Here is a 72,089-nt window from a genome sequence, read left to right on the forward strand (position 1 = left end):
CCATTCGTTCTATAAACACACATTGTGGAGCAAAACAAATTACAGGGAAAGTAAAACATAACTTGTTAATAATAATACCTTCTTAAGTTGCTTACATTCCAGGGATGGAGATGGTTTCTCATCTAAATCTTCTAAATAGTAAGCCCCTATCCCCTCAACAGATGTAATACGGTATGGCCCTCCCAATTGGGTCCCAACTTTCCCCAAGCTGGGTTTTTGGTATTTCCCAGACCTTCCTTAACACTAAGTCACCCGGAGATAACGGCCTTAGTTTAACTTTTGCGTCATAACCCTGCTTCAACTTGTGCTGGTAGTATGCTAGCTGAACCATAGCTTTTTCTCGTCGCTCATCTATTAAGTCGGACTTTTTTTAACAGCTCATCATTCCCGTCCGGTGAAATTACTGGTTTTCAATGTTGGAAAACCAGTTTCGATAGGTATCACCGCCTCAGCCCCATACGTCATCGAAATGGGGTCTCTCCGGTTGATCGCGAGGCGTTGTCCTATACGACCAGAGAACATGCGAGTTCTTCTACCCATTTCTCCTTTGCCTCATCCAACCTTTTCTAGTCACCCACTATGACTTTGTTGACAGTCGGCCAGTCCATTTCCCTGTAGATAGCTGGGGTAGAATACCTGTTTTTTATCCCCAAGTCGGAACAGTATCTTCTAAAAGCCNTCAATGTTTTCTTTCTCCACAACCTCTGTGTGGTTTCCTCTCCCCACTTTTGTGTGGGTCCTTTTCATTCCCAAAACTCAGACCTCATACCCATATCTCAGAATTCATACCCATCAATTTTTCCCATCAATCCTTCCCAACTTCCTTGTCCCAAATCTGAGAAGTCATACCCACTTATGATTCCGAAGGCTCACGAGTTTGATCAGGGAGGAGACTTGCTCTGCACCTCAGTGGGTCTGGTTGGAAGTCTCTGTTCAGCGGTCCTATGCAGTTCGTGGGGGTTGATTGTTGAAATCGCCCAATTTCATCGGCTATTGAGTGGATCAACGCCCTTATTGGTAAGATTCATATTTCCCCTTCCTTTTGCTGTGATTGTGCTGGGTCGTAATCCTTTGGTTGTTCTAGGCTGGTTGAGTTGTCAAGCTGTGTTTTATTTCAATCTCAGAATGCATTTGTTAGCCTGGAATTGTAGAGGAATAGGTAGAGATTCAAAAGTAAGAGCTTTTAAGGAGCTAATACGAGCATCAAACCCAGATTTGGTGTTCTTATCTGAAACAAAAATCCAGTCACCTAGAATTAATAGAATCAAAACCCATTTGAACTTCTTTGAATGTTTTTATGTGGAAGCCAATGGACGGGCTGGGGGTTTAGCATTGTTTTGGAGAATGGGTGTTGATTTGGAGGTAGTCTATTCAGACAGCAATGTAATTGCTTCACTAATCTATTCTGACCTAGGAAGATCTCCATGGATGTTGTTCTGTGTATATGGTCCCCCCAGGAGAGCCAAAAGGAAAAAATTTTGGGCAAAGATTGAAGAATTGGCAAAATCCTTTTCAAGGCCGTGGGCAGTAATGGGTGACTTCAATAGCATTAAGGGCTCAAAGGAGAAAAAAGGAGGAAGGCATGTAGAGGAAAGCTCAATTAACAGTCTCAGGGATTTTATAAATAATACGGGTGCCATTGATCTAGATTTCATTGGTCCATCCTTTACCTGGTCCAATAGACGTGAAGGTCTAGCAAATATTAGGCAGAGGTTAGATCATTGTATATGTGATCAAGAATGGCAGACTCTCTTCCCTAAGGCAGGCATTCGACATCTTGTTATGGCGTGTTCTGATCACAACCCAATCCTTTTAGATACCCATATGGAAAAGACAAATCTTGCAAGGCCTTTTCGTTTTGAGGCTATGTGGACTAGGGAAGAATCAAGCAAAGAAGTAGTAGAAAGTGCTTGGCAAATGAGAGTAGATGGCCCACAAAGTCTTAAACTGGCCAAAAAACTGGATGCAACTAGGAGAGATCTTAAGAGATGGAATAAGAGCAGTTTTGGAAGTTCAAGAGAAAGAATTAAAGAGCTGGAGCAGAAAATAGCACAAACTCAGAGTTTAGAGGCCACAAAAGAAAATTTGGAGCTCGATGCTTCGTTGAGCTTAGAATTGGATGAATGGTTGGCAAGAGAGGATCTAAAATGGAAACAAAAATCTAGAGAGATTTGGATTAGAGAGGGTGATCGGAATACTCATTTCTTCCATCTCTCAACTTCGATTAGAAGAAGGAGAAATTGTATTCAAGAAATCAAATTGGAGGATGGATCTTGGATAAATGGTGGGGAAGATATTCAAAAGTATTTTATTGAGAATTTTAAGGCTCTTTATCAAACTGGTTCTCCTAATATTCCGGAAAACTTGGAAAACTTAATAGAGCCATGCATCACAAGTATTGAAAACGATGAACTATGTAGGGTACCAACGAGAGATGAAATACAGAAAGTTATATTTGAGATGAAGTCTCTTAAAGCCCTGGGGCCAGACGGTTTTCCAGCTGTTTTTTACAAACATTATTGGGAGACAGTAGGGGATCAAATTGTGTCAGCCACTCAGAGTTTTTTCAGAGACGAAAGGTTGCTTAAAGAGTTTAACCAGACCTTCATCTCTCTAATTCCAAAGAAAAAAGGAGCATGTAATTTTAACCAATTTCGGCCTATTAGTCTGTGCAATATGTGTTATAAGGTGATCTCCAAAATCATTGTTAACAAGCTTAAACCCCTCCTATCAAAAATGGTGGATCCAGCTCAAGTAGCTTTCGTGCCAAATCGCTGGATAACAGAGAATATGGCTCTCGCTCAAGAAGTTGTGCATAGTTTTTAAAAAAAAACAAAAAAAGAAAGGTTTTCTGGGGGTTAAGCTAGATTTTCAAAAAGCGTATGACCATTTGGAATGGAATTTTTTAATCATTGTGCTCAAAGCATTTGGGTTTTGCGATAAATTCACTAGTTTGATCCATCAGTGCCTCTCTACTATCCATTTCTCAATTATGCTCAATGGTGGCCAATGCCCAAGCTTCACACCATCACGGGGGATCAAACAGGGGGATCCCATATCCCCATATCTTTTCATCTTTGGTAGTGAAGTGCTAATAAGGCTAATAAACAGAGAAATCTCTCTTGGGCGACTGTCTGCTGTTAAAGTCTCAAGTAATGGCCCTCCTATTTCCAAACTTTGTTATGCTGATGATTTAATCATATTCTGTAAAGCTAAAATGTTTGAGCTTAACGTTCTAAAAAATTGTTTGGAGAAATATTGTGACTGGTCGGGACAGGTCATCAATGTGGAAAAGTCTAGGGTATTTCCTTCCAAGGGAGTCAGCCAACAATTTTTAAATCAACTTAAAAGTTGCTGGGGTATAAATAAACTTCCCCCAAACTCAAAATACCTAGGTGTGCCTCTGTTCTTCTTGGCAAGTAGATCCAGAGATCTAAACCCAATCAAAGAGAAGTTAGAAAATAAACTTTCAGGTTGGATGAGTAAAAAGTTATCCTGGCAAGGTAGAGCAACCCTCATCAAATCAGTTGCACAGGCCATTTCGGCCTATTCAATGACAGCCATTCAATTTCCTAGAGAGCTTTGCAAGAGCCTGGATGCTATTGTTAGACGGTTCTGGTGGAACCCAAAATCAAATTCTGGCTCGTTCATGTCTCCCATTGCTTGGTCATCTTTATGTTGGCTTCTAAAGGAAGGAGGTTTGGGCTTTAGAAAATTCTGGGACTTTAATCAAGCTCTACTTTCCAAGCTAGCCTGGTGGATTCTTTCAGAGAAAGATTGTTTGTGTGTTAAAGTGCTCAGAGCAAAATACAAAGTTAGGGGCAACTGGCTCAACCATAAGACTGTGGGGTCTCCCTCCAAGACATGGAGAAGCGTAGAAGGGACGAAATCTCTGCTTGCTCGCAATGCCTGCTTACTGATAGGAAATGGTAACATGGTCAGAATTTAGGAGGACCCTTGGATTCCAGATCTTCCTAATTTCATTCCAAGTCCAAGGGAGGGGACCAGTCCAGAAATGGAACTTATTGTTTCACAACTAATCAACCAAGAAGGTTGGGATCTTACCAAAATAAGAAATATTTTTTATGAGACTACATCCCAGCTTATCCAAAAAATCCCCCTCTCTCGGCTTACTCCAAATGATTGTTGGATTTGGATCTCCAATATTTCAGGGGAGTTTTCGTTCAAGTCTGCTTATTGGTTAAGTAGAAACTTTAGCCATCCCATTAACCAAGACACGATTCGCGGCCTCATATGGAAGTCAAAAATTCATGAAAGGCTCAAAATGCACTTGTGGCGTATTGCGGCAAATTACTTACCAACTAAAGATTGTTTAGATAGATTCTGTGATTTTGATGATATCCTTTGCCCTCTCTGCAAGGATGCTGATGAATCTAGCCTCTATCTATTTGTCTCTTGCCCCTTTACAAAAGCCGTGTGGTTTAATTCCCAGTGGGGACTAAGGTTAGAAAATCTGAACTTAAATTCTCCTTCTCATCTTATTGGGGTCCTCCTTAATCCTCCCGCTGAAGCGAACATTGTGGGAGTTAAAAAGGGTGAATTCTTATTGTTTGGGTCTGTTATTTGTGAAGCTATTTGGAGGGCTAGAAATCTAGCTATCTTTGAAGGTAAAGAAACTAATCCAATTGAGCTATGCCAAAAAGTTGATAAGTCCTTTGTTGAGCACAAAATGTCCTTAGCAACCCATTCGGGCTTCCAATTGCCGAAACCAATTCAAAGATGGAAGAAACCACCTAGAGATGCAATCAAGATTAATGTTGATGCTGCTTTCAAAGATGATAAATCCTTCATTGCAACGGTTGCTAGAGATTGGAGAGGTGAAGTGGTTTTTGCTTGTGCTAAAAGAGTATATTCCAACCTCCCTCTTTAGGAGAAGCAGAAGCCATTAAATGGGCTTTAAGTTTAGCTAGAAGTGTTAATGTAACTACTATGAATGTGGAGAGCGACTCCAAAGACTGTGTAGATGCTCTAACTCCATATGGTAAGCAAGCTCCCTGGAGAATTAGAGATATGTGCAATGAAATTCTCAACTTGTTGTCTCTTATTCCTGGATGTCAGATCGCCTAGATCCTAGAGGGGCAAATAAAGCAGCCCATTCTCTAGCTAAGTGGTCTTTTGTAAATAATGTTTTTGGTTCTTTCGATGTTGGTTTCGACCCTTCTTGTTTTGAGCTTATCATTAAGGAAGAGGCTCTTGTTCCCTCTTTGTAGTTCTTTTGTCTTGTGAATAAATTTCTTGCTCATCAAAAAAAAAAAAAAAAAAGACAACCCAAAAGATTACAATCATGAATCACTCATCTCTCATGTCTCACTCTTGTATGTTTTCCTTTTCCTTTTTTTTTTTTTTTTTCACTTCACCCTCTCTTTTTTCTAATCCCCTTCTTTAAGGCATGAGGTGGGTATTTGCACCCATCCTTGACCATCTCCCTAGAAATGGATGATGTGCCAATGGGTTTGAGTCCCATCACTTGTCCTTCCATCAGCATGGAAAGAATAGGTCTGCAGTAGGCTATTCCATTGTTTAGAAGGTCATTCAGCATTTAATGCTGAGAGACTGTTAGTATGTGAGTGTAATTAATGTAGAGATAATGGTTGTCCCCTTTTCTTGCCTTCTTTCAGCATGGACGAGCTCCATTGTTTGGACAATCTTCACTCTTTTTCTTCTTTATCTCCTTATAGGTTGAGTCGAGGAACTCCCTCTAGTAGAAACTCACAAAACATTGTCCCTAGGTCGATGTGGGTTCCTTAACTAGGCTCTAGATAGAAGTTTCCTTAATCATTCCAATAGGGCTTTTTCTGACCGGCCTATGAATTGGCCTGTACAGGATTGGGCTCTTGTCCAACCCCCCACAAAATTGAAATCAATGTGTGTTTTTTGGTGATATAATACATAGGTTATACTATGTAGGGTTCATATATTATTTGGAGAGGGAGAGAGTATTGAAATGAAATATTTTTCATACACATTTCTTCAAAAGAGATCAAGATCGAGCTGGGTAATTGGGTTCAACCACTTTTGTTGGGTCTAATAATAAAAAATTGGGCTTTCGGTCAATTTTTTAGGCTCATTATTCAATAAATAATTGCAATTTTGCAATTTTCACAATTGAGCCTAATATTCCAACTTCATTAGAAGTTAAAATTAAGTCTTAAAATACTGGCATAAAAAAAGTCATAAAATATCAAAATAAATCAAACTAGCAAATTTAAACTAAGTTTCAAAATAAATAAATAAATAATATTAATTATTACAAATTTTACCCATTTGGTGTGAGATTTCCATTTTACCCCGAAGTTAAATTAGGGTTACAAAATGCAATATCTACACTTCCGCCCCTAATGAAATTTTCTAATTATTTACAAGAAAATAATATATGCAATATATCAGGTTAAAGACATACTATAAGTATATAGTATTGTATATATGTTATCAAAAACGAATATATTATATATATTTTTGATGAATACGAATATATCATATATACTTGTGTATTGTTTTTTTTTTTTAGAATGAAACTTGTGTAATTTTATTAAGGTAAAAGAACTACATCTGAATGTAAAAATGAAACAATATGTGATGGGACATCTTCCATCCAAACTTGAAAATCTGGTATGCGTATTGCATGTTTCGCCAGATTATGAGCTACACTATTTCTGTTTCTCTTAATGTGAGAATACGATAAACTTACAAAATTATTTGCAACCAACTTGACATCCTCTACCAATAAACCCAGTGGGGACAGATTATGTTCTTCTGCCTTCAGAGCTTTAATGAGACCAAGCGAATCCCCTTCGAGTATGACTTTTTGGAAGCCCAGGTCGTATGCAAACTGTATTGCTTTGAGTGCTGCCAGTGCTTCTATCTCCTCTGCCTTGTAAGCTTGGTTTAATTTTTCTGCATAAGAGGCCATAACAGCTCCATCATGGTTCCATATTACAGCTCCAACACCCGATGAGTTTGAATGACAGAACACAGCGCCGTCGAAATTAATCTTGACAAAACCAGCTTGCGGAGGTCTCCACCTTGTTCCTCTGATGCCACTGCTCCCAATCTGCAATTCTGCAGTCCGTGTGGTCACCTGGTATTGTGTAAACATGGTTCTTGCTTGTTCTGCCACCTGCTGAAGCGGACTGGACTGAAGGTTCAAACGGGCTTTATTCCGCTGACTCCAAACACTCCAAGCAGTAAATGCAAACAGCTCTAGGGGCATTCCTCTCTCAACCATCTATGACAGCAACTCCTTCACTCCTGAGAAACCAACGTCATGCCTGAAACTCCATGGTACCTGATTCACCCACACCACATCCAATTCTGGACATGACCACAAAGCATGCTCTGCATCTTCCACATCCAACTTACATCTTTCACAAATTGGGTCAGCAACTACCTTCCTCCTCATCAGAGCTTGTTTGGTTGGCAATACATTTCGACAAGCTCGCCAAATAAAATTTTTTATCTTCGGTAGGACTTGCATCTTCCATATCGCTTTCCAAACCTTCTTATCATAGATTGGTGGGGCTTGTGGATGAGCTAGCAACTCTAATTCCTCTTTAAGGAATCTATAACCAGGCCTACACGTGTAGTGGCCGGAGGTGGAAAAAGGCCAATAAAGGGTGTCTTCCGCTACACTTCGACTAAGGGGGATTTTCTTAATCATCTCTGCATCCTCAACCCCAAATAAACCATCTACCAACTCCTCATTCCAACTTCTTGTGACCGGATCAATAAGTGAATCCACAGTGTGCTTCTCAAAACTTTCTATAGGACAATTTGGCAGCCATGGAGGGTGTTTTCTTGGCAGCCATCGTTTCTGCCAAATGTTAATCTTTTCTCCACTTCCAATCCTCCATATTGCTCCCCTTTGAATAATGTCTCTCCCTTTAAGGATACTTTTCCATGCATAAGACCCCATCCTTGAATCGGTAGCCTCCATAAGTGAAGAATTTGGAAAGAAACGTGCTTTAAAAACTTTATAGAGGAGTGAGGATGTATTATGCAAAAGTCGCCATGCTTGCTTTGCTAGAAGAGCATCGTTGAACATAGCAAGATCTCTAAAACCCATACCTCCAATAGTCTTGGATTTTGTCATCTCCTCCCATTTAACCCAATGGATTTTCCTACGGTCACCCCTTTGCCCCCACCAAAACTTCTTAATTAGGGACTCAATCTCATTACACAAGCTTACCGGCAATTTGAAACATCCCATAGTGTAAGTTGGGATAGCTTGTATAACTGCCTTTAAGAGCACTTCCCTTCCGGCTTGAGAAAGTAATTTGGCTTCCCATCCTTGAAGTTTTCGCCATACCTTCTCCTTTATGGAATTGAAGCTTTCTTTTTTCCTTTTGCCCACAAGAGAGGGCAGCCCAAGATACTTCTCATATTGCATAATTTCTGGAACACCAAGGGTCACCTTAATTCCATGCTTCACATCTTCCGGTATAGACTTGCTAAAGAACAAGGAGGTTTTACTTCTATTTATCTTTTGTCCCGATGCTTCTTCATACACTTTAAGTATGTCCATCACCTTATTGCACTCCTCCAAAGTTGCCCTGCAAAAAATAAGACTATCATCTGCAAAAAACAGATGCGTTAGTTTTGGGCCTCTCCTACAAAGGGAGTAACCATGGATGTCACCTTGTAAATCTGCTTTTTTAATTAAACCATTCAATCCTTCCGTACAAAGGAGGAATAGGAAAGGGGAAAGTGGATCTCCCTGCCTAATCCCCCTTGTAGGGAAAATCATCCTACATGGTTCTCCGTTTACCAAAACAGAATATGAAACTGTTTTCACACAACTCATTACAAGAGTTATCCACCTCTCTCTAAAACCCATCTTCCTCATTATCTCCTCTAAATAATACCACTCCACCCGGTCATACACCTTACTCATATCCAATTTTAAAGCCATATATCCACAGGAACCTCTCTTATAATTCTACATACTATGTAAGGTCTCGAAAGCCACCAAAATGTTGTCTGAAATTAATCTATCCTTAGTGAAGGCAGATTGGTGTTCTATGATAATGGAAGGGAGTAATTTTTTAAGGCGGTTTGCAAGGACTTTGGAATATATTTTGTAAAGCACATTACATAGGCTAATGGGGCGAAATTGGCGAGCATATTCAGGAGAGTTTGTTTTTGGGACAAGTGTAATAAAAGTATGATTTAGGGGAGTTGGTATGCTACCTGAGTTTAACCAAGACAAAATGGAGGAAGTGACATCATGATTTACCGTGCTCCAAAAATGTTGATAAAAGAGCGGCGGCATACCATCCGATCCAGGTGCTTTGAGGGGTGCCATTTGTTGCAAGGCAGTGGCTACTTCACATGCTTCAAACTCACGGCATAGACTTGCATTCATCTCCTCATCTATCATTGTAGGCACACAATCTAACATGTTTGTGGAAACATTACCCTCCGTTGAGGCAAAGAGAGTTTTGTAATAGTTAACCATAACTTCACCCATCTCCTCTTGACTAGTTCTCCACACCCCCTCCTCATCTCTAATTCCTTCAATTGAATTTTTCCTTAATCTCTTTGAGGCACAACTATGGAAATATTTAGTATTTTTGTCACCTTTATTTGCCCATAGAACTCTCGATCGTTGAGCCCACATTGTTGCTTCCCTTTCCTGCATCACCTCTATCTCTTTTTTAATCTGTCTTACCCGAATATTGTTTCCACTAACCATGGCTACCCTCTCTTCTCTAGCTAAGGCTTTTTTTAAACGATTCATCTCCATCCTTACATTACCAAAAACATTTTTTTCCCAATTACCCAACTCTTTCCCACACTTCTCCACCTTACTCAAAATATTACCCTCATTCCCAACACCACTCCTACTATCCCAAGCCGCACAAACCACCTCCTCACAACCCGGGTTTGATAGCCACATTTGTTCGAAACGAAAAAGTTTTTTCCAAATAGGTGGAATCAAACCCGAAAGAGAGATGAGGATTGGAACATGATCAGATGATGTGCAATTCAAATGGTACACTTTTGAACCCCCAAACTTCATGAACCAACTATTAGTGACCAAGCATCTATCAAGCCTCTCCCAAATTGAATTTCCGTTTTCAAAGTGCTTGCTCCAAGTGTATTTTGGACCTTCAAATCCCATGTCCATAAAACCACATTCATCAATCACCTCCCTAAATTGTTGCATCTAATTATAAGGCCTCCTTGAACCCCCTAGTTTCTCATCTTGTCTGATAATTTCATTAAAATCCCCATAACAAAGCCACGGCTTCTCTGGCTGCAAGTTTAAAGCCCTAAGCTTATCCTATGCTTCATGTCTCCTAGCTGTATCGGGTTCCCCATAAAAACCAATTAATCTCCATTCATTCTCCAAATTTTTATCGATCACTGCATCACTATAGTATTTATTTGAATCTTCCACTGTTAAGTTTATTGAATCTTTCCAATAAAGAACTAATCCACCACTCCTTCCCACTCTTGGAACGACCCATCTATGATCAAAACCAATACTTCTTTGAGTAACCTCTAGCCTTGCATCATCTGTAAGTGTCTCGGCTAAAAACACTACAGCGGGATCTTTTGCCCGTATGATTTCGACGAGCTCTCTCCCTGTCCGTAGGTTCCCAAGCCCACGACAGTTCCAAACAACTCATTGCTCCTGGCGGGGCTGACCCTCAGCTCCCGCCACTGCACAAGGTGTGTTGTCTTCACTGCAATCCATCTGAAACCTTTTTGCTGACAAACCAAAGTTGTCCACTGCTGAATCTGCTTCTCTCTTTTTTCCATGGAGTTGAAAATTCTTTGTCGTTTTGTCCTTGTGCTGGTGTCTATCTCTGCGAGTCCAGGTAGGGATTGCACGGCTTGCTGGTTTTTTTTTTGCGCCCTATCCTCAGTAGTAGCACGTGATTTGTTTGGTTGTGGTTTACCACTTAACTTGTCACGTGCTTTAGGGTTTTTGGGAGCTGTCAAACTTGATCCCACTATTTTAGCCGCCCCAAATAATTGAGCCAGGCAAATCTCGTCATTATTAGCTTCCAAAGGAGTTTCAGTTTCACTAGGAAACTTTATTTCCTTAGTTATTGTCCCGTTAGGATTCCTATTGTCAACCGTATCTTCCCTAATAACTCCCTCACCATCATTATGGTTTAAAGAGGAATTATGCCTGACATTAATGCTCTCTTCATTGCTATCCGTTACTTCCTTTGACAGCTCCGGTGTTCTTCCTCCGCCAGAAACTGGGTTCCAGCCTGAATCTCCACCTTCCGATACTCCTGAACTCACTTTCTTTTTTGCAGCATAGAAACCAGGAACCACAATTGAGCTTTTCCTTGCAACAACGAACGGTGGAGCTCTCAAGTATGGTCCCAACTCATGTTGCTCTGGAGTAAGTGTGCCCTCACTGTCAATCCATAACTCACAATCTCTGTCATCGTGTGTAAGTCGTCCGCACCAGTAGCATAGGTTTGGCAACCTCTCATATTTAAAGGAGACCCACACCTGCTTTCCACCTTCCCCAATAGATATCAATCTTCCACGGCACAAAGGCATAGAAAGATTAATTGAAGCCTGAATACGAATGAAGTGAACACCATCAAAAAACTTTGGGTCAGACGGCACAAAAACCTCCCCCAATACACTACCAATTTTCTTCGCCGCTTCAATTGTCATATATTTAATTGGGAGTCCATGAATCTGAACCCATAGCTTAGTTTTCTCAAACTTTATATCTTGCAACGGTGACACATTCTCATATCGACTCATTACCACCAGGTGTTTGTCAAAACTCCATGGTTCTCCATCTAAAATTCTTTCGACATCTTCCTTCTTCTCAAAAGTGAAAAGAACTTTGTGGTCTCCGAAACTCTGCATCTTGAAACCGTCTTTGACTCTCCACAGTGGAGTAAAAGTCTTAGCAATAACATCTACGCCAATGGCTCGCTTAGTCAGAAACTTTGCAGCAATGGAGAAAGTCTCACAGCTATCTCCATCAAGTAAATAGCAACCCGGTCCCTCTTTAACTGAAAGAGTAAGCTGATTCCATGATTGAGCCAGATCATCCATCCTCACACCCACTCAGAACTGTTTCCCAAACCCCCGAAAAGAACCCAACAAACCTAAGAATAACAGTGTTATTCCTAGGAACCTAATGCACCTTCGTTGAAGGGACACACTAATTCTACTGTGTAAAGAAGTCAGAGATGAATCCCACTTCTAGGCACAGAGAAACCTTAACATTTTGGTGTTTTTAGCTATAACCTCCTGATTATACAGGATTACCACTTTTCTGTATGAATAATTACTTCTCATTCTTATACTTTTTGTGTATTGTTAATTTGATTGAATTAAAAAATTATTGATAAATATAGTTTTGTACCCCTTGAATATCTTTTTTGCTCCACCACTAACCACACTTTACTGATAGATTTTTTATCGATTGGTACATGTTATATCCATAGCAACATCACGTTCAAGAAAAAGTGACACAACTTCTTCCACCGATACACACATTTTCAATACGTGGGCAATGAATATTGCCCCTAGGTTCGATCTATCATTCAATTAAATAAATAAATATAAATATAAATAAAGTTTAACTCTAAACTAGTTTGCATGGTTCTCAGAACCGGACCGGACTGGGAGGTCAGACCGTGAGAACCGAGAACCGAGATGAAAACTGGTTTTTTAAGCCTAAAGAACCGAAATTTTTTGTTAATTCCGTGAACCCCTAAAACCGGGGTTGGACCGTACAAACCGGTGAGAACTGTGCGGTCCAACCCTTAGCAATTTTTTTTTTTTTTTTTTTAAAAACAACTTTACACAATTTTATTCTACTTAATTAAATTATCCATCTCTTACAAAGAATAAAAAAAATTATAATTAAAATCCTTCAAAGATATTCAACTTTACTTCAAAAATTAATCATAAATTTTAATGTTTTCATGGTTATTATTTTATTTTGTTAACTTTCTTATTTAATTATTAAATATATGCTCGAAAATCATTAAATTTCCCTTACATATATAGATATATTAGTCAATTTTGCTAGTTTTATAAATTTTATATCTATATTTAGGCTTTAAATAATTATTAAATTAATTATGACGTCATCACGGTTCGACCCCGGCTGACCTCGGTTCGACCTCAAAAACCTTGAACCTCTCCTTTTTACGGTTCAATGAATGATCTGAGTCTGCAAACCTTGCTAGTTTGAAGTTATCTTCTTTAATCTACAACATGACAATTTATAAGACAATACATATGTATTATTTAAACAAATTACATGATTTACTAAAAATATCCTACAATTAAAATTGCACATGAATAACTTGTTCAATCAGCACATAATGGACTTGAGAAAGATAACTCTAAAGTGGTTGGAACTAAGCTTTTTCCAAAAATAAAAAATATTGCCCCTTAGGAAATGGCCTTTTCTTCAAGCAAGAATAACTCTCTTTTGTGACATGGTGGGTTAAATATCAAGAGTGAGAATTTAGATAAAACTTATCTTTTTTTTTTTGGTAAACAGATAAAACTTATCAATCATTTAAGAAGAGAGTATTACTTCTCTAGGAAATAAGAAATTCAGTATTTTAAAGCTTTGGAATCAATAGGATTTTGTTTTTTTTTTTTTTTTTAAAGAAAAGAATCAATAGGAATTAACAGTGACATATCAAAACCAAAGATTCTTTTTTTCCTATAAATTATGTATGGGATATTGCACTCCAAACATGTGCTCAAGTTCACCCATTCTGGCATTCTCTCAGGCCTAACCAATTTCTTTCATTGCATCTTTTTTGTAAAAATCAAAAATGATACTCTTTCAACTCATCTGGCTACAAAAAATAAAAAATAAAGATAAAATTGAGTTACAAACTTGATTCGCGGCTTAGGCATTGACTCACGATAGCAAAATGATAAGTGTTTATGTTACGTGCATTGCACATGACCTACTTAACCATACTTAAAAGATTGTATACAATGATTTTAAGTGGGTTATTATGTACATTGCATATGACAGGAACACTAGTCATCTTTTTTTCTTTTCTTTTTTTTTTCTTTTTTTTGATAAGAACACTAGTCATCTTTTGATTGTGGGTTGAAGCCTAAATTTGTAATCAAATTTTATTTCAAAATAAGAATAAGGATTATCATATACTCATTATTGTACACTCCTTTAAAATAGTATTTTAAAAACATAACAAAATTTGATAAACAAAATTTAAATAAAAAGGTTAAATTACACTAACCTACCCTGAGATTTGAGGTAATACCAAGCACATCCAAAAGTTTTAAAAAATGACCAATTTGGTCCTTAAACATTAATGTCGTTTGTGCACTGTTTATTATTAAATCCTTTTACTTAGTTTTTAGTTTTCCTTTTCTTTGCTTTTCCCTTCAATCTTCACAACAGAAAATTTCTCTCTTCATGCCAGAGCCCAAAAATTTCTCTCTCTCTCAAGCCCAAGCCACAAGGTTTTCATACTCAAGTAAATGACCAACAACTCTGCCACCAAAACTGTTTTAGAGCCCGTTCACCCACAAAACTCACGCCATATGAGGATGGTGGACGGTGATTATGTCGGGATCTACGAGGATGGTGGTGGCGGTTGCTAGGTTGAGACAATTGGTGGGCCTCCTTGGCAAGGTCACAATCTAGAGCTTGCCGTCATGAGGATGGGTTTTATTTTTAAGATTTGATTTGGGTTTAAACAGTAAATTATGTGATGTTGGATGGTAGAAATTGTTTGGGTTTGAGAAGGATGGATGGGTAGTGATAGGTGGTGCCGTGGTGGACAGCGGTTGTGGGTCTCATGATGCTTGCCATTGTGGGTATGGGTTTTTATTTTGAAATTTTTTGATTTGGGTCTGTATGAGGAGTGATGTTGGATGGTTGATTGGTTGAATTGATCTATGTTTCCTTCTGACCAAAAAAAAAAAAAAACCTTTAAAATTGGGTCCCATAACACTATTCATACATTTTAAAATTATTTTACTACATTGTTTTCAACGATAAACGGTATCTAAACAAACCCAAAGTCAGCAATTTTTAATCTCAATTCTAGCAAAATAGATACAAAGGGTGCCTTTTATTTTCAGTTCTTTGGGTCTTTCTGGGGAAAAGAAGTTTGCGGCTTATTGGGATTGAAGGATGGTTTTCATTACGAGAATAGAGCTTTGTTGGGAAAATGATAGAGAGAAAGAGTGAAAGAAATTTATTAGAACAAAATAATAGATTTTTTGTTTTGATTTTTGAATGCTTTGTAAAAAAAATTTCCCCAAATGAGACTAGGTTTGATTTTGGAAAATGAATACAAATTTAATTTCATTTTTCTGTATGTTTCTTAAATACATGGTCATGTATATCCTTTGATACTGATTTGAGCTTGAGAGTGAGTGATTGAGGTGGTGTTTATGTTCTGGGCAAAGAAGAGAGAAAATGAATAAATAGAGAACAAAATGAACTAGAAAATTGTTTGGATGAGTCATGAGAGTCCACATACGGCATAATACGGTGTTAGTGTTAAAGGACCAAATTGATCATATTTTAAAACCTTTGGATTTGTTTGGTATTACTCCAAATCTCAGAGTAAGTTAGTGTAATTTACCAAAATAAAAAATAATAAGCCAAAAAGAGTCTTATACAAAGTTTTAGAATACCGTGTCGTTATATATGTGGTGTTGTGCTGTGAGATGTGTCATGTCCTTCCCAACCATACGATCATGCAATTGGACGACTCTGATCATCATCTAATATTCTATACGCAACACGGTGGAATTTCTAATTTACCAATAAAATAAAAAAGTGCCACGTGCAAAACGTGTTTGTTATCTTCGTTATAAAAAAAATTGTTAGATTAGTTTTTAATTTCACTAATAATTAGTTTATAATTCTCATGTGTGTATGAAAAATGCTACAAGTATGCATATTATTATTTTCATAATATTTGAGTCTCACAATTGTGTAAAATTCACATAGTGAGATATATGCGAGTAATGTTAGGGGTATTACCACAGACGGAGTTAGGGGAGTAGGCCCCTAACTTTTCCAATTTCCCATTAGTATGGGTGCTACAATTAGAATTTATACAAAATATAAATGACCAGTCCCCTCTCAAATTTTAGAATTTGATCCCTCAAAATCTAAAATTTGGACCTTAAGCATTCATAAGTGGTCCCTCAAAATTTTCAAGTAGTCCTAAAAATCCCAAAAATAAAAATTAATTAGTGCCAGAAAACTCCCAAAAAATTGAATTGATACAAAATAGACCCCCAAAAAAATTACCATCAAGATAGCCCAATTCGTAGCCCATCATGGCCTTCCAAGTGCCAAAAAAAAAAAAAAGTTACTTTGTGTTTTGTGCACCTAACCCATCACATTGTCAGTCACCTCGCTATGAATCTATGGTCGTCCATCAACTCCATGCTCTCTCTCTCTCTCTCTCTCTCTCTCTGTTTAACTTGTGAACACCAAGTAATATACTACATTACTACTAAAGACTAAACTATATAGTGTAGTCGGTTTACTACTTTTGTTATACAATGTGCTATACAACTATATGTTTTTTATTTTTCTCTCACATAATGAATCTTCAAGACTTTCAACTAGAGACTAAACATTGTTTGCGTTGGGTGAGCCCACAAAAGGGTAAAACGCTAGCCCAAGAAATTCTTTTCAAAGTGCAGATAGTCAGGACTCAAACTGGGAAGCACACTCAGTCGAGCCCAGTATAAGCACCTTGAGACCGAGACGAGAGCCCAACCAATTTAGCCAACTCCTGGGTTTGCTATACAACCATATGTTGTACTCTAGCAATTTTAACTTGGCTGAGTTTCATTTGTGGGTTTGACAATCTCAATAAAAAAAAAAAATTGTGGCTGTAATTTCTTTAAATTTTTGTTTATAACTTTATATAATATATTAATAATATTACTGTATTGTTGAGTCATGAGTGATTGTGTTATTGAAAGTGAATGTTATATAATATATAGAATAGTGCCATGTATTGTATGTTAATGTATTTGTATTTGGTTTTGAAAATTTTTGCTTAATTTTTAATTGGATTTTTATAATATATATATATATATATATTTGCTTAATTGTTTGTTTATCTTACTACACATAGTAGTTTATGCTTGATTGTTCATATTAGTGTTGTGTATTGACTATTAACGACCAATATGGGATCATCCTATTGTACAAGATGGAAAATAAGATTTTGAGTCATTTTTTAACTATATACATACATACATACATACATACATACATATATATATATATATTACTAAAATTTTAGCTTAGAATCAATTATAAATTATTTTAGTATAATAAAATATATAGGTCACAACTTTGTTGAGTTAAAGTTAATTTATGAAATAATTTTCTTTTTTACTTAAGAACTTTATTGTATTTACTCTTTAGCTTAGCCCCCTTAGAAAATATTTCTGGGTCCACCACTGCGTACTACAAATTTTACAACATTAAACTTACAAACTAGTGTGTCATCAATTACAAATAGACAACTTAAATATTCATCTAAGAGGTGGTTGAAACTTACTAATTACATTTTTTTTTTTATAGAGTTTTAACCTACGTCATCCACTTCTAGTGATTGTCCTTTTTATCATCAAACCAAAACACTAATCAGTTTTTGTGTAGGTGGAGATGAACCCTAGATCTCTTATTCAATCGTCAGAAACTTTAGTAGTTCAGCTAACTGGAACCCATAATCACATTATTTTTATATAATAATTTTTTTGATAAACTTATTTTTATATAATAAAACTTATAGTAACTTTAACATTTTTATATATATTATTCACTGCAAATGAATAAGATATATTTTCACAACCAACAATCAAACACTCGAGTGTCACTGTTTGGTTTAGGTGCAGCTCAGTGAATAATGTTTTAGCGCAAATTACAACTTACCCACTTGTGGTTTGGCTGAAATTTAAGTTGCCCACCTGTTGTTTAAAATTTGACATTTTACTCACCTGAGATTTGACCAAAATTTAGATTCCCTATATGTGGTTTGAAATTCCATGATGCAAGTGTTCTAATAGATAATTTTTGATCTTATTTGATCTTGTATTTTTATATATTTTTTTATTTGTTTTGGAGGAGAGAAACATAAAAGTTAAGCAAAATTACATATTTAGTTCTATTTTTAATAGATGTGGGTTATAGAAATCTAACTAAGCTAACCTCAAGTGGGTTAAGTATCAAATTTCAAATCACAAGTAGGCAACTTAAATTTCAGTCAAACCACAAATGGGTAAATTATAATTTTCCTAGGGACACCCCCCTGGGTCCAAAAAAAAAAAAAAAATTAGTCATTCTATATTTCATTTTTTTAGTTGGGCTCACTTCTCCTCAATCAGTCTAGCTAGCCTAACCCAAATAGCAACTATCCAACCCAAAAACATAACAAAAACAATAAAAATATTCACAATGGTAACTGTATTTTAGTTAAAAAAACTATTTTACCACCAGGGAATAAAAAAATCATGTGTTATTGGAGAAACTAAAACTAAATTTTTTACAACTGTAGCAAGTTGTTAAAAATAAAAATACAATATTTTATTAAGATTATCTCTCTTCCTTCAATTAAAAAATTCAAATTCTCTATTTTCCTTATTATTTCAATGAGTTGTTTATATTATTTTAAATGAAGTGATAACAAAATAGAACATTTGACATTGAGTGTATTATAAAGTGAGGTAGTAAAATAGATAAAGTAGCTTTTTAAGGTATTAAAAGCTAAAATTTTTAGCACAACCGCTGTGAATGCTCTAACTTCAAAAAAAAAATCCTAATCAGCCTAGTATTAAAAAAAATTATTTTGTTTTTGTTTTTGTCTTTATTGGTAGATGATTGCATCTTAATGTATTTAGAAACGATGATTTTGTATATTTATAAATTTTTTAATACTATATATATATATATATCTATTTGGATTTTTTTTTCTTTATACTCTAACCCCCTTTAACTTAAAATTCTGGGTCCGTCCTTATATTTAGAAACGATGATTTTGTATATTTATAAATTTTTTAATACTATATATATATATATATATCTATTTGGATTTTTTTTTTCTTTATACTCTAGCCCCCTTTAACTTAAAATTCTGGGTCCGTCCTTAAATTTGCCCAATGTTTTATTATACACGGCAAGTACTTATAGAACGCATTACCAATATATATTAGCTGTAAGGTATTTCCAATGATTGAAATCATGGAGCAAAATCATGTTTCTTGTGCTTCTCTCTCTCTCTCTCTCTCTCTCTCTCTCTCTCTCAAGGTCTATGCTGTTCGCCAAACATAATCAATCATTTTCCTTTCAATTAATCTGATCATTTTACAAACCCTTTTCAAATCGTTGAAATGATACATTATCATTGATATGTAATAAAAGTAATGTTAATAGTGAATTTATATGTAAATGAAATTACACAAAATTATAACTTGACATCTCAAAAAAAAAAAAATTAAATTGAGAAATCAGAAATCTAAAATTGAATTTTTGGTTGCACTTTCCTTTCTGGTGGAGTGTTCCATTGTTAAAACTAAAAACTTAATAAAGTGAAATCAGAAATCTCTCTTTTTCAATCAGACAACAATGGCACATGCCAAGTTCTGGAACCTATACCTGAGGGGGACCCCAAGTATTCAAAGTCACTCACTGTGATTATGCTTTATACCATATAAATCTCTAGTGATCAAGTGGTGACAGGGCCAATACATATTATTCCATACAGTTCTACACTTCAACACACCTCTTTCCATATGCCCATTATGAAGGACCAACATGGCCTCCACCAACCTCTCCTACCTACCATCACCACCACCACTTCTTCATTAGATGCCAATGAAGCTTGTGACACTAATCTTATTCCTTTGTCAAATTGCTCCATTATTATACGTCTTCTCATGGTCCTCTTCATTGGGACTCTCTCATTATGGGCAAATTTTGAAGAATCCAAAGTCTTCGAAATAACCATAATCAATGATGCTAAACACACTCCTGCTGGCCAATACTTCACCCTCTTTCATGTCTCGAATGATAAAGCCACACGCATAGTCCTTAACACTAGTGAATTCGTCGAAAACCTTCTTTATCCTAATAACAACCATCACTTCCCCAAGAAAGTTGTACACCATGTCACTCTTCGTCTAGCTACCCACAACTTCACTCACAAGGTCACCAATTACCAATTACAACATGATTATGTTTTTAACATAAACCCTTTGTTATTTGAAGATTTTGATGTGAACTATGCCATGGTATCGTCGGTCCAACGTAGCATGACATGTATATGGCTATACGATAGCGAGTCTAGTGCTCCGCCAACACTTTTAGATGGCTTGGTCGAGTATATCACCATGATTGCTGGCTTTGTTAATGTTAAAGATTATGATAAAGTTTATAAGTTGCCAGAATTTTGTGACCAGAAATGGTGGGAGGATAAGGACCCTAGGGTTGTGGCACATTTGTTGGGTTATTTTGAAGAGCAACAAAAGGGCCGGGGTTCATCCAACGGTTGAATCAAGCCATGAAAGATAGGTGGGAAGATCGGATGGTGGAGGATGCACTAGGGATGCCAGCTCAGCATTTATGTGGTTCATCATATAATTCTTAAAAAATAACCAGCTCTCAAATTTTACTGGATTCTAGTTTGACTAAGTTACTGAAGCATGAATTTTTACTTCAGCTTGAGGTGTCACATTTCTCTGCCAAAGGTTTGGAATATTATTGGATTGGATCAATGGTGAGGGTATGGTATGTAGTGATTAATTATCTTAACGTCACAGCTGTGGGTCAAAAGCAGATAAGATGCCTTATTGTATAATTTAATTTATAAATACACAAATTTTTTTTTCAATATTGATGTGTCATATTATGATTGGCGCTAACTGGTGTCAAATAATGAATCCATATAAAAATTTTATTGTTGTAGTCATAACTTACAATATCAACCATTAAAAAAAGTGAAGATTTGTTTTTATATTTAGAAAAAAGACATCAAAGTTTTATTAATGCATAACGGTTATATCGGCTTGAATTACAGGATAGATGCATGGCGAAACATCCTTCATCACACAGTATAATCAACAATATCGGTAATTAATTGCCAAAGCAGTGAGCAATCATTAAAAAACCGTGAAAGCTTAGTTTTTCGTAATTAACTGCGTATGTAATTGAGGGTGTACTTATTATATTTCTTATTTGTTCTTTTCTTTATAAGGGCAGAGTAATTTGCCATGTTACATCCGATCTATCTTTTTAATTAGGAAAGTGATGATTTGATATTTTATATGTCATCTTCCTTCAATTTGTTGTACTCCAATATATATATTATATATATTGCTAAGTACTCAAAATTAATTAAGCATCTGTTAAAATTGAGCATCTGTTAAAAAAAATAAAAAAAGTAAAAAATCTTGGTAAATCTTTAGAAGGGTTATTTTTTTTTTTCTTTTTGTTAGGATGCAAATTGCACTTTTAAGTTTGCTGAATTATCATTTTTATTACTTAAATTTCATTATTATTTTATTCTTTAAAGTTTATGCTTATTGTCCGCATTCGCATTAGTCCTTCTGCCCATAAACATTAAAAATATTTTTAATACTAAAAAATTAATTAGATTTTATTTTAGTATTAAAATAACATTTTATGACAATTCACCAAATTTAATAATGTAAATTGTATTTTTGACAAAAATAAAATGGAATTTTATTAATTTTTTAGCAATAAAACTAATAATTGATGGAGTTTAAGGAGGGAAGGAATAATATTTAATTTTTGACACGAAGCATAACTTTAAGAAGTAAATGATAAAAACGAAAACCAACCAAAATTAAAGCATGTAATTTATATTTCAACCCATTTTTTTATTAATCATTTCAATATTTTACATTATAGTACAAGAAGGCATTCCTATCAATTTGGACAAGCAATTGAGCCATAGATGTGGCTTAAATTTCCCCATATTTACCCATCGTTAAGGGCTAACAAAAATTGACAATTTTATAATAATTTATTGAGCTAATAATTTATATTGGTAAAATATTATGGGTAAAATTTAGGTATCACTGAGTTANAAGTAAATGATAAAAACGAAAACCAACCAAAATTAAAGCATGTAATTTATATTTCAACCCATTTTTTTATTAATCATTTCAATATTTTACATTATAGTACAAGAAGGCATTCCTATCAATTTGGACAAGCAATTGAGCCATAGATGTGGCTTAAATTTCCCCATATTTACCCATCGTTAAGGGCTAACAAAAATTGACAATTTTATAATAATTTATTGAGCTAATAATTTATATTGGTAAAATATTATGGGTAAAATTTAGGTATCACTGAGTTAGTAGGTATTGTATCTTGGATGTCTCAATTAAATTCAATCATGTATTTGTATTGACCATTGAATGGCATGTTCAAATTTGGTTGTTCTTGGAAAAGATAATATTGTTTCTGTTGAATTGATCAATATCATCATATGATTTAATTCAACTTAAGAACTTAAGGTAATGTACTTAAGTTTTGCCCAAAGAGTATTTTCAAATAATCCCAGCATTGGTATTATTTAATTATATACCAATTACAACATATCACTTCAATAATTTTAATAATTAGACTTACCGAGGTCTTTATTGATAATATACTCTAATACTAACTCCTTATTTAGGTTTGGGGCAAGCGGCAGCTAGTAAATGCAATTATTCACTTTCTATTTAGGTGTTATTGTTTTTTAAACTATCAAGATAATATTTTTATTTAACAAAAATATTAAAATTAAATAAATTAAATAATTCAAGAAATTACATATTATATTTTTGGTTTTTTTTTTCACGTGAATTAAGGATTTTATTGAAAAGAATAATAGAGATACAACACTAGTACAGCGGTACAACAAGGACCAAAACACTACAACAAAACTTAAACGGTTAAACCATAACACCACAAAGACAGCTGTCCTACCAGATCTTAGAACAATGTACCAGATCTCAGATATTTATGGTATGATCATCTCATAAATTTAAATATATAGCGCAAAATTAGATTCTAATTTTAAATTCTAATTGAATTTTTTTTAAGTTTTACCTATTAATATATACATATATGACAATTTCTCCAAAAAAAAAAAATGACAGTGTTTTATTAACTGGATGACCACTTCAGCAATTTATCAAGTAGATCTAATAATTTCTCCTAAAACATAACACAAACTCCAACTAACAGACTGCATAACATCTAACAGGCTCCAACTAAAAGATTTTTTTTTATACTTGTATGTCTACCATAAAACGGGCCCAAGTAAGCTGTAAATGCCAAATCTATGCGTGCAGACAAAAAAGCTCCTACTAGGATTAGAACAATGTATTATGTATAAGTAATAAAAGTGAGAATTTATTTTTCTTCTTTGTTTCCACAGATTGTGTATTCAGATTTCCTTACGGTTGATTATCATAAAAAATAAATAAATTTACCTCATATGATTGTTTTAGATTACTTTAGCAACTTGGGCTTCATGTAACGGGCCGGGGTGCGGATTGAAAATAATTTCAATCTCTTACGTGTCAATATCTGGGCTGGACAATGCTTGATGAGTACATTGAGAGGTCAGAGAAAAAACTCTATAAGAGTGAAGAAAAAAATGAAAGAAGAACAATTTGGAAGAGAAAGGAGATAAAAGACTTGGTTTATTGGCCCACTACATTACTAATGCTAGTTGCCTTAAAGTTGGCCCAAAGAAGCTTTTGGTCATAAATTAGAAGCAATTGCGCAAAATTAACGACTACAAGTCTACAACAACCAGGTCATGGAGGAAGCGGGTCATGTTTAGGTCAGGTCTACCCAAACTCGTCCCATGGCCATCCCTAAATTGCTGCTATTGGCTATTGCTGGGTACATGCATCTATCAAGGTAGCTTTTCTGTAAATCATCACGTTTATTTTGTTGAAAAATATGACTAATGGGGCCATGGCTAGCTGTCACGTTTTGTTTCCCTTTGCGTTTTGGACTAGCTACATTCTGGTCAATTGTGGTTCACAGCGATTGATTTAATACAACTATACATCATATACATGTTTAAGACTCTGGGTGAGAAAGAAAACGCGGCAATTATAGGTGTCAGAGTAGCAGAGGACAGCTTGGTGGGTCCAATTTTATTTTTCGGTACAGCCATTTCCAGATTTCCTTCTTCATTTTGTATCCGTTTGGATACAGCGTTTCTCCAGAGTGTTTACGTTTGGCGTTTGCCAGTCCATGGGACCCATGTCAACAGTAGCGATCCATTAAATGCAAGACTGAAGAAAAAACGCGTAGCTTTTTTCCTTGAACGCACCGTTTCAATACAAAAATCCTCCATGCGTGTACTATTCATCATCACCCACGAAACAACAATGGCAGAGGGTCACAACAACATGGTGCGGAAGAGGGTTTATGGGAAGAGAGGTGTTAGGGCGGGAGAGGAGTGAAATGGGTTTATGAAAGGAAGAGTACTCTCTTAGGGAACCCAATCTTTGCTGGTGTCGAACTGGGTTGTCTTCCTTGTGGATTTCTCTTCCGAGCTCTTCGCCAGCATCGGACTAGATTGTCTTCCTCATGGATTTCTCTGGTGGGCATGGATTTCTCTTCTCGAAGAGAGGCGTTAGGGTGGAAGAGGAGTGAAAAAAAAAAAAAAAAAAAAAAAAAAAAAAAAAAACAACAACAACAACAGCAACGTAGCTTTTAAATACTTTCAGCTGCGCAACAGTACTTAGCCCCAAAAATAATCAACTAGCGTTTAAAATTATTTGTTATAATATTTTCAGTTTTTAGTTTTTAGTAAAATTAACGGTATCTAAATGGACCCTTAGATTATATTTGACTACAGTTTGCCTTGGATTAGGTTGGTACCAGCTGCCAAATCTAATCCATGGGTTTTATCCACAACCACCCCCCCCCCCCCCAAAAATAAAATAAAATAATAATTTATATACATATCCTATAAGTTGCACAATCCGTGACCAAATTATTATTATTAGTTAAAGACCATGACCAAATTATTGTGCCGGATCATATAATTCTTCTTAAGATATGATAGGATTTTTTTTTTTTCATATTTCTTTCTTATATCAGGTTACTCTTTATTCCAGTCCAGGACATCATTTAGTTTTTTTTTTTTTTTTTTTTAATAATTCTATAGATTCGGTGGAAAAATGGGAACTTGAACCTTGAATATGTCCATTGGAAACATCAAGAGGTGCCGATTCCACTATTTATGTTAGGTTCTAAATGTTTAAGTTTAAATATTTAGATTTATATTTTTATGTATGTTGACAAACCGAGATCAAAACGTGTCTAGATTATGTATTAGACATTGCCCATGATAGTACAAGTCAGGATTCAAGAACATTCAAAGCTACAAAAAGAGAATTTAATTTCAGTGAAGTTCGACCAATTGAAATTAAGCCTTGACCGACCGAAAATCGCAGACAGGATTTTTCTGCAGAATTCTATTTCAGTCCAAACATTGCAAAAAAACGTTTGGGGTTTCAAGTGAAACACTTCTGGATATAAAAGAAAAACCCAAACTACGTTTTAGTAGTCCTAGGAAGTCTTATGAGTTAATCCTGTGAGATCTGAGAGGTTCTATACCTTCTAACTCAACAAGTATTTGTCGAATCAAGAGATCTATAATGAAGAACTAGTGGAACCAAGTTGCTGCAAAAGATCAACTAATATCAGTGATCTGAAACCTTTGAGTGGGATCTCAAAGTCATTAACATGGGAGTTGTATTCAAAAAATTCAAAATAGAAGAGTCCATAGAGTTGGAGCTACACGTGATCGTGTTAGTAAATTCTACAAGAGGTAGCTTTAGATTTAGAGTTTAAATCTATTGTAATCTTCCATTCTATCATAGTGGATTTGTTTACTTTGAGGATAGTTAGGTTAAATCATCCCTAAGTTTTTACCTTGAAACGGTTGGTTTCATTAGTTTTCTTGAGCCATCATACTACTGTCTTCTTTAATTTTCTGCACTAGTTAATATGATTGCATGAGTTTAACCTAGATCTGAATAATTAACCTAAGTAACTACTTGACTATTTCATTAGGTTAAAGTAATCTGATTTTCAAGAGGTCTAAACTAACAAACAATTTAATTACAAGAAACTTTAGCAATTTTTTTAGAAGAAACTTTAGCAATTGCGTTAAGGATGCGTTTGTATAAGCTACTACAAAACTGTGCTTTTAGTTTAAAATATATAATAATAAAAAATTTAAAAATAAAAAAAATAAAAAATAAAAAAAAAACTAAAAGGAGTTGATGTTATGAAACAGGGTTTTGATTTTAAAAACGCTCATTTAAGCTCCCAAAATGTCTAACCAAATACTCAATTTATGGCATCTACTCCATAATAATTACTCTTTCTCATCAAGGTAAGATACTAATTGGTTTTAAATTTTGGTGTAGGTGGAATTTGAACCTAAATTTCTTATTCGATAACAAAAAATTTTACCAATTAAACTAACATATTAAAACAAGTATCAACCTATCAACTATGTTTTGTTGTGAAAATATTGTGAATTTAACATTACTCTACGTATTACTCCAAAGTATAGAGAGATGCATGTTAGTGATAGATTTTGCCCCTGAAGTCAAATCTTGACTTTGCTTCAAATATATATAATGAGATCACAGTTTTAAGTTAGGGTAGTTGTAATTATTTTTCTCAATATTTATGTACATTTGACTTTATTTTTAATTACAAGATATGAAGATCAAAGAATAAAAATTACATTAATATATATATATATATTGATGAGGAATATTTTGACTAACTCCATAGCTACCCTTCCGGAGTATGCTACTCTTCCCAAATAAGTTGGTCTTTCAAAGAGCACCTACTCACCAGAAGTGGAAGACCAAACCCGACCAACATTATGAACTCTTCTATGTTATTTTCTTTCAACTTTACTCCTTTACTTTATTAAAAAAAAATTATTTTATGATTTTTCATGTATTTTTTAAAAAGTAAATTACATATATGAATCACCAGACTCTCTTTAGCCTTTATTACAAGATAAAAAAGTTTGCAATAATTGAAATTATTCTTTTGAATGTAACTCATCTTTCTCTTATATTTCTCTATTGTTTAGTCTTATATATTTTGTTTTGTTTCAATAATTCCTAAGCAGTGAATCATTTGATTCTTTAATATATTTTTAGTTTTCAGAAGTTTTAATATCTGAATTTAATTAATTTTAAATTTTATAAAATTATTTTAGTCTACCTCACAAATAGGTAAGTTCCCGTGCATAGTACGGGTTAGCGATTAGTTTATATAAATATAAATATTGTGGCAGAGATATGGTGGGTTGATTTAATTAATTATTTCTTTTATAGATAGAATTAAATTTATAATATTCCCTTTATAATAATTTTGCTCTTTATTATCACTTATTAAGATATGAATTATTTTTTAATGTATGCGAGATTCGAATTCAAATATTTTATTCAAAAATAATATACTTTACCAATTAAGTTAACTAAGACAGTAGAACCCATATGTTGATTTAAGTTGAAAGAATGAAAAAAAAGGTAAAAAAAGACAAACATAATATTAGTAGAGAAGCAGTAAAACATGACATGTTAATTAAGAAAGTAACAAAAAAAAAAAAATATGACTCTTCTAAAAAAAAAAAGTAGGACCTTGGATAAACTAGAATGAAAGGAAAAAAAAAATGTTGGCAACTTTGACTAATTTAACTTGTTAAATTTTCTTCTCAATTTTTTTTTTTTAAAGATTTTGTGTTTAGTTAAAAAATTTGACGATCTCCTAAAAAAAAGGAGTTATTATATTCAAATATCAATGATATTGAAATCATTAAGGATCTCAAAATTAGATTATATGATAATAAAGTGTAAGTATATTAATATATATATATATATATTTTGAGTCACATTTCGTTTAATAAAATTAGGTTTTCAAAATATTTAATATTTCACAAAATTTTTTATTACAGCTACAATCTTAAAAAAAAAAAAAAAATTAATGTCAACATGTCCAAAAAATAAATGCATCAAAATTGTTTAATGTGGTGTTAGTTTTTCAATCACTTTCCAAGAAAATATATATAAGATAAGACTTTTTTTTTTTTTTTTGAGAAACTATATAAGATTAGACTTGGGTAGAGTTTATCAGGTGCTATACATTAGCTAGGTTCCTCCCTTAAATTTAGTCACCTGGTTGTATATTAATTGATCCAGTGCAAATAATATTCTCTGGGTTGTGTTGTGTATATATATGATGATGATGCTCAAAATCGTCAATAGGTCTATTGCCCAAACCTGCAGTCTTCGTGAAGGGTGAAGAGTAGTGAACCTGCAAAAAATAGAAACACTTTCAAAGAGCACCGATGTGGTGTTGTCCTAAGACCCTTCGAAGGTCAAGTCAGAAACTGATAGTGAACCTTTGGAGAGGAGTTTTTGAAAAGTGTTTTTTGTGTACCTTGAGATTGGAGTGTCTTAGTGTTTATATAGGAGCTTTGGATAATCACAGTAGATGAGATTATCCCCTACTAACTGTAGTAGTTGAGAACTATCCCATAGATGATCCACAAGGAGTGAGGAGTTATCCTCAACTATTTTGTAGGAGATAAAGTTTATCCTATTATCGGCAGCCGCGTGCATGTGGGAGAGTTTTTAAGCAATGTAGGCATTGCAACATGAGTTGGGTGCTTGGTTGTACTCGTCAGCTTTTGGTCATGTCATGTATAAATGTTGGTCGGGTTTGGTCTTCCACTTCTGGTGAGTAGGTGCTCTTTGAAAGACCAACTTATTTGGGAAGAGTAGCATACTCCGGAAGGGTAGCTATGGAGTTAGTCAAAATATTCCTCATCAATATATATATATATATTAATGTAATTNATTGCATGGTCCTCGGACCCAAGCCTATGGGAAAACTAATCACACCATTATACCTGGGTACTAGACAGAACCAAGGTATTGCATGGTCCTCGGACTCAAACCTATGGGGAAACTAGATACTTACAGAAAAATAGAAGTGATAGACAGAACCAAGGCATTGTATGGTCCTCGGACCCAAGCCTATGGGAAAACTAATCACACCATTATACCTGGGTACTAGACAAAACCAAGGTATTGTATAGTCCTCGGACTCAAACCTATGGGGAAACTAGATACTTACAGAAAAATAGAAGTGGTAGACAGAACCAAGGCATTATATGGTCCTCGGACCCAAGCCTAGGGGAAAACTAATCACACCACTATATCCGCATACTAGACAGAACTAAGGTATTGCATGGTCCAAGGACTCGAACCTATGGAGAAAATAACTATCTGTAGAAAAACCAGAGTGTTACCTAGAGTCAAGCTATAATACTGTCCTTAGATTTATATTTGAAGGATAACAGGTGATCTCATGAGACTAACTCCAGAATAGAATACAAGTGTTGAGCAGAATATTAGAGTAAAGCAAGTAAAAGAAAATATCTATAGTTGGAAGCAAAGTATTGAGCATTCAGTTCAAACAGAGAATATACAGTCTCCTTACAACGCCACCGAGGCAAGAAACAAAATGAAGTAAAAAAGAAAATAAACAGAATTATCCTATGTCATACACCAGTCTCCCAAACTCAATAGGCAAATTAATTCGATAAGCAGATCAAAAGGCTTTAGCCAAAGCCTAAGGGTTTTGTCTCGGAGGGTCCGCAGGAGGCCTCGCCACGTCTTGTGGCATTTCCTGACCCTCAGTTCTAACTCCCCCCAATGTTCCCTGGGGTTCAACCTCCTCGGGGGGTTGGTCAGCTGAAGACGTAGCCTCGGCGGTCTTATTGTGGCTCTCACTAGCTGGTAATGCGGACCCCTCCTCGGGAGCAGCAGGGGCAGTCTCGCGAATTGCAATAGGGTAATATACCCTGTTCTCCCTCCTAAGGTCAGATGAGGCATCAACCCCTGCTTGGTTGAAGGCTTCATGCCAGGTCTCAGAACAATAATGCCTGCACACTGTAGGAACTTGAGCCCGAAGGGTGGCTTCAGTCTTAGCCACCCCATCTGCTAAAGCCTCCTCCTCCGCCTGTTCTACAGAGCACTCAGCATCTATTTTTGCAAATTTCGCCTCATCTTTGGCTCTCACAGCCTCGTCCCTGGCATACTCGGCAATACCTTTCTCATGAATTGTCTCGGCCAACTTTTTCTTTAGGTAGGCAATGTCCCCTTTGGCAGTCTGTAGGTGGCCCTCAATGTCTTGCAAGCGATTGGTTTGATCCTCAGCTTGCTTCCTAGCCGCGGCTAAGTCGGAGGCAGCAGTGTCCCTGGCCTTTGTCATCTCGTCCAGATTCTCGGTCGCCTTTTTTAGGTCAGCCTCAGATCTCTTGAGAGTACTGGCAGCTTTCAAGAACTTGTCACGCTCTTGCGCTAAGGCGCTGCTTTGGCCATCAACCTCCTCGTCTAACCTGAAAAGAGCCTGGATAGCCTGCCAATAAAAATAAGTAACTCCGTAAAGAGAAGGGAAGGTACTAAGCAACAAAGTCCAAATAAAGTAAATAGGTACCAAGGGACCCACCATGCCTAAATATTTCTTAAGGTTAAGGACAACTTTTGGCCCACTCATATTTTTTAGCTCGGCCATGTCAGTGGGAAGGAGAAGAGACTTCTCCAGGGCATCGGCTACGAGAGCCCCCTCAACTCCTTGAGATTCCCGTATCGATGCGTCATCCATCAGGGGTTGATCATGGAGCATGGCAGCAGGCAGCCAGGCTTGGGCCTCAGACTGCTGGACGATCTTCCTACCTTTCCGTTGACCACCGAGCTTCAGCTGCTTCGGAGGCCTGCGAAATCCACCCTCCTCAGGCGGGGAATGGGATTTGCTCCCATCCATTGGTTCCTTACCCTTGGAAGGTCTCTTCCTTTTTGGGTCATAAGACTCGGTCTGAGGGTCTGATATTATAGGGACAGAGGATGACTTGGTTTGCACAGTTAAAATCTGGGGTGAATGTGTTGAGGGCTTGGGCTGCGACTCTTCCGGTGCACCCTTCTTGGAGTCGCCTTCAAGCAGGTCAGGAAGATTGGTTTGGGGCTGTCTTTTTAAACCCATTTCAGCCTGAGTACCAACTTTTAGGGACCAGAGATCGGTTTCGGACAGATGAGGGTCTCCTAGATCACCAGAGGGATCCTCGGACTGATCAGCTAGGTTGAACACACTATATTCATCCTCAGAAGAGCTCAGTTCAACCACCTCTCCTGCCTTCTTAGATTGTCCTTCCTCGGCCACCGTTACTTGGTGGGATGAGGAGTGACCTGCTAGCGGAATACCTTCAGGTATGTGAGATCCCTCGAAAAATGTAAAACCGTCCTCCACCACGGTAATCTGCGTAAGCCGAGGGTCACGAGCTCTAATTACGTGCCTCGGGATTGGGAATGATTTCTGAGCTGGGTCGTATCCGAGGATTTTGTGAGCAGCTTTAACCTGGTTATCAGTTTCGTTCAGAAAAAGTTCTGACCTAAGAACGGTTTCCAAATCCACTTTGTTGACCAGGTGGAAATGACGTGCGAAAGCGTGCGGATCTGTGAAAAGAAAAGCGAAACTCCTGTGGTTAATCAATCAAAGCGGATATACAGCTATAAAAAAAAATAGAAATACTGAAACCTAGATCGTCTCCTACTTCGGATAGCCTACCTGGCTCCCCCTCTACTGTTAGGCAGTGAAAATCGTTGTGCCACTCCCCCGACACTATGAGGAAATCTTGAGTCAACCCCTTATTAGAATCAGGAAGACACTGGATGAGTCGGACCCTATCGTCCCTCGTCTTCATATAGTACGTCTTACCCCTCAGGTGATGAAGGTTGTAGCACCAGTTCACATCGTGGTGAGTCAGTCTCAGCCCCATTTTCTCATTCAAGGTATCTACACACCCTAGTATCCTAAATACATTCACGACATACTGGGTAGGAGTCAGACGGAAATGCCTAAGGTAACCGAGAGTCACTGGCCTCATAGAGATTCTCATCCCTCCCTCTACGAAAGCGACTATCGGGATCACGACTTCACCCTCTCTCCTCTTAATGTACCACTCCCCTTCTTCACAATACCTCAAACTCACATTATTGGGTATCCCATAGTCAACAATGAATTTGTTCATCATCTCGTTGGACTCAACCAACTTCTTAAACTTACCCATCCCCCAAGGACGACTAAAGGTTCCAGAAGAAGAAAAGAAGGAATAGAATCAGGGAAAATTTGGGGTCACCGGAAGAAGAAGACTTATAGAAATATGACGATCCTCTTCAGGCAGTGTGCAAGTTGAACCAGATTCAAATTATACACATCAATGGTCGTAAGCGCGAAAATGAGGAAACCAGACGGTTCAAACAGGTACTTATACTCCCCCTTAGGCTCTCCAAATGTAACCGCCTGCCCATAAAAGCAGGAGATCCCCACCGAACAATTACCATCACACCGTTGAAAGTGAGAAACGTGGTGCCGCCAAAATTTAATGTGGGCACACACTGAGTCTTGAAATTCCAAAACATACATCGGGCAGTCGAAAAGTCGCCAGCATTAGCGCGGACCGAAGTGGGGCGATTCGTCTAGAGGGCCAGTAGATATCAAAACCCTCCTCCCCGTCCGAGGGAACGTGCAGCAGGGTTTTGAGGGGCTATTGTGGGGCTCGTGGGCCTGATAGCCTCAGCCCATCATGTAGTAGGCCCAAGGCCCGCGCCAAGGAAGGATGACCATCCAAGGCTAAATTAGGGAGAGACTCTTTTTTGGATCCACGCCGAGGACCTCTTCGTCCTCGGCATACTAAGGATAATTTTGGGAAGGGACAAGCCCAGAGCAAACTGTCACCTCCACCCTTAATGCATTTACCTAACCCCTCTGGCCGCATTAATGGGGATGCAACCCCTTAGCAGGGCGACGTTGATCAGTGTGAACCACTTGAGTGTTGATAAGGCCTCTGATATGACGGACGGTCAGAAGAAAGGCGAATGGATGATCAACAGATGGAAGAACGAGATAGGACAATGAAGACTATATAAAGAGGAGCAAGTAAAGTAAGAGGGGGAAAAGAAAAAGAAATAAGAAAAAGGGCTCCTCGGCCATGGGCCGAGAAGCATCCCCTAGTTGTAAATAGTTCTAAGTATTTTCTAATAAAAGAAGAGAGTTCATGCTCCCGGAACGTCTTCCAGGGCCTAAACCTTCGATCCACTCTCTAAAAATTTATTGTTTGGGCTTGTTGGGCTGAAAACTCATTCATACTCTGGGTCCAATCCAAATTGAGTCCCTACATTAAATATTTTGAAAACCTAATTTTATTAAAACGAAATGTGACTCAAAAAATATATATACATATATATATATATATTAATATACTTACACTTTATTATCATATAATCTAATTTTGAGATCCTTAATGATTTCAATATCATAGATATTTGAATATAATAACTCCTTTTTTTTAGGAGATCGTCAAATTTTTGAACTAAACACAAAATTTAAAAAAAAAAATTGAGAAGAAAATTTAACAAGTTAAATTAGTCAAAGTTGCCAACATTTTTTTTTTTCCTTTCATTCTAGTTTATCCAAGGTCCTACTCTTTTTTTTTTAGAAGAGTCATATTTTTTTTTTTTTGTTACTTTCTTAATTAACATGACATGTTTTTACTGCTTCTCTACTAATATTATGTTTGTCTTTTTTTACCTTTTTTTTCATTCTTTCAACTTAAATCAACATATGGGTTCTACCGTCTTAGTTAATTTAATTGGTAAAGTATATTATTTTTGAATAAAATATTTGAAATTCGAATCTCGCATACATTAAAAAATAATTGATATCTTACCAAGTGATAATAAAGAGCAAAATTATTATAAAGGGAATATTATAAATTTAAATTCTATCTATAAAAGAAATAATTAATTAAATCAACCCACCATATCTCTGCCACAATATTTATATTTATATAAACTAATCGCTAACCCGTGCTATGCACAGGAACTTACCTATTTGTGAGGTAGACTAAAATAATTTTATAAAATTTAAAATTAATTAAATTCAATATTAAAACTTCTAAAAAACTAAAAAAATATTAAAGAATCAAATGATTCACTGCTTAGGAATTATTGAAACAAAACAAAATATATAAGACTGAACAATAGAGAAATATAAGAGAAAGATGAGTTACATTCAAAAGAATAATTTCAATTATTGCAAACTTTTTTATCTTGTAATAAAAGGCTAAAGAGAGTCTGGTGATTCATATATGAAAATTACTTTTTAAAAAATATATGAAAAATCATAAAATAATTTTTTTTAATAAAGTAAAGGAGTAAAGTTGAAGAAAATAACATAAGAAGAGTTCATACCTCTACTCAACTTTTATAGTGTTCATGATTTATTCGCCATTATTCTTTTGCTTGAGCTACCCTTACTACTTGGTGTCACAACCCCAATATACCCAATTCTATGTTCTGCCATTGTTTTTTCTCCCTCCTTTGAGCGTGTGAGGTTGAGAGACACTTGCTGGTCTATATATATGCCATGTAGAATATGATAAGTTTGGGGATTTAGATAGACTCAATCTTTCTAACAACTTTTGAACTTCACGTTTAAGATTTCAATTAGTGTTGGGAAAATTTATAAATTAACAACATTTGAATTTAAGTTTGAGTTTGAGTTTAATTTGGACTTGTTAGTAAAATAGCACTACTTGTTAAGTTTGGATTAAACAAAAATAATTTTGTTTAAAAAAAATGATAATGATGAGTTTGAGTTTAAGTTAGACTTATTAGAGAGATAGAGTTTCATTCTTTGTTAAGTTTGGACTAAACAAAAATAATAATTGTAAGAGTTTCAGAGATTTCTATTATATATAAATATATATATATATATATATATATAGAGAGAGAATAAATATATATATATATATATATAGAGAGAGAGAGAGAGAGAGAGAGAGAGATAAAGTTAAAAACTGTTATAAAAAAGTAAATAAAGTAAAATACTAACTAAAACGTATTGCTGTAAAACAAGAACTGAAAAGTTTATATTGCATTCTAAAAAAAAAAATTTATAGTGAAACATTGAAACGTATTGCTAAAGTATATTTATATATATACTGATGAGGTATTTTACTTTCAATTTCTATTTTGACATATGGGACATGTGCATGCATACAAAAGATTTACTCTCTTGCACCATATAATTATCACGTCAGAAACTGGATCATGCCAATTAACCGGAAGTATAAATTAGGATTGCTTCTTGTGAACCTTCAAGAGGAACTTTGCTTCAAATATAACTGGATCTGCTTTTTCACATTGTTTGACTTGGATATATTATTTTTGTTATAAAATTTTAGTTGAAGTAGAATTTTCAAGCTCTTGAAACATATATCTAATAGAGTTTTACTTAAATTAAACTATTGTAATACTTGATAACATAATTACACGTTAAAAAGAAATAATAAATATATAAGATATAAAATCGAAAATAAAAAGAATTTAAAATAAAAATAAAAATAAAATAGTGGTGACGTGAAAAATTGTAAGAGTTTCAGAGGCTTTGATTTTATATATATATATATATGATTAAAAAAATGGGTGCCGGGAAAGCTATAGGCCCATAGGACAAATTTTTTTTATATAAATGATTACAAAAATGCCACTATAGACCAAATTTTTTTTTTTTTTTTTTAAAAAAGCTATAGCAACGTTTCAAAACGCCACTATAGATCCTATCCTATAGTGCCGTTTTACAAAACTACTATAAGTCCTTATATTTTCTTAAAATTGGCTATAGCAACGATTCAAAACGCCATTATAGCCAAAAACCACCAACAACAAAAAAATTGATTACCAAAAATTAATTTTTTTGTAATCAAAAGTTTTTTTAATTTATAAAATTGAAAATTTAATTTTTAAAATTTAAAAGCATTAATTTTAATGCTTTCAAATTTTTTTAAATTAAAAAATTCGAAAGATTTATTCCAAAAAAAAAAAAAATTCAATAGAGAAAACAAAAACAAAATACAAACACAAGCTCAACAATTTACAAAAATCCAACACATAAACACATATCTACAAAAAGCCATACACCAACTCACAGCCACCTAAACACCGGTTGACTACATTGAAGTCGGAAAACACTGTCATTTATTTCTCTCTCATTCATTGCATGTCCAGAAGCCTTGACACCTTTCATCAAAAAGGAAAAACAGAAGCCTTGACAGTTGACACCACCGAATGATTTGACACTGAACTCTCTATGTTGTGTGGAAGGAAAATGATGGTCCATGAGTTATGTTAGACAGTTGACACCACCGAATGATTTGACACTGAACTCTCTATGTTGTGTGGAAGGAAAATGATGGTCCATGAGTTATGTTTTAAGTTTTAACCTATATATGTTATAATTGCAGGGACACTTATTAGAAAGACTCTAAATGAGCTGTGGACCAGAAACCTCAATAGGAAAGCAGCTAAACTTGCTCAGCCACATGGCGTATTTTACATGGGAACAAGCTATTATAGATGGCATTTTATGGAAATTGATAGGATTATGTTCTAATTTGTAATGTCTTTAAAAAAATTATATATATATATATATATAAACTTGGTAAGGTATTTTATCATTAACTAAGAAGTCTAGGGATTGAAATATCTTGCTTACACTAAAAATCAATTGGTTTTCACTTGATTATAAAGATCAGCTATCATAGAACGAATATCATATATAGAAATTCTATCATATCTATAAATAAATAAAAATTAATATATTAAGTATGAATGTAACAAGGGCAAATTATATTTTTTCACCATAAAATATCACCCTGATTACACTTAACTACCTAAACTATTAAAAAACACAATTGACCCCCCCTTTCCAAAGTTGTAACTTTGTTTCAATGTCTCCTCTATCATTTGTTTTGGTGTTAAATTTGACAAAATTTAACATTAAAAGACCAATTTACCCATCTATACAAAACAGACAACTAAATAGTAAATTGGTCTTTCAATGCTAAGTTATGTTTAAGTTAATTGCAAAACAGAATGTAAACAGTTAAGTGTAACATATTTTTAAAATTAGGAGGTCAATCATACATTTCAATAGTTCATGGGTAAAATGTAATTGAGATAATAGTTTAAAGTGGAAAAGTATAATTTTTCAATGTAATATTTTATAACTCTCATTTAAATTAGTGAAAGAAAATTATTTATATTTTTAGTTATATTTATATTGCAAATATTATATATTATGAGTCAAAATTTTATAATTTATAATTTTTTTTAATAATTTTTGTTGAATTTATAATTTTTACTTAGTTGTGTATTATATAAAAGATGCCTAATCATTTGAATTGTCTGAATGATAATAAAAATGTACTATTATACATTTAAAAAGGTATATAAGTAATTGCATCAACTTTGAGGAGGAAACCCTTTAATAATAAGGAAAAGTTAATGAATGCATTAAGGACATTGATTTAGAAAATATTTTTAAAAACTTTTTATGGGAAAAGATTAAAAAAAAATGATTTAAATTTTTTTTGACATCTTTTTATATTTTCAATGAAAGTGGTGTCAATGAAAATGATTCTTTATTGACCAATTGCTCTAAAGGCACCCGTTAACATGATCTTTAATAACATAGTTCCTTCCTTCCCATCTATTTTATTTTATGCTTAATTAGTTCTTTTGTTCAAATATAAAAGTGCTCTTTACTCAATCATGAAGATTTGAATTAAAAATCGGATAAAATTTAGTTATAAACTTGGTTGTGACTAATGACTACAACTCCACTTAATATGTTTTTGTTAAATATTAATTTTGATAAATCTACCATTAGATTACAATTCTTATATCCTCTATGTTTGCAAAAATTTTAGAAGATCAAAAATCAATAACTATGTCATCAATTAAATATTTAAATTTCAAGTTTTTATACTTTAAAAATATACATATAAAATAAGTTTATAGATCGAATAGTAAATAATATTTTATTTGTGCAAAATTTGCCTTGCATATTAAAAATATAAGGAACATACAAACCAACAATTAAGTTTTCAAAATATATAATTGTTCTACTTTTGTAATTGGAGTTGTTTGGCCTTAAAAATTTAAGCTCTTTCTCAAAAATAAAATTTGGTCAAATATGGGATCAACTGCATTGTACCCAAATGACTATAATCATATACAACTACTCTGGTCAAATGTCCATACAATGTTTATGAAAGAGCCAAATGTCTGTACATTTTCCACGCCTGCATTAATTGTTGGTAGCGCGGTGCGAACCTTCAAAGTAGTGTCGTAGTACGTAAGTCATCGTAATTAATTTTTGGGGTATCAGCCATTTAAGTCACCCACCCACCAAAAATTGAAACAGATAGGTTTCTACAGTTGTAATTATAAAAATAAAAATAAAAATAAAAGTAAGTGAGAAAGATAGGTTTGTACGGGTGTAGAACTACTAGAACAATCCGACTGCCATTTTTGAACAATTATGAATTTATGACACTGTAACATGCATGCTCAAAATCGGAACACGCCAAAATATATAGATGAAACAAAGTCAAGATGTAGAATAAATAATCCTGCAACAATATTTATGATACATCTCACCGACATATGAGATATATATATATATAACAAAAATTAATGACCATATAGTTAACAAAAAGAAATATATCCGGTTCCCTAGCCAAAAACTTCGCACGAAAAAAAAAAAGAAACTATATGGATAATACCCACAAAAAAATAAATAAATAAATAAAGGAAATTAATAAGGATTCTTTCTATTGTTTTCAATTACAATCCCTTCATTCCCTGCTAGCATCATGTACTTGTCCCTTCTTGTGAGAGTGGTGCACTCAAATCCTAAAGCATCAACCAAAAACTTCGCACGAAAAAAAAAAAAAAGAAACTATATGGATAATACCCACAAAAAAATAAATAAATAAATAAAGGAAATTAATAAGGATTCTTTCTATTGTTTTCAATTACAATCCCTTCATTCCCTGCTAGCATCATGTACTTGTCCCTTCTTGTGAGAGTGGTGCACTCAAATCCTAAAGCATCAGCCAGTGTTCTTTGAATATAATTTGCCACTTCAAAGCTTGATTTCCCACCAGCACATGTGAGCTCTCTTGGAAGCTTTGGAAGAATTTCAAGATTATAGCTAGGTCTTGGATTCATCAAAAAGAAAATTGGGTCCAAGCACTTGAGTCCACTAGCTGTAGTCCCATAAAACATGCTCATTTGTGCGTTTATGGCCACAGGGACAATGTCATCAGCTAATTCAGCAAACAAAGAGCTAAACCTTAACAGGTATGGCTCTCTACAAGTTGTTCCTTCAGGGCACACCACCAAATCACCTTCACTTAGCAATCTTTGCATTGTATCTCCATCTTGTTTTCTGTCTCTTGTCAATCTTACTGTTTTCAAAGGGGCTATGAATTCTGACATTTTGCTAAGGCTATATGTCACTGCAGTCAATGGCTGGCCTAAAGATGTGCTTAGGAAAACTGGGTCCAAGAGAGTTCTATGTGTGCAAACATATAGAACTCCTTTTTTGTGATTTGATCTTGAAGGATTGCATCCTTTGAACTGAACATTTACACCACTCCAACTGCCTAAAAAGAGAGCCAACTTGTATGGAAGGTAGATACCAATCAAGAGTCTAAAGATGGCTATTATAATTCCAAATGGAAACCACATGAACATTGTGAGAGTTGCTAAGGGGGTAGGCAAGAAAGCTAGCCTACCATCATGAAATATCAGAGGCTTTGGATACTTTTCCCTTGGCATCACTGAGCTTGTACTGCTCTTGCTTTCTTCCTTGTTTATCACATAAGCTTCCTGTTACAGTACAAGAAGTGATGGAGCTAGAAATTAGTCAATGGGGATGAATAAAAAAGTTGATGATTTAAGTGTTTTTTTTTTCTTATAGTATATTATAGTCATAATATGTATAGTAGTATAAATTAGTATTACTATAAACACAACTAAAGAGATAAATTAAGTATTTTATAATCTAATATGTACTACATAAAATATACCTATTAAACTTTCACAAACTTGAGTTAAGACATGACAAAAGGATTCACTTACCTTTAATCAACTATCCTTTTTATGAAGAGGAAGCAAATAATAAAAAATGATTTTTATGTTTAATTTTTAAGATAATTGTTAGAATAATTATGTATTCATTATAATTTATAATTGATTTAAATAACGGGTATATACAACTCATCACTAATAGAATTGTGACTCTATTCAAATGAATCTAAAAATTATTCAACTTTCTTATAAACATAATATAATTTTAAAAAATAAGTTTACATATTGATAAAATTATAATTACAATTGGCATTTAGAGGCTATAAGAATATATATTTAATTATTTTTTTAATTAAAAAAATGGATTACTCATATATAATCAATATCTATTTAGTTTTTTTTTTTTTTTTAAGTACAATCTAATATGATTCTCACCCAAAAAAAAAAAAAGTACAATCTATTATACGACAATAGATTTGCTATTCTAACAAGAATAGTGAATCTTATGCAAAAATTCTATATACATATATATATCAAGAATGGAAAAAAGGTCCATATTATTCCTATTTTATTTATTTCTTATATTTGAAACGTGACCATTTTTATTATTGATCTGTATACTCACACAATAACCAAAAGAAACAATATAAAATTCATAAAATAAAAAATAAACATGATAAAATTCTAGAAATTAACAAGTTCTTCTAAACTACTAAAAATGTCTTAAGATGCAATAATATTAAAAAATATATATATATATCTTCAGAGGTTAATTTCAATACCAAAGAATGTGAAATGCTAGCATGTAATACTCAAGTAGTAACTGAAAAAGAAATTAAAATGCATTTGTCAAAGACATATAAGGTACACACTTCAATATTCTCTACATCTTTATTCTTCCTTTTTGTCTTCTTTGGCACTAATAATTTAAGGAATTTACGATATAATAGGTTTAGAATACCTTGCAAAGGGAGATGAAGAGATGGTCATGGAGGCTTAAACTACCAAGACCAACATCAGGCTTTGTGTCTCCAAAGAACTCTTTAAGGGCTCTGTGCTTTACAACCAAACCAGACTCAGAAAGCAAGCCTGTGTAGTAGTGCCCATAAGTGTGTAACTCAGACCCTATAACATTAGCAACACCCAAATATTCTTTAAGAAATCCTTCAACCATCACTCTAGGAACACTTGTGAAGACAGCCTTTGTTCCTGTTGAAGCCAAAACCTCATAAGCCTGAAGGTTGAGGTTCTCAAGATAAAACTTGGGCAAAACAGCCCTTGAAACATTTTCCATGTCCTTCAACCTAAGCCCACAAAAGGATATGAATATCATGACCCTTAATTTGAGCTCATAGTCCAAAACCCACAAGATTGGGCATGACAAAAGCAACAGAAATGCCCTCACAATACTACCACCTTCAAAAGCAACCAACATGAAATAAGGGAAGAAGGATTGAGACCTTAGGAGGGTTCCTTGAATATCACACACCAAAGTGTCAGAACCCCTACCCTCTAAACAGCATTTGCTCACACTAGGAAACAAAGAAGGTTGTTGTGATGGTTTAAGAGATGGGTTATTGTTGTTGCTTAAAAGGAAACCACAGTTTCTCATTTTCCTTGCAGCTTTATAACATGATTTAGCTAAAACCTGGTACAAAACCCAGTCAGCAAGTTTGTGTGAAACCCCTGGAAACACCATGATTTTCTCTTTTCTTTTCTTTTTCTTCTCTCTGACAATAATGTTTATAGGAAGGACTAAGAGTTAATAGGGCAAAGAGATAGGAAGAGAGAGTAAATTAAAGAAGGGCTTGGAGAATTGGAAGAGGTATAGAGAGGTTATTTATAGGAGCCATTAAAGGATGCGACCCATGTGGGAGAAGTTGACCAGAGAATTCGGTTAACCACACCGCATGCATTAATTGCATCCCTTACATGTGTATACTATTTTCCTCTGCATAAAGTCATAAACAGTATCTTTGTGCAAAAAATGCCCTGCCACCATTAGATAGATTTTTTTTTTTTTTTCTTCCTTGTTTACTGACAAATAGTAAGGTAGGTTGAATTGTTGGTGACCGCCTTATGTTCTATGGTTTATATTTGAAAATTGGTGACCGCCTTATGTTTATAACTTTATATTAATTCCTAACTAAGTTCTAAAAAAAAAAAAGTTGCCCTCTCTCTCTCTCTGTGCACTAATTATTATCCTATTGGAATGCGTGTGCATGTTTACCTTTTGAAATTTTCTCAATAGCATAAGATTAATTCAAAACAAAAACTAGGGGAGGTTCAATACATTTCTCAACCTATTTTAGTGAAAAGGACCAATTCTGAGTTAGATCACCCATCCCATCTGATTGATTGACTTTTGTTTTAATCTATTTCCGATATTGCTGCCACTGTATAGGTCAAACACTGTCAGTAAATCACTAAATTGCAACTACTTTTGGCCATTGACCTTTGTTTTTATTTTTTTTTAATACTAAAAATTTGACTTTGCCCCTTGTGTTTTCCCAAGACTGATGATTATAAATTTATAATTGTTCAATTTCATCATTAATTCTTTACAATCTCTAGTATGAAATGATCACAGCTGTTGATCTTGATTGATCAGAATTTAAAAAAAAAAAAAAAAAAAAGCAATAAAATCACATTATTCAAATTTAGATATACATATCACGGTGTCATCCCCAGAGAAATATACTGTTTCATGCATGTTATGCCTGCAGGAAGGTTGTTGAGTTTTCACCAAAAAATTTAAAGACTCCTTTGCCATTTTCCTAGATGTTGCTCAGGCTAACTAGGGTTAACATGGCAGCCAGGTAGGTAAAGCGAAAGTGAAACAAATAGTTTGTTTCTTTTTTTCTTTTTTATTTAAAAAAAAAATGATACCATAAAAAGCCAGATTTGAATATGCATGATTTTGTCAAAAATCTATGAAAGGTGAATGCAATTCATTCAAATTTTGTGGGTAGGGAAATTGAGATCATGCAATTCTCCTTATTGTTCTGTTAAATCATAATCATTTAATTTGGATGTTTGATTATCATGCATATTGTTTGCATGGAACATGAGAAAGATTCATGAATCCAAACCAACCCAGACTTCGTTTTTCACTTAATTTTTTCTTCTTTCATTTTTTTTTTCCCAAGTCAAGGCAATTAGAAAAGAAATGATAACTTGTGTGAAAAGGCATTGATTTAGATGGCACATCACCTTTCAATGGAACATGTCTTTCTGCAGTAACAAGTTGCAAAGTAGACCACGTAATTCAGGCCCAAAGCAAAGAAATTAAAAAGTAAACCATGCAACATAGAGAAATTGTGTAGGTGAGTCACGTACAAAACAAGTTGACAGCATATTTAGAGAAAAGAAAAAATTTGAATTACATATAACTCTGTTAAAAAAATTAAAAATTATTAATTTTAGTAGGTTTCAATTAGTTCAATTAATAAAATCTCTAATAGTTAAATAAAAAATTTGAAAGAACGTTATAAATTGAAATTCTATATATATATATATATAAATCATTAATTTTAGAAGTACATTAAATTTATAATTGGCGTGAGCTTAGAAAGAAAATTACTTTCCAAAATGACTTAAATAGCTTAATAAATAGAACCCTCTTCATTACTCTATGTCATAGAGTTTTTATTATATTTTCCCCCCTTGTTTTGGCCAAACAATGGAAGAACACCAAAGCACATGAACTTTTATCTAATAGTCCATGACGTTGGGTTGAACACCAAATTTCATTTTATATAAGATTAAAGAGAAAAATGTAACCTGAATAGATCTAGCCCTAAAAAGCTGATATAAGCTATCAAATACTTTTCCTAAACTCTAACAAGTGGCCAATGATGGCAGGCAGATGTTGCCAAGTCAATATTGCATTGGTGATGGGTCTTTTCTCAACCGATTATAACGACTGATCAATACAGCAAATTTTGATGCGTCTCAACTCTGCATAATTGCACGTTTCATTAAATTAATAGATGGTGATGTATGATTTTGCACAACCTTGGACCACGAATACTAAATGCAAATAAAATAAGAAAATCGAAGATACCTTAAACCCAGTAGGAAGTCTCTGATGCTTAATTAAGTTAGCAAAGAATTGAACTCATTATTTTTCAATCATAGAGTTTTTTTTTTTTTTTTGTATACTTTCCGTGTGATGCAGGAGAAATTCTTAGGTAGGAAAAATTATTAGGTTCACCAGGACGGGTAAAGTGGTCCTCCTAACTAATAAAATATTGTCATTTATGCATATATGACACTATCTAGTAATTTTTTATTTATATTTCTAATTAGAAAGCTAACTTACACATTGGCATAAGTGGCATTGTTTCATTAGTTGGGAGAACCACTTCAGCAATCCTCCCGGTAGATTTAATAATTTCTCGTGATGCAAAGCCCCATTTTTTTAGCTAGGAATGAATGAGACCTCTAACTAATTCTACCCTTTATTGGGTAGAATTTAAATTTTGGCAAGATCCTATTAAATCTATTACTTCTCTATAAATTTAAGCTAATTAATTATATCCAAATCAATAAATCTTCCTAGTGCTCTTGTTGCTTTTGGTTACTATCAAAATAATCTTGTCTGGTTTATACAATTAATGATTGATGTTTCATGTAGGCATTTTGGAGGTCGAGTTGTTGCCAACGTTAAACATGGTGGGATGTAACGGTGGCAAATCATGTTCTCATGTTGTGTTCTTATCATGTCGACTTAAGAGCATTTGATTTTATATATATATATATATATACATCTACACAAACAAGTCCTGTTATTAAACAAGTTGACACAACACAACTAATATTATTCACTTAAAAAACGAGTTGTGTTAGGTTAAGATGACCTTTTGTATGATGTAGATCCCCCTCTTTATAGAATTGAATAAGACCCTTAATTAAATGTCCCATCAGGAGCTTTCTTCCTATTAAATATGTTATTTCCCTATAAATTTAAGTTAATTAATTCTATTAACACCAATAAATTTGTCTAATTCTCTCGTTGCTTTAGTGGACAATATCACAATATTTCCTATAGAAATTCATTTGTTTTCTTGTATTTGGTTACTACTCTAAAAATAATCTCTTCTGGTTTTCACAATTAATAATTGATGATTCATGTAGCCGTGACGGTGGAGGTGTTGCCATTGTTGGAGATGATGTGATGGTGCTTGACAACAAAGTATGGAACAGAGAAGGATACCAGCACAAGAAAATCTATAATGTTTTCCGCTTCTCAAAAGCTGGAAAATGTTTCTTTGCCTCTTATGAAAAAAAAATTTCATTGAATAAAATTTAAAGTCGTACTAAGGACTTGAAAACTAAATAAAATATTTTCCTTTTTTTGTTCTCTCTAAAAGAAACAGGCGTAATGTAATTGTACAAGTTCACTAGACTAAGATATGGTACGCTTCATACCATATACAATCTAAAGAAAATTCACAAAGTCTGTAACCATTTGTTTTTCAAATTTCTAATTCATTGTTTCTCAAAAACAAAAACAAAAATTCTAAGTTATCCACAAAGGGACGCCTATTTTATATTTTACTTAGGTAGGATTTTGCCCATTATTTTTTTTTTTTTTTTTAAATCTCTTCAAATTATTGGTTATTGTTGAAGAGTTGGTAATTAAGGAAAAATTACGAACAAAACAAATAAAATTAGGATAGCCTTAAGTTACAACTTTTATCAATGTTATGTCACCTAATATTTTTTTTATTTGAAGTGTATCTTGATAAATCAATGATTAGATCATATTTTCTCTTTATACCCTCCACTCTTTCTATTTTTCAAGATAATCAGAAATCAATGACTATCTCATATCTAAAATGCTTAAATTTCATTTACTTTTTTGGTATTAAAATTATACTCAAAGAATCAATTTGTTGATCGAATATTAAAGAACATCCAAAAAAAAAAGACGAATTTGTCATGAACATTAAAATAATAAGAATCTATAATCTAATGTTACGGTTTTAAAATATCAATCAAATAAAAAATGATCGAATATTGCAACGTTTCCTATCTTAACTGTTAATGTTGTTGAGTGATTGAATGAGAGAATAGAGAAAAGCATATGTAAGAATTAATGTGATTTAGCCAAATGACTTATGTCCACAAAGAAAAAATAAATAAATAAATAAAAACAAACTCTTAGCTTCTACATATTTGCTATTTATAATTAAGTGTTACAATGAATCCTAAGTATATTATATATAAGAGCCAACTCTAGGGTAACACTATACTAGCATGTGCCTACAATATACTTGGCCTCTTGGGCCACAACATGTTTAACACAACCAACAATATATTTAACAACCCCACTTAAACTTAAGGTAGTTGTTTAAAAATGCTTTGAGTATAGAATATAAATTTGTGAAGATGCCTTGATAATGATCAGGAATGACTAGGTCATTCACAATGTGGAATGAATCGTGCAAAATGTTGATGATGGCAACAAACAACAAGGATAGATGAATGCCTGTGAAGGCTGCTACTATGATCCGAGAACAGTTGCACCAATGATCAAAGAATGCTACTATAGCCAAAGAGTGGCTATACTAATGGCTTAAGGAACATCGATATAGGATGACATCGTGATGAAGCATGTGAGTGAGTTTGGTAGATTTTGAGTAGATTTAACCCCAAAAAAAAGAGTGATTTGCCATTTTGTGTAACTTAAGAGCCTCAAATAGAAAAAACATACCCCTACTTAATTAAACCATAGCATAATGGAAAAATAGAGTGATAATTAAAGTGCCATTATATAAGAGCAAAACAATGGTAGGAAATAGATAAACCCAGGGGGTTGGCCAAATTGGTTGGGCTATTGGTCTCAAAGTACTTGTACTGGGCTTGACTAGGTGTGCTCCCTAGTTTGAGTCCTGCTACCTACACTTTGAAAAGAATTTCTTGGGCCAGTGCTTTACCTCTTCGTGGGCTCACCCGACACGAACAGTGATTAGTCTCTGGTTGAAAGCCTTGAGGAAACACTGTGGAAAACCAAAAAAAAAAAACAATGGTAGGAAATGGCAATCAATATGACAGTTGCTATCATCGTCAAATAATGGCAGCCAATGATGATAAACAGTGATGGCAGTATAAGATGGTACTAATAGGGATGATGTGGTGATATGTAGAGGTGAAATGTGGCAAACATTAGGGGGCTACATGGAAAATGATGATGTGTCAGTGACATGGAATGATGATGTGTTAGTGACATAGAGTTACGATTGATTGACACGACATTCTCTAGAATTGAAATGTAACATAAGACTAGGCTTTTTTTTTTTTTTTTTTTTTGGGAGGTGACATAAGACTAGGCTTTACATGGAAGATATGATGATTGGGCATTGTGGGGCATAAGGCTGAGCATAGACCTAGCCAACCTGACCCACCTGACCTGAAGGGTCTTGGGCAGGTTGGATGAATGCCTGGGTCGAGTTCAGGTCCAATATTTGGGTTTGCCTCGGGTTGGTCTTGGGTCCAACCCGACCCAACTAACCTTTTTTGTTTTTTGTTTTTTTAATCTTTTCCGTAACTTTCAACATTGAATGTTGTTTTTTATGTATTGCTTTTACTTAAATGGTAATGATCTTTTCTTGCTATATTTCCAAATATAAATTTTTAGCATAATTTGGTTTATTGTAGCATAATTTCCTATATGATACTAACAGTGAAAATACTTTCCATCTAAATGAAGTTTAGAATGATGATAAAATAATTGGACTTTACAAAAAAGGAATAACTCTAACAATAATATTTTCCATAGAGAAAATCAAATTGTTTTTTGAAAAAGTTTTTATATCGGTCCTAATTATACCGAGGATCTTATTTGTTATTGGAAAGTATATTTCCAAACTAAGCCCTAGTGCCGATGTAAAAAAAAAAAAAAAAAAATTGGTAAATTTTATTTTCTCATTCAATGAGAATTGGGTCAAGATGTACACAAGGAAAAAAAAAATTGTAAAAGTTTGTTGCCTAATCAAGAAATCACAACCATTAAGCCTATATGACAATAAATAAATTATTGAATTTAAATTTTCACATTAATGTCAATCAATAAATTAGTAAAATAATTTCACAAAAATATTGCCTAAACACATGTATACATTAACTTGATAAAGAAAAAGACATTAATATTTATTATCATAAAAAGTGAAGATCCTTCCAACATGGAAGTTTAAAAATAATAATAAAACCATGACAACTTTTAAAGTCTGAGTAAAAGAGTAAATAATTTTTTTGGGTTAAGTATAAAAAACCTGTCCAACTCGAAACCTGAAAAATCTAACTCGACAATAGACCCAAATTTTTGGGTTGGAACTGGTTTCAGCTAGACAAACCCAATTTCTATCAGGTCAGGTTGTAAGTCACAGCGAACCAACCTGAACTGACCCAACCCAATATCACTCCTAGTGGGGAGAAATTATTTGCTCCTCCTGGGTGGAGGAGTGACGTGGTCCTCCTTGTGATAGGGACCAATAAAAAGCAACCATGTATTAAAAGAAAAGCTGAGTCAGCTACACACCTGTTGCAATACTTCAGCATTTTAAAATAACAAAACTTGAAATACACTTTCACTTCTATAATCCTACTTAGCCGCTTCACCAAAAACTCTAAAACCCAAAAATTTCCAAATCGCCCAGCTCTCTTCTCTCTCCCTCCCTGCATCATTGAAGATATTTTTCTTTGAATGAACAAGTCTATGAGATTTTGAACTAACTTTGTTCTTGGGTCTAACTTTTTCTAGCTTGTTTCCCTCTTTTTCCCTATGACTGAAGTGGTTGCTGGAATCCAATGCTCACCATTGCAACTAACCATGGCTGATCAAGGTATGTTACAAAGTCTCATTTCACTCTTCAAAGTCTTATTTTCTTGCTCTGTTGTCTCTCTGTAGTTTATAATATAGTGCCTTCTACATGTTTGATAAAAAGCATAAGATAAAAAGTTTTAAAAGAATGAAATTTTTATTTTTATTTTCTTTCTATTTAGTTTTCCTAAATATGAGCCTTTGTTTTTAACTCTAGAATGCAGGTCTTTTATTTTAGAATGAGTCTTTAATTGAGACCTTAAGTTTAGTATTATAACGTTGCTAGGTTCCTCTTTTTCTTTTCTTTTTTTCTTTTTTTCTTTTTTATGCATTTGATTGTTGCTGTTGCTGATGCATTTGAATGTTGTGGTGTTTTTAATCATAGATATTAGAGTCAATAAGGAAGGTGTTGAAGATATTGAAACTTTGCTTGGAATGGTGGTGCATAGTAAGGATGAAGCATATAAATTGTACAATGACTATGCCATTCGAATCGGGTTTAGTGTTCGGAAAGAAAAATCAGATATGCATAAAAATGTTGTAAGACAATGAGATTATGTGTGTTCAAAAGAAGGATTCCCACAAGATAGTGACAATTTGGATGATAAGAAGTTCAAAAAATTACAAACTAAGACCGGTTAGGAAGTTAGTATCAGGGTCACAGTGACAAATGGTGAGTGAAAGGTTACTCACTATAATCCTACTCATAATCATGAGCTTGCAAAGCCAGAAGAAAGGCCATTTCTAAGGTCAAATCGAAAAATAACTAATAATAAGTTAGGTGTTATAAAAACTTTCAAGGAAGCGGGTATAAGAACAATAAGTGCATATTCCTATTTAGTTGAGGAAGCTGAAAGGTTTGAAAATGTTGGATTTATAAAACAAAATTGCTATAATGTGGTGAACAAGCAGAAGTTAATTAATGTTGAGGCTAAAGATGCTCAAATTTAGTAAACCACTTTAAATAAAAGCAAGTAGAAGATCCTATGTTTTTTTATGCAATTCAAGTTGATTAAGAAAATCGAATGACAAATTTTTTTTGGAGAGATGGTAGGTCAAGGATTGATTATAACTCTTTTGGGGATGTTATATGTTTTGACACTACATATCAAACTAACAAGTATAATATGATATGTGCCCCATTTGTAGGTGTCAATTATCATTGGAAGAATGTACTTTTTGGCTATGCATTTTTATTGGATGAAACAACTGTTCCTTTTACTTGATTATTTGAAACATTCTTAGAATCAATGGGAAATCAAAAACCAAAGACAATTTTTATTGACCAATGTCAAGCAATAAAGAATGTTATAAGAGTTGTGTTTCCTGTTACATGTCATCGCTTGTGCTTATGGAATATCTCAAAAAATGCTACAAAAAATTTACCAAGGCATTATGGGATTCCTGAATTCAAAAGTAAATTCAATAAGATTCTTTATAATTGTGAGACTGAATCAGAGTTTGAGTCTTCTTGGGATGCCTTACTTAGAGATTACAATTTGATGGACAATAAGTGGCTTAACACTTTATATGAAAATCGAGAAAGGTGGTGTTCAATTTTTAGTCATAACATTTTCTCTGCAAGAATGAAAGCTTCATCATGGAGTGAGAGCGTAAAGAATGTTTTTTCAACATATGGCCTACAAAACAATGAGGCTAACAGAATTTGTACACAAGTATGAGAAAGCTTCAAAAAATATGCGGGTGGAAGAGTTAGAAGAAGATTTCCGTTGCAAACAAGGTACATCTTCTCAAATAATTAAGAATTGTGGACTTTTGGAACATGTATTATCTGTTTATACTCGTACATTTTTCAAAATATTTGAATTAGAAATTGCTTCTACCTTAGGGGTCACACACCAAGATGTGTATTCTGATGGAGTGTCTATGAAGCTATCGAAGGAGGTGGTCAGAGGGTTTGTGTTGTCCAATTTAACTCCTTGAATTATGTTGTGACATGTAGTTGTAAAATGTTTGAAACATCGGAGTTACTATGTCGACATGCTTTGCGAATACCTATTGTGAAAAATGTCACAGAGCTACCTGTTCAGTATATTTTGAAAAGATAGACAAAAGATGCAAAAAAAGATAGTGTTTTATGTGATCATGCAAAACTAGCAAGTGCAAATGATGAGTTGTCGATGACTTCACACCGTAACGAATTAATGTGCTCGGTTTATGAAATTTTCACAAAAAGTGCAACAACAACTCGACATACTAAAATGTCCAAAAGAAAAGTAAGAGAGATGATAGAATTAGTTGAAAACGATATGGAGCAGTTAAATGTGGCTAGAGATGGTGATGAAAAATGAAACAGGATTGTTGTTAATAATGTCTTTGATGATGTTGAGAAGATAGATTGCTCTCTCAACAGTTTGCGAATATTAGATCCCCCCTGTGTGCAACCAAAATAAGTAACAAATGCAAGACTCAAAAGCAACTTGGAGAAGTGTAAAAGGAAGCCATTAAAAGATGTTACAAGATCAAGTAAATTTTTGTTCTTTTATTTAAATTTTATATTGAAAAAAAATATATGTTAGTAGTATGGTTCAAAAATTGGTTTGTTGTGAATAATGCCCATGATTTCCTCTCCTTTTTTTAGAACAATTGGCAATAAAAGGACTTCCAACAAGCTCTAGTCATGCCCCTAAAGGTATTGATTCTTTTCTAAACAATTTTATATGAAAGACTTTCAAGTATTTTGATTTAAAAATATGCTTACTCTTTATAAATGATGCACTATATGATACATATTATCATGTAAATCTTCACTGTGCAGTGCTACAGGAATATAAAAAAAATTTTATTGCCTTTTATTGTATGCATTTATCAAGTTTTCTTATATATGCTACCTTATCTATATTGCCTTAGGAATATTTGTCATTCATATACCATATGCAACACGCAAGTCCTATGAAAATAACAATATTACTAGCTTTATCAATAATAATATTGTCCTATGAAACTATATGCCTTTAGAACAATTGTACAGGTCTTTGCCAGCCAAAGCACCCATCTAGTGTACCCATGAATGAAAGTTATAATAATCAAGTATGATCTAAGCCCCTTGCATCCTCTTCTTTATTTATTTATTTTTTTAATGATGCCATATTAATCTCTTATAATATTTGATAAGTATTCCTTCCTCCAGCCATGCCAACAACCATTAGTCTAAGTCATTTTCAACATCCAAATTAGGTAAAAGTAAATAAAAATAAATAAATAATTGATTTGTGTAATTGAATGTTCATTTAAAAAAATATATCTAACATTTAAGCTTGAGTTAATTTGAATGTAGAACCCCTTTTCCTATTGGAGCAGTGCTTCTTCAAATTTTAGCTTCACAAGTATGCTTCAAAACAACGATTTCTTGAATCATTTAAGTCATGTAAATATTTGCTGTTTCTATTTTTTTATTCTTCATTAGTTATGTTTATTTGTTTGTATCAATATTTATCACCTTGTTACTAATAACTGAAAAATGTCCATCTCTATTTGTGCAGAATTCTTTCTCAAATGGTTTTACACAACTAAATCCTAGAAAAAAATGATTTGACTCAGAAGTTATCATATGAGTATTCAACTTGGAAGATTTTTGACAAGTTCTCCAGTTGGAAGATTAATCAAGTAACTAATGATTAGAGGAGTGAAAGCTGCAGTAGTTATTTTTGTATTTTGAAGGCAATGAAAATAGGCCTATTTATAGGAAATGTTAGATTACATTCCTTTTTGTATATTTTCTTTTGTTATGCCTTCTCATCCTCTAGTAAAAAATTGTATAGTTCAACTTGTTATTTATTCAATTGAATATAACCAATAGCAATTAAAAGTATTTTCAATTCAAATGTTGATTATAAGAAATTTTTGTGAACTTGTGGTGTGCAATTAGAATATAACCATTGTAAAACAAAAGACTTTATTTATTGAGAAATATCTTTCAGTACAATGGCTAACAAAAAGAAAGAACATTCCTCTAATTCCCACCAAAGGCTCTTCCTTTTCCTGAGAAAATTTTACAACTCACTAATTGCATAGTTACAAGTTTTTTTACACTACATGAAAGGAAATTTATTCAAAGTTTAACATAAGTCGCCGAATATCAACCAAAATTAATCCTAACTCAGCAAAGTAGCTTTTTCCATTTGTCAATGCATTCACTGATTCAGCATCTTGACAGTTCACACATTTGATACAAACATCTCCACTTCATCACATAGTAAACAATAGCCCAAAAACATGCAAGCTTGAACCCGAATAACATACTCTCTCAAACAAAGCAGTAAACCAAGACATTTTTCATCTCTACCAACAATAACACCAACAACAAATGTCCCATCTCCAACATTGTCATTTAGTGTATCCTCATTGGTCCAATTTGTATGCTCCTAAATACAATTTCAAATGTTAGTAATCAAACACAATAAAGCCTCTTTTAAAAACACATTAAAGTTTCAAGCAAAAAACAAAAATGAAACACTATAGAACAAAATGTAGAAGCACAATAATACTATAACACATTCTTCCAATTAGTAATACCTTGATATTACAATAACAAAACTTTCTAATATATTAGAAACAAACCTCTGTTGCTCAATGCAATGTCAAGGCTGAGTATTGAGCCATGGCCAACCACAGTCTACTAATCCCATATTTCATGCTTAACACAAAACATAACTTGATTACCATTTTGCGTGTGAAAAGGTATACTAAGTTTGTCTGCAACACTAAACTGGCAGGTATGTTTACAAAGCAATTTCTCTAAGACTCTTTTTTCATCCCTTTGACACAAGTTGGGAGTGATACCCTCCTCCCTTTGTCAATTTGAGGGGCGAGTTATAGCGCAAAGCAATCAATGCACCAGTCACGTATCCAACAACACCAATCTAGCACTTTGCATCAATTCTGTAGCATCTCACGCAAAGCATTATTCCAAAATGCACTTCAAAAATCTGCCTCATTCTACCCAAATTCAATACACATAAGATCATTACATTAGCTAAAACAATGCTAGGTTCAAGAATAGTATTGTCCAAACAATGACAGATCATAGCTAACACACTCTCTTAGACAAACAAATACAATAACTTACAACTAACACACTCTCTCAAACAAACAAACTAATGCAAGTACCACAGAGCTTCTAAAGCATTTACAACTCCAAATCAAAACAACTATTCCAAAAAACCACACAAGCAAAGTTTCAATTTATATACTTCATCCTCACTATGCACCACCATTCCAAGCAAAGTTTCAATATCTTCAACACCTTCCTTATTGCCTCTAATATCTATGATTAAAAACACCACAACATTCAAAAAAAAAAAAAAAAAGGGGAAACCAACAACATTATTATACTGAAATTAAGGTCTCAATTAAAGACTCATTCTAAAATAAAAGATCTGCAATCTAGAGGTAAAAACAAGGGCTCATAATTAGGAAAACTAAATAGAAAGAAAATAAAAATAAAAATTTCATTCTTTTAAAACTTTTTTATCTTGGGCTTTTTATCAAACATGTAGAAGATATTGTATTATAAACTACATAGAGATAGAACAGAGCAAGAAAATAAGAATTTGAAGAGTGAAATGAGACTTTGTAACATACCTTGATTAGCCATGATTAGTTGCGATGGTGAGTATTGGATTCCAGCAACCACTTCAGTCATAAGGGAAAAGAGGGAAATAAGCTAGAAAAAGTTAGACCCAAGAACAAAGTTAGTTCAAAATCTCATAGAGCTTGTTCATGCAAAGAAAATTTTCTTCAATGACGCAAAAAGGGAGAGAGGAGAGCTGGGCGGTTTGGAAATTTTTGGGTTTTAGAATTTTTGGTGAAGCGGCTAGCAAGATTATAGAAGTGAAAGTGTATTTCAAGTTTTGTTATTTTAAAAGGCTGAAGTATTGCAGCAGGTGTGTTGCTGACTCAGCTTTTCTTTTAATACATGACTGCTTTTTATTGCTCCATATCACCAGGAGGACCACGTGACTCCTCCATTTGGGAGGAGCAAATAATTTCTCCCTAGTGGGGTATGATGACTGCTGAGTGTGATAAGACTTGAGTAGATTTAGGTCTAGGCTAGTAGTGCATGACAAGTTGTAGGCTCATGGCTAGAGCTTTGGTTGGTGCTTTCAGCCTTATTATCTGCGGGAATTTTTTTTTTTTTTTTTTGGGATGGAACCACCCTAACTTGCAAAAAAACTAACATGTACATATATTTGAAAAATATATATTTATATACTAAACTAACATATTTTGATCACTTCAATAAAAATATTGAACATCATGACCTGATAATCACAAGAATTTGGGTTCAACAAAAGTAAGAGTAATATTACATTCATAACATAAATTTCACAATAATTTTACAACAAATCTTATGTGATAAGCTATTATTGCTAATACGTATTAAATACTCCTGCCTACTTTTTGTTTTTGGTTTTTTTAAATGCCACAGTGTTTCTTTGGTCTTGCAATAGAGCACAACTTATAAATGAACCATTGAGGAACCTTAAGTCCTCCACTAGCATGCCTTGCACTAAATTTTTTAGTTTGTCCCTACCATATTATAATTTGAACCTTTTATAGGTCCACATGATCCAAAATAATATAAATTCACATATATTATACTCAGTATTTATCTAACTACTAATAGTCTCATTCATAACTTGAGTTTTGGCTCTAAAAAAAATTAAAATAGACCATTCATGTGAGAAATATCTCCTAAAAATTTAGTGCTCTCGTGTTTTTGAGCACGTAGAAGCAGTTTTTGTCTTGCAGCCCTTGCAAGAGTTAGCGTGGCCTTCCATGGGTAAGGTTGGGGTGGACGTTGGTCTTTTTAGGCAATAACATCCTTTTAGGGTGGACATCGTTAGAAGCGTACAAATGGCTGACGAGTTGGAAGTGTTATGGAGCAAGTTATTCGTTACAGAGGAAAAGGGTGAAGGTGTTGAACTGGGTAGCAGCAGTACCAGAGCTGCAAATAAGGCAGGTAAAAATTGTGCAATTATGAAGATAATGACCCATAGAAGCATAAGCTTAGATACCTTGAGAAAGAACCAGAGGATGCTATGGAAAACAAACAAGTGGGTTAACTTCTCGAAGCTAGAAGCAGAGTTGTTTTTAGTGGAGTTTGGAGATGTGAAAGATAAAAAGAAAGTTCTTGATATGAGTCCTTGGAGTTTTGAGAAACAATTAGTGATTATACAAGAGGTTGAAGGGGAGCTAACTCCAAAGGAGATGGAGCTAAAATGGTCGCCCTTCTAGATTCAGATTTTTAACTTACCTCTAATGAGTATAACAAAGGAAACGAGTTGGGCGATTGGGTCCTCTTTGGGGGCTGTCATGGAGGTCGATGTACCTGATTCAGGAGTGCATTAGGGTAACTGCCTTAGGGTGCGTGTCCAGATTGATGCTACAAAAATACTCATTCATGGCAAAAAAATCACTACTGAAGGAGGTGAGTCCAGGTGGGTTCAATTCAATTATGAAAGGCTCCCCAATTTTTGTTATCATTGTGGACTGCTAAATCATGCACTTAAAGATTGTCCTGCATCATCTAATAAGGGTCGAACGGTGGAGGAAGGCCTTCAATATGGGGCATGGTTGCATGGCAACCCACACGAGAGGTTTCAAAAAGAACCAGGCAAACACGGTGGAGGAGAAAACCAGGGAAGTAGAGGTGGAGTCGCCGGAGTGAGGCTGGAACAAACACTTGATCAGTTCAATGTGGCTAGGGAAAAGACAGTGGAGGGTGGGAATCACGTGACTGAGTCTTTTCACTTAGGTTGCAGTAGCTCGACATGGGAAGAAGCAAATCTAGAGGTGCCAAAAAAGCTGACAATGACACCGCATGGAAATGGTAAGGGTAATGGGGCAGGAGTGAAGGCAAAAAGTAAGACTTCCTCTTTGAATGATAACTCGCCTATCACATACAACACATGGACCGAAGTTGCAGAGGATATGCAGTGGCAAAAAGTGCAAAACTAGGCTTTGAGGAAGGTGCCTATTGAGGTAAACCCCATTTCCACACCAACTTTTATCATCTCTCCTTCTGTATCTGATCTTTCAGGATATGAGGAAGATATTCCTCTAGGTTTTAAGGGTCAACATCAGATGGAAGTTGTTGTGACTAAGGATATTAATAAGATTGAGGGGTATAAAGGGAATTGTAAACATATGGACCAAAAAAATCTGGAGAAATTTTCCTCCCCTTCTAAGAAGTCAAATGGGCCTTCTCTTGGTGCAATACGGGCTAACCCCTCAGTGGGCTCTTTCGAGTTGGGCTAACAGCAAGACCAACCAATGATTTTAAAATCCCACGTGACTCATGGCCCTCAATTAACTGATATATTTAACCATCAACAAACAAGGCCCGCCTCTCATGCTTTAGGTCCAAAGTGGTCTTGTATTCTCCGTTCTTCTCCAGGCAGCAAGGAAGCTCTGCTTTCACATGCTAGACAAAAAAGAGGCTTTGTGGTGGACTTTAATTAGCTTGAATTACCAAATAAGAAATTTTGGGTTTCTCAAGATGATAAGGAAAATTCAGATAATATGGTGGAGGCTAGTTCCCAGCCCTGCCAAGGATTATGAATATCCGATGTTGGAACTATCACGAGTTTGGGAACTGGCAGACAGTTCGAAAGCTCGGGGATATTATCTGGACACATGACCCTACAGTTATGTTCTTAGCCGAAACATGGCTAGTTGAAGCTAGGTTTGCAGGTATACGTGATTCTCTACAATTCAGTCATTACTACCGTGTTTCAAAAGTAAATCATGGTGATGGCTTAGACGTTTTCTGGAAAAAAAAGATTTTAATTTACAAGTTGTTTCATCCTGCCTTAATCACATAGATGCAGTGATTTTTGAAGGGACTGATAAAGCTTGGAGATTTACGGGCTTTTATGGAGCCCCGGAGACTCATCTTCACTCTGTTTCTTGGGATTTATTGAAAACCGTTCATAATTAGCTCGCCTTACCGTGGCTATGTGGGGGCGACTTTAATGAACTCTTAAAGTCACATGAGAAGAGAGGGGGTCAACCTCATCCTTACGGGCAGATGCAAAAGTTTCGAGAGGTGTTAGATGAATGCGGTTTGTTGGATTTGGGTTTCTTTGGGAAAAATTTTACATGGTTTAAGAATTATCCCTCTTGTGGCTTATGGGAGCATCTTGATAGAACTGTTAGCACGGCTGAATGGCTTACTCGCTTCCCTGCAACAAAGGTGCGGTCCTTGGTTTGTGGGCAATCTGATCACAGCCCCATTATTATCCTACTTGAGGGCATCCTTGTAAAACCTCAGCAACCTTGGCGTTTTGAACAATTTTGGCTTGAAAAGAAAGGCGCCATGACACAGTGGCCCGGTCTTGGGCAGCAGCTCAATTGGGTTCTCCTATGGCCGCAGTTGTGGGAAAAATTGATAGGTGTCAAGTGAAACTAAAGATGTGGAGCAAGAACTCAGTGTGTAATATTTCACGAACCTTAGTGGATAAAAAGAAGATGTTGAGTAAAGTGAGGCAACGGCAATAAAAGGGGGCAACGTGGATTTTTTTCTACAATTAAAATTTGAAGTAAATGAGCTTCTTCGCATGGAAGAACAAATGTGGCAACAGAGAAGTCGCACTCACTGGTTGGTATCGGGTGACAGCAACAAGAAGTACTTCCATAATAGGGCGTCCCAACGCTTTCACCACAACTCTATATCTGAGCTCCGTGACTCAAATGGGGACCTATTTTTAGGGGAGGAAAATGTTTCAACCATGATAGTTGACTTTTATACTAAGCTCTTCTCTTCTTCAAATCTAAGTGGCTTGGAAACGGTGGTTCAACACACTAAGAGGGTGGTGAGTGCAAACATGAATGTTGGTTTGGTTAAAGAGTTCATGAGATTGGAGGTCGAAACAGCCTTAAAGCAGATGGTGCCTTTAAAAGCCCTCGGCTCTGATGGTATGCCACCAATTTTTTTCCAACATTATTGGGATAGTATTGGTAATGACATTATCAAGGCTGTATTATTTTGTTTGAATGTTAGAGAAGTAATGATAGGTTTGAACCATACTTACATTACACTCATCCCCAAAGTTAAAAGCCTAGAATTTATTTCTGAATTTCATCCTATTGCACTTTGTAATGTCCTATATAAACTTGTCTCTAAAGTTTTGGCTAATAGATTAAAAAGAGTTTTGCCCCAGATTATCTCAGAATATCAAAGCACTTTCCAATCAGATAAAGCTATCTCGGATAATATCCTGGTGGCTTTTGAGACTCTTCACCATATGAAGATGAAGAAAGTGGGTAGAGTGGGACATGTGGCTCTAAAACTAGATATGAGTAAGGCATATGACAGATTGGAGTGGAAGTTCTTAAAGAGGATTATGGAGAAGATGGGTTTTCATCCCACATGGATAGGGTGGATAATGGAGTGCATCAAATTGGTTACTTATTCTATCTTGGTAAATGGCGAACCCAAAGGCCAAATCATTCCATCTAGAGGTATTCGTCAAATGGATCCCTTGTCTCCATATCTCTTTTTACTGGTTTCGGAGGGTTTGAATGGGCTTATTCAACATGCGGTTGATGGTGGTCAAATTGAGGGGTTTGCTCTTTGTCACTCAGACCTGAAGATTTCACACTTATTCTTTGCAAATGATAGCCTCCTGTTTTGCTGAGCTCAGGTAGAGGATGTGGTAGCCATCCAAGCTCTCTTGAATCTCTACGAGAAGGCTTCGAGTCAAATGATAAATTCTGCAAAAAACTACCCTTTTCTTTAGCAAAAATGTCTTGGATGCCACTAAAAAGTCTATTAAAAATCTGTTGGGAGTAGTAGAAATCAAAGAATATGAGAAGTATCTGGGTTTGCCAATGGTGGTGGGAAGGAACAAAAAGGCGAACTTGAATTATATCAAAGACAGTGTGTAGGGAAAACTCCAAGGGTGGAAGGAGAAGCTACTCTCCCAAGTAGGCAAAGAAGTTTTGTTGAAAGCAATTGTACAAGCCATCCCCACCTTTGCTATGAGTTGTTTTCATCTTCCAGTGGGTCTTTGCCAAGACATTGAGATGCTTATCCGAAATTTTGGTGGGGTCAAAGGGGGGATAGGAGGAAAATTCATTGGAAAAAATGGGAGGTCTTGTGCAAGCCAAACTAGAGGGGGGTTTGGGATTTAAAGATCTTTGTAAGCTTAACGAAACCATGCTAGCAAAGCAAATATGGAGACTGACACATGACACAAATTCCCTATTCTATAAAGTGTTCAAGGCCAAGTATTTTCCAAATGGAAGTGTGTTTGAAGCAAGGTCTGCCACCGATTCATTTGCATGGAAAAGTATCCTCTGCTCCAAAAACTTAATAGAAAGAAATGCCCGATGGAGAATAGGGGACAGCAAAAGTATTCGAATCTTCCAAGATGCCTGGTTACCAAACTCAACTAAGGGCAAAATCCTATTCTACAAAGGTGTACTTGCCCCGGATGCTACAATTGATATGCTCATAGACCCCTATTCGGGGTGGTGGAATTTAAGTCTGATTGACCAATGTTTTTACCCCCCTGATGCCAAGATCATTAAGTCCATACCCTTGTGTATCACTTCGCAGCCCAATGCCTTGGTTTGGCCAACTAAAAGGAGTGGTCAATTTTCAATAAAGATGAGGAATAAGTGTCTTTGTGAAGATCTACAAGCAAGTGAATCTGATCCAGAGTCAATGGAGGTACAGAGGAGTTTATGGAAGGGTGTTTGGAGGCTAAACGTCCCAGGAAAGATAAAACATTTCCTTTGGAAGTCTTGCACCAATTCGTTGCCCACAAAGGAAAATATGTTGAAGAAAACCATTATACCAGAGAATGTTTGTCATCTCTGTTCTGAGCATCCGGAAGATGTCATGCATGCTTTGTTGGGTTGTACGAAGGTCCGTCAGGTGTGGCAAAGGAGTTTTGGTCGGTTGGAACATAACCGGGTTGCAGAGGGATCCTTCCCTGGCCTGGTCCACCTAGTGCAAACAAAACTGAGTTTGTTTCCCCTGTTTGCAGTCACGGCTTGGGCTATATGGCATCACCGAAATAAATCTCAACTTCAAGCAGTCGCCATTCCTACAAATAGGCTTGCAGTGTTTGCAAAAAAAATTTCTGCATAATTTTGTAGTTGGTCACGATCAGGGCTTCCACCCGTTAGAAGTGTTGTAGGTGCTGTTAAATGAAGCCATCAAGTGAGAACGTGGTGAAGATAAATTCTGATGGTGCATTGTTTAGGGAGTTAGACTGTGCAAGGCTCGGTGTGGTGATACGTAACTCAAAGGGCATGGTGTTGGTTGCCCTTTCTGAAAAAATCGCAAAACCTCTGGTAGCAGAATTGGTGGAGATATTGGCTGCTCGGCATGCGGTGCTTTTTTCCATTGAAACGGGCTTCCTTAATTCAGTCTTTGAGGGAGACTCCACTTCGGTTATTAAGCATTTACAAGATAGGATGGTGTCACACTCCCCGGGAGGGCATATCTTAAAAGACATAGTGTCTCATTTGAACTCTTTTTAGAGTTGTTCTTTCTCTCATGTTGGTAGGCAAGTCAATGCAATAGTGCATGCCTTAGCCTAAAGAGCTAGATTATCTTTTGCTTTAGAGGTTTGGACGGAGTCTGTTCTGCCAGCCATTTCTTCTTTTGTATTGTCCGACCTTCGGGTCTAGTTTTTTAATGATGAATTATCCTTCTTCTCAAAAAAAAAATGTGAGAAAAATCTCAATAGATAAATACAATATTATGAATAAGAATTTTTTTGTAGAGTTTTTTTTTTTTTAGTATAATTACATTAAATATCACTTAGTATTTAAATGAATAGCTTTTAATTTTTCAAATTGGTCTAAAATATTATATATTCACATAATGTGTGTAAGTGCGTGTATCATATATAAAATTTGCCCCCCCTCAACTCAAATCCTGACTCCACTACTGTATTATTATCATCTTAGCATTTTCACTTTTCACTTTATAATATTTCATATATTTGCGTGTTTTTTTTAGTATTAAAATATATTCAAGTTATATTTTTATTAAATTTTATATAATTTAAATTTCTCAGCCTTAAAAATATTCTTAAAAGACATCATTGCAGCATTACTAGTTTTGTTGGACGTGGGGTGCCACACTGGTAGTTGGTCGTCGGGGTTGTTTGGTATCATATATAATTAAAAATAAGAAATATAGATAAATAATAATAAAAAATTACATCGCTTTGTTTTTTTACCGCTCTTTGTGCTTGGCCAAGGAAATAGGTCTTTCACGCAAGGCAGAGTCAAATTTTGGGTCTTGAACCGAAGATCTATATTCCTGAGTCCTAATCAACACTTTCAACTTTGTTATAACTTCGACTAAGGGGTAAAAACACTTGACTTTTACAACTTACAAGTTTTCAATTGGAAATGAAGGAAACAATACCCAAAATATAAAAAATAAGAAGTAAAATTCTTTTTTCCAGTTTGGAAGAACCTTCCAACAGTTGGACCAACCCTGGATGCATAATTTTTCAAAGGTCATGGTCCTTAGCTCCCTAAACAAGGCAAAAAAAAAAAAAAAAAAGACAAAATTTGGATGGACATAGTCACATAGTTTATACCTTCATGATCACGATTATCTATATCTATACATAAATAAATTTAAAAAAAATAAATAAATAAACAGACATTTCATGTAGATCAATTGTCTTATAGTCTAGTTTATTTCTCCTTTATCAATTATCTTTAATTATTTGGTTTCATCGAAAGAAAGGAAGAGAAAAGACAATTTTATTTAAATATACCTTTAATGTGTGTGGTTGTAAATAAAGACTTACGATTATATTTAAGAAATTCCAAATTCAAACCCAACCATTCTCTCCATCTCCGTCCAATTTGGCAAAGTAGGGTTTGTTTGGTTTTGTTCATTATAAAAAAGTTATAGCCAAAATGTGGTGGGGTCTATAAAAAAAAAAAAAAAAAAAAAATCTTCTTTTTTTTTTAAGAATCAATAAAAATAAAATCTTGTGATGGTGAAGTGATTTCAAAAAGTTGAAATAGAGATACATTTGCCAAACAGATTAATTTGTGTCTTTATTGTTTTTGAAAAGTACAAAAAGAAAATGACATCTTCTAAAAGTCCATTCCGCTCTGTTAGGGCCTGCTTGGATTGAGGGTGGAGGCATGAGGGGTGGAGGGAAGTAAAGTAGAGTATATCGAAAATTAGCCTATTTTTAACTAACTCTACTTTACTCCCTTCTAACTAACATGGTACAAGGGATAAACAATGAGAGTTTTGACATGGAGTTGGAATGCTTTCTACTTAAATGAAACCTCTACTTATACTCGCATTCTAATGGTCACTGTCCTACTAGACACCTATCTTCACAACCTCGATCCCTAGTAAAACTTTCATGATCCAATATTGAGGTCTCCTTGATTTTTGGGATAATTGCTTAATTGGATACAGATTTTAAAATATTATAACTCCTTTCTCAATTAATGTTTAATTGTCACATAATAAGTACATGTAATATAAATTTTGCTACAAAAAAATTCTAGGACCACAACTAAGTTCAAAACTTTTGACAGAACTCACCACATGGCGAGTTGTAGCAAAAGTTGTATAAATAGTTATGGTCCTAGCATTGTTCTTTTTACTACTCAACTACTGAACATGTGTCTCCTTTATAGTGCTCTTCCTTTTTCTTTTCTTTTTTGCTACTTGTCATGTATTGGTTGATGTTAAGAGTGTGCATTCAACCAACCAATCCAATAAACACGATCTAATCAAACCTAACCTGACATTATAGATTAGTTTTTCATGAGTTGATTGGTTGGATTTGGCTTCTTCTTCTTTTTTATTTTTTTTTTATTTTTAGATTGAGTTGGGTCAAATTCAGGTTGGAAAAATTGTCAACATAAATAACTTACCTAACTCATGTTGTTAATACTTAAAAAAAATATGTAATTAAAATGTATTGGTTCAATTTAATCTGAATTTTGGGAATTAGTTTAAATTTATTAATTTGCTCCTCTATTTTTTCTAAAATGAAATTGAAAATATTATATGCAAGTTTGCAAATTGTAAATATTTTTTGAATAATGAATGCAAAAATAGTTGAATGGAAAGCCAAAATTTTTTGTTAGAATTGATAAATTTTTTTAAAAAAAAGTGCTCCAACCCAACCCAATATGATTCTTATGAGCTGGGTTGGGTTCAATTCAAGAACATCGAAGTGGGTTTAAAAAAAATATTAGAAAAAATATTAGAAAAAATTAAAAAACCCTCAAATTCAATCTAATACAAACCATAAACATCCCTAATTACTAGTAATTTAATATTAATATGAACACAATGTGAATGGAAACTTTAAATTTATGAGATAGGAATTGTTCTAAGGTTCTAATTTCCACCTACTACCTCATTTAAAATAAAAATAAAAATAAAAATCTACCCACTTAATTTTTTTTTTTTTAAATCATATTATGTAATAAGACCCACCACGAATATCTCAAAATAATAATAATAATAAATAAGACCTTCCAAGAAAAAGACTAGTGCTTTATTCCAAAAGATTGAAAGGCATCAAAACTAAGAATAGGTATGTCCCATGATGCCATGACCCACTAGCTTTAAAAAAAAAAAAGTCGGATGCAACGGCAAAAATAATGCCACAAGATTTTATCAGAGATTCAGTCCTCGAGTGCCTCTCGGCCTCTCCTTTGTATTTATGGAATTTCATTTTTTTTCAAAGCTTTGTTTGGTCAGTAAAAACTACATAATTAATAGTTCACACTCCAAACTCACCTCACTTTTTGTTTGTGTTACATTTTATATTCCATCACTATGGTATGTAATATATTATGTGTTCGATTTTTTTTTTTTTTTTTATAATCAAACTAAAATATTAATTAGTTTTTGGTATAAACAAGTCCGAATAAATTCTCAAATTTTTTCTCTTTTTTTAGAGTATTTCAACGTATGGTGTCTGCTTATGATGATAACTCTTTATTATCAAACTAAGACATCAATTAAACCCAAATCTATTATTCAACTATAAAAATTTTTACCAATTGAACTAACCGAAACTCACTCCCAAATCTCTTGTATAAGAGATAAGGAAAGTAAAAAAATATACATAGTATGGTATGAAAAAGAGGATTTGTAAGTTGTAAAACGTTCAAACACTTGAACCAACACGTACATATCATGCGGAGTTTGGACTTTGGACTTTGAATGTTGCCGTTGGGCTTTGGAAACAGGCAAGTAGAAGCAGAACAATCACTTTTCGTTGGCCTATAAATATGTTATTCAAGTAACCAAACACCATTCGCGAATCTCTCTGTTTCTCTCTAAACGCTAAAACCCTGTCTCTCTTTCTCTCTTTCTCTCTCCAATAGCAAAGGGGTTTGGGGGGACTGTAATGGCTTTGTCTGAGTCTCAGTCTAATAAGCAAAAGCACGTGCACCTCTTCTACTACCCTGAATGCGAGGACCTTGCTCGCAACGTTGCTGCTCAGTCCAGCAATATCACTCTCCAAACCATTAAATGGAGGTCTTTTTTTCCTTCTATTCTACTATGTACACTGATTAATCTTCATGTCTTCCATTTTCTTTTACTTGTTTCTGTGCTTTATCCTGCTCTTCTGCTATAAAAATGAAATGGGTAGTTTTTATTTTTTGGTTTTTTCGCTTGTTGGTTATCTACTTCTCTGAATTTAGCAATACAATGAATCAGATAAACGAATAAGGTAAAGAAAAGAACGTGTTTTTTTTTTTAATTTTAATGTCATTCTAGTTAAAACAAATTGAAACCCAGTTTGAATTAAGAAAAATTGAAAACCGAATTATTGTGGGTATGAATGTTGACATAGTTATGCAAATTTAATAAATTGTAGCTAAAGTCTTAAGTAAAACAAAGGTAAGAAGGAGGGCTAACTGAGAAAGAGTTTATGGGTTTTTTTTTTTTTTTTTACATTTATAATGTTAAGTTTGAATCCGTTTTCCTAGTTTGCTTTTCCATATGTATGCCTTGTTATTAACATGATCTTTGTGTTTGGCACAACAGTTTAAGTCACCAGTCTAAGAAATTACAGAAGTCTTGGCATGATGTTAGGATTTTTGTGGTGTTACGCATGCCTTGTTATTAACATGATCTTTGTATTTGGCACAACAATATTAGTTACCAGTATTAAGTAATTTCACCAGTCTTGGCATGATGACATGACCATATGCATGTCAAATGCACTAAATGGAGCATGTGTTTGTGTGCGTGTTTAAATATGTGTGTGTGTGTCTGTGTGTCTGCATAAGAGACGAGCACAGGTGTCATTTAAAAGATCACATTGTAATTAATCTTGTCCGTAGGTTTTGACTCTAGTTGCAAAATTGGAGAATAATGCACCATCCTATACTCAAATCACATAATGCAGACTAATAATAAGGAAAGGATAATACATATGGGAAAAATATAGAATATTTTTACTCCTTGATTCTATGTGTAACAGAAAGGTACAATTTATCTTTCTGACTTTTCAATTTTTTTTATAAGTAAATATTATTTTATTCAACAGAGGGACTAATAAAATGAATACAATAGATGCTGAAAGTTGCATTTACATGTTTTTTTATTGGTAAGTTACACACACACCTAGTGGGTATTGAACCCATGACCTCACCCTCTAGTTAACACTAATAAGGGGAGGATACGCTAGTTGAGCTAGAGCTCGTTGGCCTGAGATAGAACATGAGGGAGCATTTCCTAACACCATCATCCAATTATACAACCATTATATCATTAATTGTTAGATCATGTGGATTGGCCATTCAATTGCACCAAATATTTACTATTTTGCTTACAATAGATGCTGAAAGTTGCATTTACAAGTTTTTTTATTGGTAAGTTACACACACACCCAGTGGGTATTGAACCCATGACCTCACCCTCTAGTTAACACTTATAAGGGGAGGATATGCTAGTTGAGCTAGAGCTCGTTGGCCTGAGATAGAACATGAGGGAGCATTTCCTAACACCATCATCCAATTATACAACCATTATATCATTAATTGTTAGATCATGTGGATTGGCCATTCGATTGCACCAAATATTTACGATTTTGCTTATGCCAAAACATGCACAAGAGGCACAAAAAACTGCATTCCAAGCTTTAAAATCGCTGTAGTGCTGAAAGCTCCCTCTCCATACATTTGGAGCCATCATCTTCGGCATAACCCAGGATACCCATACAAAGTTCACACAAATGACCAAATACAATGAAGTAGAAGGTGCTCCACTGATAATCATATTACACCTCCGAAGAATATCAACTGTTAAAGTTCTATGTAAAGTTTCTGTCCAGGAAAAAAAGGCAATCTTTCTTGGCACTTGACACCCCAGATACTTTTCCATAGGAAATTAGCCCCTATAGCACACTGCACACATCAAAACTTCATAATAAGAGCAAACTTCAAACTTTCCTGCTTTTACAGGTTTTCATACTATTTAATAATTTGATCCTCCTCTAGTCTAGAAAGGATGTTTGATCTAATATTGCATTTGAACTTAATGGTAAGCAAGTTAAGCTAACAAAGGTTTGAAGAAACTCAATTAATCAGCAAGCAGATTTTGGTGCTAGGCCTAGCTCCCTAGAGGTGAACTGAACCAGTTCATTACTAGATTTCACATTTCACCTAGTCTTGAAATCTAAAGAAAAGAAAAACAATCTCAGTAAAGTTTCCTTAAGTACCTCAGAATTGTTCTTGTTAGAAACTTCTCCTAGCTAAGCTTCTTTCATTCTTTGTTTGTTCTTGTCAATACCAAATAATGGTTTGCACTTTACAAGAGCTTATGAAAGTTGAAACACACATCCTCAACCTTTTTCAGTTTCTTTTATCCCGTTAAGTGCCTTGAATTGTGTGTAACTGGGATTGGTTAAAGATAAATGTGATAGGTTCAGTTTGATTATACATATGAATAGGAGTGCCAGGATGAGCATTTCAGGAATCCCTTCTATTGAAAATTCAACATTTCTCTACTATTCATGCCCTTTGTTTGTTATTACCCACTAAATTATCACAACACTACTCACTTATCAATATATATATATATATATATCACTACACTACTCAAATACTATTCTTACTCTACTTACTAAAGCTTGCAAAAAAAAATTTCTCCTTTTAATAAGGATCATAAATTTTTTGTTTCATAAACATCTATGTGCTTTTCTCCATGCAGCACTTGTATCTGTATTTCTAACTGTGTAGAATTTTTTAATTGTTATTTAGCTTTCTGTATTCTGATTTTTGAAGTTCACATAAACTGAGCTGATCTCTTAATTTGAGATTGAACCTGTGCGTAATGTAGAATTAGGTGTACAAAAGTGGGCCTGCAAGAATAGTTATAAAGAATAATTGCAACTTAAGTTTTGTTTTCCCTTGACCAAGAGATGAACAAACAGTCAGTGGTTCTCCTAAATTAGAAATTATCACACAGCCATTAATGCAAAGCCTTTCTCACATATATGTGGTACCGACACCTGTTAAAACTCTTTGCAGTAAGAGGGGCATTGCATCTAACAGTTAAATTAGTCTAGTATAATGGGATATCACCTCATAGGAATAAATCTTGTTTCCCAAAAGGATGAATTGGAGAACTGATTATTTTCTATGCATGTACAGAAATTTCGATGATGGATTTCCAAACATTTATATTAACGATGCCCAAGATCTGCGAGGCCAACATGTTGCCTTTCTTGCATCCTTTAGCTCCACAGGAGTTATCTTTGAGCAGCTCTCAGTCATATATTTACTCCCACGGCTGTTTGTTGCTTCCTTCACATTGGTCTTGCCTTTCTTTCCAACGGGCTCCTTTGAGCGAATGGAAGATGAAGGGGATGTAGCAACTGCATTTACCTTATCAAGGATGTTGACTAATATACCTATATCAAGAGGTGGTCCTACTAGTTTAGTCATCTATGATATTCATGCTTTGCAGGTTTGTTCTATTTATTCTGGAAGTGACCATATTTACTTCTTTTGTACTGATACTTCAATTTTTTCAACATTAAATTGGTCCTTCTTAAAAAAATTCTAGGAAGTCAGTATCTTTGTCAAACTTTCTAAATCAGTGTGAATATGATGTTGATGAGAAGATTCTGGTTGTTTGTCTTACCTCAATTAATGATGTTTAGATGTTTATGATTATATCTACTCTTTATCTATTGGGGTGTGCAGAGCTGTGTGGTTAAAAGATTTTCCACTATTTCATCTAATAGGTGAAAGTGAAACATCTAACAGAGATATTAGTTGTTTTTCCTTTTTCTAGGTTAAGAATTAGATAACTGCATTTCTATATGGTTTAGGATTATATTGAAATGAACTTTTAGTAGGAGTCTTTGCTGAATTTCCTTTTGTTTAAAGCTTGTACTGTTGGAGATCAATAATTTCCTTCTTCTTGCCAAGAGCCTTGTAGCTCAACAGGTACTTCTTGGTGTTTCCAATGGAGACATCCAAAGTTCAAATCCCCCCTCCCCCTTGTTGTAACTATGAAAAATAATTTCCTTCTTCTTCTTCTTCTATTAATTTCATCTTTGTTCACTGTGGTCTGAATATTCGAGCTGTCTTCTGGCACATATGAATTTGGTTTCCTGTGTTTCGGGCATAACTTAGAAGCACTCTTTTCTTTGGGCTTGAGGGTTAAGGAGGTTGGAAGTGGATCATAGGCCTCTTGCTTGACAGTTGAAACCTAGAGAAAAAGAGCAAGCATTGGAGTGGTGTGGTGATATCTATTTTAGTATTACTTAGACATGCATGTTTGATACTATGCATATGTTTCTTACACGTGTACAATTATATGTTTTTGTGTGCATCATATGTGTGTGTTCTTTGACATTTAGCTCAAGTTTAGCAAACTATATTTGATTTTCACATACAGTTGCCCGGTGTAAAATCACTTTAGCTCAAGTTGTAGGCAAACTTTATAGAAGTAATTGCTCAATGAAAAGAAACTTCAAAGCTTCTGAAGAATGTGTAAGTGTCAAATACACAAGGGAATCTTGTGGAGATATTTGTTTTTCACTCGAAAGCTTCTTCCATTCTCCATCAAGTAACAATATTTACATTGTTACCATCTTACCTTTGAACAAGGTGTTGCCTGAGCAATTTCAAGTTCTTGCTAATCCTCAGCTCATTGTCCTTTTCATTATTAGTATAAATTTGAACCTCAAATTATGGAGATATATTAATTGATTGAAGACTTGAATCTAAATAGATTTTGATTAGTATGCATTTAATCTTCTTCCCTGTATGAAATAAGCTATATTAAATAAAAGACAAGCTGCAAATATAAGATTTTTCTTCCTGGGAAAAATCATTAAAAAGCCATTAGCGCTTTACCTAGATGGTCACTTTTAGCCAGGTCTGTTCTACAATTGTGGGGATGACATTATGGGGGACCAACTAAATGAGAATCCACGGGGATTGGTGGGCTGGCACTATGGAATGCATTCCATCAACCAATTAATCTGCATGCATATTTTCTGAAAAATAGTATACTGAAATCCATTCTAGGCCATCTTATGCTTTTGTCCATTTGTTTATTTTCTATCCTGATATTGTGATTCTTTTCCTATTAGCTCACAAGCTATTGGAATATAAGCTCAGATTTCTTTTCATATAAAGAAATGCTCTCCATATAGGCCTGACTATTTAACCTAAGAGGTCTGAGTCAATTAATAAAGACTGTTAGCTGATAATGTCCATAATCCGGCAGTAACTAATGGTTCTAAAACTGGTGTTAGCTAGGGTTCTGCTATTTATGTAACATTTATTTTTTAATTTGCTTTTCTTATCTTTTTAAATAAAGAATGAACTCTGGCTAACATTGCATTGCATGCATTCTCATTCTTTTACTTTTCAATTTTATGCAGGAAAGATTTTATTTTGGGGACCATGTTTTGCCTTTGTTTGAGACTGGTATTCCTCTCCTAAAACAGCGTCTGCACCAGCTTCCTGACGCTGACAATGTGAGTGATGATTAATATTTCTTGATTTATTATCAACTCTAGGAATATAGTCTAGCCCATTGAATTTTCTCTATCCTTGATCTCTCCATTCTAATCGTTGTTTCTCTTCTAGATTGTTATTGCATTCCCCGATGATGGAGCTTGGAAGCGATTCCACAAGCTGTTGGATCATTTTCCCACGGTTTTTTCCCCTCAAATAGATTTAAGTTTTAAGTTTAAAATCTGTTGTTTGTGTTATATGATATCTACTGTTTTATGTTATTGAATGGCAGGTGGTGTGTAATAAAGTTCGTGAAGGTGATAAGAGGATAGTCCGGCTCAAGGAAGGAAATCCTGCTGGTTGTCATGTAGTCATTGTTGATGATTTAGTCCAATCTGGAGGCACCCTGATTGAGTGCCAGGTATCTTCAAATATATTGACTTTTTTTCTTATGTGAATTATTTCGTCTTCTGAAGTCATGTGCTTCAGAGGTCATGTTCATTAAGATTCTCTCTCTCTCTCTCTCTCTCTCTCTCTCTCTCTCCCCACTATTCTTCTAATACAATGTCATTCACATTAAACATCAAAATCTTTTGTGATGTCCCCAACCTGAATTTTTTATTTACCATATGTAGCCCATGTAATTCCAAGTTTGTAGAGGGATAGGGAAATGACACAATATGGATACATGAATATGGTGAATCAGTGAAATATTGGATAACGAGTGGAGTGGGATTATGTGTTTATCTATGTAAATATGGAATCTCTGTTTTTTCCTTCAAAAGAAATAGATGATTCAAAATCTGTAGGTATAACTTACTGATTTAGTTATGCGAGCATCCTTCTTTTTTTTTTTTGATAATTAGTCAGGCAAGTATTTTCAATTTACACCTCCATTGTTAACTTATGTAGGGACCCGTACTATGTTCTTCCTTTTTCAATTATATTGTACTTAATGTTGTATCATAACATTCAAGATGCATTTGTTATGTCTTTCCTTACGACAATACTACATTTCCTACAGAAGTATCAAAGTCTTTTCCTCTAAAAAAAGTAATGAATCTTTAGTTTTTAATCTTTTAGTCTTTAAAATTTAAATATGTTCAATGTGGATGTGTATCATGTAGTATGATGGAAACGGGCATTTGATATGTGTAAGACATACACATATTAAAATAACATTTGCCTCTCTCTCTTACTCTTTTCCTCT

The 72,089-nt window shown here is 34.4% G+C and overlaps 3 protein-coding genes across 3 annotated transcripts in view; 2 read left to right on the forward strand and 1 right to left on the reverse strand.

The window, feature by feature from the left end:
- Positions 1-19,752: 19,752 nt before the first annotated feature.
- LOC111990140 (uncharacterized) lies at positions 19,753-20,882 on the forward strand. The gene is given in 2 exon segments (XM_024021931.2): positions 19,753-20,520; positions 20,523-20,882. Coding segments are annotated over 2 exon segments (852 nt in total). The 5' UTR covers positions 19,753-19,785; the 3' UTR covers positions 20,640-20,882.
- Positions 20,883-38,920: 18,038 nt separating this feature from the next.
- LOC111990154 (glycerol-3-phosphate acyltransferase 1) lies at positions 38,921-42,007 on the reverse strand. Its single transcript, XM_024021949.2, has 2 exons — positions 41,033-42,007; positions 38,921-39,870 (listed from the first exon to the last, which is right to left on the reverse strand). Exons 1-2 carry the CDS (start codon positions 41,768-41,770, stop codon positions 38,983-38,985), a joined length of 1,626 nt encoding a protein of 541 aa, XP_023877717.2. The 5' UTR covers positions 41,771-42,007; the 3' UTR covers positions 38,921-38,982.
- Positions 42,008-65,181: 23,174 nt separating this feature from the next.
- Positions 65,182-72,089, forward strand: part of LOC111990160 (ribose-phosphate pyrophosphokinase 4) — a 7,420-nt gene continuing 512 nt past the window's right edge. Inside the window, exons 1-5 of the mRNA XM_024021954.2 lie at positions 65,182-65,429; positions 68,555-68,870; positions 70,804-70,899; positions 71,012-71,080; positions 71,172-71,300. Of these exons, the coding sequence (XP_023877722.1) occupies positions 65,299-65,429; positions 68,555-68,870; positions 70,804-70,899; positions 71,012-71,080; positions 71,172-71,300 (741 nt within the window). The 5' untranslated portion in view covers positions 65,182-65,298. The remainder of the gene's footprint in view (positions 65,430-68,554; positions 68,871-70,803; positions 70,900-71,011; positions 71,081-71,171; positions 71,301-72,089) is intronic.

This window comes from Quercus suber, unplaced genomic scaffold (genome assembly GCF_002906115.3).
Source record: "Quercus suber isolate HL8 unplaced genomic scaffold, Cork oak 2.0 scaffold_117, whole genome shotgun sequence".
Classification (NCBI taxonomy): Eukaryota; Viridiplantae; Streptophyta; class Magnoliopsida; order Fagales; family Fagaceae; genus Quercus; species Quercus suber.

What these genes read in the sequence shown, in the direction of transcription:
- LOC111990154 (XM_024021949.2), bottom strand. Translation starts at nt 41,770, where the DNA reads ATGGTGTTTCCAGGGGTTTCACACAAACTTGCTGACTGGGTTTTGTAC. An exon ending in TCTTCATCTCCCTTTGCAAG is followed by an intron (nt 39,871 to 41,032) that starts GTATTCTAAACC and finishes GTACTGTAACAG; the next exon opens with GAAGCTTATGTGATAAACAA.